This window comes from Dasypus novemcinctus, chromosome 6 (genome assembly GCF_030445035.2).
Source record: "Dasypus novemcinctus isolate mDasNov1 chromosome 6, mDasNov1.1.hap2, whole genome shotgun sequence".
Classification (NCBI taxonomy): domain Eukaryota; kingdom Metazoa; phylum Chordata; class Mammalia; order Cingulata; family Dasypodidae; genus Dasypus; species Dasypus novemcinctus.
Window position 1 is genome coordinate 45,210,024 of NC_080678.1, and position 72,089 is coordinate 45,282,112.

General features: G+C 38.7%; 1 protein-coding gene and 1 pseudogene across 1 annotated transcript; both read left to right on the plus strand.

Annotated features, from left to right (window-relative positions):
* Nucleotides 1-5,479, plus strand: part of LOC101434218 (cytochrome P450 2C9-like) — a 21,286-nt pseudogene extending 15,807 nt beyond the window's left edge.
* A 7,397-nt stretch (nt 5,480-12,876) lies between these two features.
* LOC101433204 (cytochrome P450 2C19-like) lies at nt 12,877-45,423 on the plus strand. Its single transcript, XM_004482222.3, has 9 exons — nt 12,877-13,078; nt 14,941-15,103; nt 17,097-17,246; nt 22,946-23,106; nt 23,565-23,741; nt 32,551-32,692; nt 33,094-33,281; nt 43,467-43,608; nt 45,095-45,423. The coding sequence occupies exons 1-9, from the start codon at nt 12,914-12,916 to the stop codon at nt 45,274-45,276; spliced, it is 1,470 nt and encodes a 489-aa protein (XP_004482279.1). The 5' UTR covers nt 12,877-12,913; the 3' UTR covers nt 45,277-45,423.
* The last annotated feature ends 26,666 nt before the right edge of the window (nt 45,424-72,089 follow it).

Consider the following 72,089-nt stretch of genomic DNA (forward strand, 5'->3'; position numbering starts at 1 on the left):
TGTAAAAAGGAGAAAATTGCTATAAAGGTATATTTAGATTCTAAAAATTATGTATGAGTTTAGGAAATGATTATTATCTTTGATCCACTGGTCAGAATTTTCTCCTTCAAATCTATCAGCACAGAGAATTCAGGGTAGAGTTGATTTTTTCCATCATTATAGCTCCAGTTTCTAACCAGAGTTTGGCATTGTGACATATATTCTTTCCTTAAAAGTTTTTATTACTTTCATAATGATTTTTGTTTCTATTTTAGATCTGCCATACTTTCCCCATTCTCATAGCTTGTTTCCCTGGGTGTCATAATGAATCCCTAAAAAACACTGATTGTATGAAAAGTTGTATTTTGAAGAAAATAAAAGAACACCAAGCATCCCTGGATATTAACAATCCTTGCGACTTTATTGATTATTTCCTGATCAAAATGGAACAGGTACAGTGATAATGATCACTCAGTTATTTGTTTGCTTATGTATTTTCTGATGCATTTTTTAATTGTCTTCATACTAGGGATGTTTACAAGATCAGACAAATAATGATAGACAAACATGTTATATCCCCATTGTGTGAATGGATCTGCACAAAGCATCGCGGAAGATTTTCCTGAATTGGTATATAAATACTAACTTTGACCCTGTTTTCTTAGGCACTAATAATCTATCAGAGGGGAAACAGAATGCCCAAATTCAGATGAAATGGAAGCAATTTAAAAAAACTTAGAAAATGCAAACTAGACAGTCATAAAATGAAGATGGAAAAGATCATTGCACAACATCTGTGGGAAAATGAGACTGAAGTGTTAACCACAGTTCAAGTGCTTTCCACACTCCCAACTTCAATTCCTGAGAATTCCTTTCAGCCAGTTCCTTGGCCATTGCATCTGCATTAACCCTAGTATATCTTTCTCTTTTATCCCACATGGGCAGTTAAGGCCCAAAGTCTTGGTCCTTATGTTTGCTGTGTCTCTTTCACTTGGATATTCCTACACCTTCTTGCTCTTGACCAATACCACACATCTCGAATAAAATAGCACTGGCTCTGCCCTGTAGGGTGAATTCATTCTCTGTATTTCATTCTAGGTTGTGCTGCCATACTATGTTTTGCATAATTTAAATTTCATAATGAGAGTGCAGGCAAAATTGGATCCCCAGAAATTCTTTAACAAAAGAAAATTGTAATCTCTTGAATTCAGGTTTATAACAACCTGCATGGTACAGCCCTAATTTATCTTTTTCTATCAATTATTGTTAGTCTGCAAGTAGGAGAAATCTTGGTTAATAAGGGCTTAAGAAATAGTGGGTTCATTTATCTCACATACAAAAGGTCACTTGGGTCAGTCCAAGGACAACACAGAGCCCTGGAGCATCCTGAAATGAGGTACCTTCCATTTTTCTTTACCATTCCTATATAGGCCTTCATATATATCTTCATATATATCTTCATATATATCCTCCTATCCCAAGATGATATCTGCCTCATCTCCATCTTCACTTCTGTGTTTTGACTAAGACATAAAGAGTAAGTGGTACCAACAGAGTTCAGCTTAGATCTCATTGGCATGAATTGTATTGCCTGGCCAACCAAACTGGGAAATGGAATTGGTAGGCAAGGTAGGCTTAAAGGAGTAGGAAATAAAGTTTGGAACAATGAACGTATTGTCTCTAATATATCATACAATACTTTTTCAAATCCTGTACTCTCCAATTTCTGTTTCCTTAATTTTAAAATAATCTTTGTTATTTTGAATTCATTATAATTAAATATGTGGGCAAATTAATTCATTTAATAGTTTCATCATATCATCCCCAGGAAAAACACAATCAGCACACTGAATTTACCATTGAAAAGTTGATAATGACTGTATTAGATATGTTTATTGCTGGCACGGAGACAACAAGCGCCACCCTGAAATATGGACTCCTGCTCCTGTTGAAGCACACAGAGGTCACAGGTATGACCACACAAGGCGGGTAAGGGGAATTTCAGAATAGAGGTTGGCAAGACACTGCTAGTGTACTCGATGTTCACTGTGTCCCAGAAAATCCATTACTACAGCCACCAGCTCTAACTTGTCCAAATTTGACTGATGAATAAAAATGACACCTTTGAATAAAAGGATGTTGAGTAGAAGGGATAAAGAACCTGTGGACAGTCCAAGTGCTGCAGCTCCAGTGCCCTCTCTGAGTTCCAGGGAGATGATTTGCTACAGGCATATTTGCATTGGCCTAGGTTTACATAAGGTTGTTGTTTGCACAAACAAACAGATATGTCCATATAGATCCAATGGTGAAATTTAATTTTAAAATGTGTATTACTTTAACACAAAATTATTTTTGATTTCTACTGTTCTTTCTGTAAGGACAGTAATTTCATAAGTTAATTATATACTACTTGTATTTTAAGACATCTCATTATTTCTATGCATTATACATCTTGTTCTAATATATATGTATTTACAAATTTATATAATGCCTATCATATAGGAAAGTTATCTGTAACTATATTATGGCAATTTGATCTCTACATCTAGGTGTACGTCCAGGTATAATATTAATGTTTATAATGATGTACGACACTTTCATAACATTCCTGTAAGCTTGAATTGCTATGGCAAATGTCCATTTTTCCCTGTTTGCCTCAGTGTTTACTTGTGTCTTATCAGCTAAAGTCCAGGAAGAGATTGACCGTGTGGCTGACAGACACCGGAGCCCCTGCATGCAGGACAAGAGCAGCATGCCCTACATGGATGCAGTGGTGCACGAGATCCAGAGATACATTGACCTCTTCCCCAGGAACGTGCCCCATGCGGTGACCCAGGACATTAAATTCAGAAACTACCTCATTCCCAAAGGAAGACTTGTTTCTCCTATCCTGCAACTCAGTGCAATTAAAGGGCTTGTACTTACCGCATGATTCCAATGCTCTCTACTCAGGAGAGATGTGGAAAATTCAACCATCATATCTATGACAGTTTGATGGATTTTGGATTGTTTCCAGTTTGGGACTATAAAGCTTCTTAACAAATTTTTATATCAGGCAGTCTGTGTCTTCTGGATTTGCTCTTCTTTGTCACTGTTTTTGCCACTGTTAGCATTTTACACCTGCAAATAAATTTTTATCAATTTGTCAAATTATGCAAACACTCAGCTAAGAATTTTGTTAGGGCGGCATAAAATCTATTGATCAAATTGAAAAGAATTGTGTTGTTTTTGACTTATTGAATCTTACAGTTCTTAAATATAGCATATGCTTGCAATTTCTTTGTGCTGCCTTTAATTTTCCTAATAATGTTATGTTCTCAGTACAGTGGTTTGAATACTTTCATTAGGCTTTTCCCTAGGTAGTCAATATTATTTCTTCTTTTAAATTAAGGTAGAAGTTTAAATCATTGATTTGAAACATTTTTTCTTTCTAATATAAGCATTTGAAGCTATAAATTTCCCTCTGAGCACTGCTTCGTCTGATTAACACAATTTGATATGTTATATGTATTTTTTTTTTCCTTTCCAGGACTTTTCTTTTTCTCTTTTTTTAATTGTCTTTTTAAAAAATATAAATAGATTACATAAAACATTACATTAAAAAACATAAGAAGTTCCCATATACCCCACTCCCCACTCCCTACCCTACTCCTCCCACATCAACATCACCTTTCATCAGTAAGGCACACTGATTGCATTTGGTGAATATGCCCTGGAGCACTATCACACCACATGGACCACAGTTTACATTGTAGTTCACACTCTTCCCCCAGTCCATCCAGTGGGTTATGGCAGGTATACAATGTCCTGCATCTGTCCCTGCAATATCATTCAGGGCAACTGCAAGTTCCAAAAATGCCCCTGATATTTTCATTTTCATTTACTTCAAAATATTTTCCAATTTCTTTTTAATTTTTTCCTTTTAAATTTTATTTTATTATTATTTTTGGAATTTAAAATTAATATTTAATTCCATTGCACAGATTTTTCTTTTTTTTTCCTTTTTGATAGTGGGGCCAGAGATTGAATCCAGGACCTTATATGTGGAAAGCTGGCACTCAACTATTGAGCCACATCAGCTCATCTGAGTTGGTTTTTTGTCCGTTTGCTTGTTGTTTTTTTGTTTGTTTTTAGGAGACACCCTGAATCAAACCCAGGACCTCCCATGTGGCAGGTGCCCAACCTCTTGAGCCACATCCGCTCCCCTGTACAGACTTTTGAAATGCTCCATTGCTCCCTAGCTCCAAAAAGACCACCACTAGAGAGAGGGTTCAAAGGTCTTTGAATCAATTGTAAAAGAAGCTCAGAAATCTGCTCCTCTGGAATGAAGCATTAAACAAAATTTAAACAAAATTTGTTTAGTTTCACAGTTATCTTGTGTTTATTGCTACCTATCTCTCAGGTAGCCAATTTAATTTTGCAAAGATGTATATGTCCCTAAAGTCTGTGGAAATTTTAAAAAAGAAAATCAAAATACAAAGTGAAATAATTACTTATTATGAAATAAAACCCCTCAGTTGTATTCTGTATTTAAGCATCCTTAATGGGAATGAAATATGTAGTCTTTAACTGCCATTTATTCTTTTACCCATGGAATATTTAGGAATGTTGTATTTAATTTCCAAATACTTGTGAGGTTTTCTGGGTATCTTTCTGTTACTGGTTTCTAATTTCTTTCCATGATAGTTAGAAAACATACTCTGTAGAATTTAAATCCTTTTCAATTTACCAGTTATCAATTGATCAAATCATTTGATAGTGTTCTTCAAGACTTACATATTCTTACAGATTTTCTGTCTACTTGTTCAATCATTTACAAAGAGGAGATTTGAAATCTCTAGCTATAATTATGAATTTGTCTAGTTCTCCTACCAGTTCTATTGGTTCTTGTTTTATTTTAGCTGCATACACTGTTAAGATTATTATATCTTTGTGATGAGTTAACTCCAGTGTTATTGTGAAATGAATGTTCTTATCCCTGGTAATCTGTCCTGTCTAATATTAGTATAGCCATCCCAGCATTCATTTCATATTATATCTTTTTCTATATTGTGTTTGTATACTGTATCTTTTCCAACTTTGCCCTTTTATTTGGGATTGGTTGTTTGTAGAAAGCATATAGTTTTGTTGGGTCCTGCTTTTTCATTCAACCTGACACTCTCTTCCATTGTCTACTTTTTGACTTGACCATTTATATTTCATATGATTTTTTAATGTTACTGTGTATAAGTCTGCCAACTTACTATTAGTTTTCTCCTTGTCACTTTAATTGTTTATTATTTTTATCTTCATACTTTTGGGTCATTTGTGTATCTGTAGGATTCTCTTTCATTTCAAATATTGACTTATTTGCTACACCTATTTTTTCTGCTGTTTGGCCTTTTTTTCGTTTTAAAAATAATTTTTGGAGCATATCATTCATACATGAACATACATAAACAATAAGTGTATAATAAAAGCTTTGAACTTATAAAATAAACATAATGTTGGAACTTTTTAATGGTTTACTATACATCATTAACTTATTGCAGTTGATGTTCAAATAATATTATACTACATCAACCATAGTGTGGTGGTATATTTCTGTTTCCTACCTCTCATATTTTATGATATTGTTGTTCTATATTTTAATTCTACATTTCTAAACCCCACAATATAGTCTATAAAAGTGACTGAAAAATGAAAAAGTTAGTTTATATTATTCTAAACAATTTTATATAAATATTTTCAAAGACAAGTAGGCATATATATAGCAAATAAGGGATAGGGGAAAATTATTTCAAGCTGTTTTGCTCTATGTCAAGTCACTCACCTTCCCCCCTCCTTGGCGTTGCCTTGTGCATGTGATATTTGAATAATTTCATTAACTTTTTAGTTTTCAGAAATGGTACTTATATAATAATATGTCTATATGGTTTAATTAAGTGTCCTATGTTATTGTTCCCTCCCACCCAAAATACATGCCTAGTTATGAAGTATATTTAGGATTTATTATTTTCCAAATATATCCCTCATACTAAGTTCACAAATGCTATGATAGTAACTGTGATTTGATGTTATGGTCCTATTACCCTTAGCTTTATCTCACCTGCAATACAGGGAAAACTGGACATTTCATATATTTTAAATTGTGATATATATATATATATATATATATATATATATGTTGTGTTAATGAAGGGTTAAAGGATCATTATAGAAAATTGGGAATTACAGAAATATGTTTCCCTTTCTTTCATCTCTTCTTTTAAAAGGATAGCAGCCCTTCGATCCTTAGCTTACTTCCCAGAGGAGGCCATGACTGGCCCTTTGGCATATGCACACACATGCATACATGCATACTCTGGTGTGGATGTGGGGCCATTTACTCAATTGGGTCCATGCCAGACACATTAATGTGCATCTTGATTTTCTGTAACTTAATATCTCTGTAAGAACAATTAGGCAACAGACTGATGAGCAAGTGATTTTGACAGGCAAGTTTCAGAAAAGAAAATATAAATGATTAGTGAACATATGAAAAGACCTTAAAAAGTGAAATTAAACCTACAACTAACTATATTTCATCTACTTAAGTGACAGAGAAAAAGCTTTTATCTTATATTGTTGAGGAGGTGGTGAAAAGGACCCTTTTGTACTTTGTTCCAATGTTAACTTCCACTGAAGCCTATTCTGACCATTTTACTGGAAATTTTAACAATTTTCCCTCTAAACCCTCCTCATTCTGGATCTCCTGTGTCCCTTTATCCTTCATGTTCATTTTTCCTTTGGCATTTATCACCTCCCAAAAGACCTGTGTATTCAACAACCATGTATAGAGCACTTTCTAAGTGCAGGATACTGTTCTTAGAACTCTGAACATGTTGAACTCACTCCATCCACAGCATAGCCCTATTGGGGTAGATATTACCCTCATTTTCAAGGAAACCACTGAGATAATATGAATTAAGTATGTTGCCCAGGGTCATATACCTGGTAGATGGGAGAACCAGGACATAAAATCAAGCAGTTAGCCATTTTGCCAATCTATATTTTTATTATGTTTATTGATTATATATCTGCTTTTCCCAGTTAGGAGGTAATCTGTCTGTTTTACTCACTGATATATGTCAAGTTGCTGGGACATTGTCTAAGGAAGATGGACTGAAAAAATTTTTAATGAATCAATGAGTGATAGTTATGATGTCAATTAATACTATCTCTACTACTAGTAACAAAGGTACCACACTAACACAAAGTGTTAGTAATGGGAACTCTGTATTTTCTGCATGATTTTTCTGTACACTTATAACTTTCTACTAAAAATTATCTAAAAAATCCAGTAGTATTGATAAAAATTTATACAAATATATTACCTTTAAAAATTTAAACAATTTAACTGGATCTATCAAAATTTAAACATCTATACCCTTTGACTTAGTAATTTAAATTCTTGTAATTTACTTCATGGATATATTCAGATATGTGTACAAAAGAAATACGTACAAGGATATACATTGCAAGAGAGTTTGCAATATCAGGTGGAAAACAATCTACACATCTGTCCTTCACTAGGAGGCTATTTAAATAAATCATGATGCATCCATATCATGAACTGGTACAAAAAGGTAAAAAATAATTTGTATTTGTTCCATAGGCAATTATATTGAGTTGACTATGTTCTAGGTATTGTTCCAAACACTCTATATACCTTAATTGATTCTAACCTGTGAAATCCCAGTGAGGTAAGTCCGGTAACAATTCATTACCATTTAACAGATGGAAACATGGAGGCACAGAGATGTTAACTGACATATTCAGTGTCACATGAATAATATGCCCCATATCTGAGACTGAATGCACGGGCTGGCTTAAGAGTCTGTCCTCTTTTTTTATTTTATTTTATTTTATTTATTCACTTTTAAAAAAATATTACATTCAAAAAATATGAGGTCCCCTTTCACCCCAACCACCCCCACCCCACCACCACCCCCACAGTAACACTTTCCCCCATCATCATGACACATCCATTGCAACTGGCGAGTACATCTCTGTGCATTGCTGCACCCCATGGCCAGTGGTCCACACCACAGCCCACACTCTCCCATGTTCCATCCAGTGGGCCATGGGAGGACATAAGTGTCTGTCCTCTTGACCTCCACACTACCTGGCCTCTAATGTAGTGGATCTATGTGACCAGAGATGGAACAATTACCAGGGTATCCTGGTACCTGAAAAGTCAGGGTGCAGAGCAGGTTGTATAATGTTCTATCATTTGTAATCAAAAGTTGTATAATGTTCTATCATTTGTAATTCCAGTCTGATAACTATTTTTCTAAAAAGTTTTGAAGGTGACTCCACTGTTTGCTGGCATCCAGTGTTGCTCCTGAACACTCTGAAAACATTCTGATCCCAAACTCTTTGCATTTGGTCTAGTGTCTCTCTCCAGAAGCTTTACAGATCTCTTTAATCCCAGTGATGAGAAGTTTTATGATCCTTGTGTCATGGCATACTTTTTTCCTATTCATTGTGTTGGGCACTAGATGGTCCTTTCTATCTAAATGTCAGCATATAGAAATAGTTTCTCTGGGGATATTCTGTTTCTCCAGGGAAGACACCTACTGTATTCTATTATCTGCCTATTGGGTTCCTGTGAGCAGAATGTGGAGGGGCTGAGGGTCTCAGAATTCAATGTGTGGAGTTTGGAAACCTGGACTCTAGTACAAAATTTTATACTGATTCATTGTTTTTACTTCACCTTGATGACTCAGCAGTTTATGGTTCCTTAATAATGATAGCGAGGGATTTGACTAGAGGATCTCTGAGGTACCTAAAATTCTGAAATATTTGTGATAGGATAATGAAGGAACATTGTTGGAAGTAGAGAAAAGCAGAGCAGAGACTTTCAATGCTAAGGGAAGAGAAGATTTCTCTAAAGAGAGCTAGTGAACTTGTTTTTGACCACATGTAGTTCTTAGACTACAAAGCTATATGGCTCAACACAACCAGTAAAATCAGCAGAAAAGTAGTAACTCCCTCACCTTGTTCTAGTTAAATAAGTCTACTTAGTCTTAGATTCACTCAAGTGTTAATAATTACAAAGGGAAAAATTTTCCTAAATTATATTTTAATCAAGTGGTGTTGCATTATTTACTGAGTAACTGTTTATTTCAAAAGTTACAATATAGAGTGAGTTACCCAATACTGAGTGTTCTCAGAAAACATTGGTCAGTTAGTTAAATTAATGTGTTGTCAGGATAGATGAGTTCAATAGTCCAGAGAGGGGGATGAAGCCTTACCTCTGCCACGCATGGACTTGGTGTTCTTGGGCAAGGCATTGAATACCTGAAGTTCTCTTTCTTCACCTATAAAAATGGGACTAATTTTATGAGTGTGAGAATTGTGACAACCTAGGGGTATAATGGATGCAAAAATTCCTTGTAGAAGAATTTTGCCCAGCTCCTTGTAAGAATACATGATAAAAACACTTAAAAATATCAAAGTAAAATTTTATTTTAAAAATAATCTCTCTAATTAATTGAATACAAATCTGATAACAGCTTTACAAAAATAGCTTTGAAAAAAATACATTCTCAGCAATGTCTTCATGTTAAGTGTTAAAATTCAGTAATGTTACACTTAATTTCTTTAGGAGGTACCTGGGATTGAACTGGGGGCCTTGAACATAGGAAGCAGGTGCTCAAACCACTGAGCTACATCCACTCGTCAAGTAATATTACATTTAAAAAATACTTATTTTTTATTTTTAAAAAGATACTTAGATTAAATAAAACGATACATAAAAAATATAAGGGATTCTCATATGCCCCAGTCCTGACACCTCCCACTTTTCCTAATTAACAACATCCTTCATTAGTGTGGTACATTCATTGCAATTGATGAACACATTTTGGAGCATTGCCACTAAGCATAGATTATAGTTCACGCTGTAGTTTACACACTCTCCCACTCAATTCTGTACATTATGGCAGGATATGTAATGTCCTGTATCTGTCATTGCAATGCCATTTAGGACAATTCCAAGTCTGGAAAATGCCCCCATATTACACCTATATCCCTCTCCCTACCTTCAGCGCTTCCAGTGGCCACTGTCTCTACATCAATGATATAATTTCTTCCTTTGCTAGAATCACAATAAATCTATAGTACAATACCAGTAAGTCCACTTTAGTCCATATTTTATTCCCCAGTACTGAGGGTTCTGGGATGGTGATGCCCACTCCACTTCTAATTGGGAGGATTATCCATCCCATATGGCTGATGGATGGAACCCTTTTGCTTGCAGTTGTAGACTCTCTTGGTTCCTTGGTGTGGTGGTCATCCATCCTCACCTCCTTGCTAGCTGTCCTGGGTGAGTCCAATGAACTAGAGAGTAGGTGTTGCAACTCTGCCGAGGCTCAGGGCCCAGCTGTCTTATGGATAGCCCAGAGATTGAAATTTCTTGGATATACACCTACCAACTCCAGCACCAACTATAGGTTCAAATAAAAGGGACAGAAGAGGCATGTGTAGAGAAGTCACGTCTGAGTCCAACTCTGTCACACTCAGGAGCATAAACTCCAAAGTAGGGCCCACTGGCAAGGTACCAAACTACAGAGCTATCTGCCATGAGTAATGTTACATTTAGGTCCCATGGTCTCCACATGTCATCTTCCATGTCTTCATGTGGTGGTTGTTTTGTGCTGTTGGTCTTTTGGGTGCAGTCCCTGTCTCCCACCTTCTACCTAGGGCCACACATGTGCTATTCTCTCTCACATCTCTTCTCCTTGTTCTTACAGAAGTCACTGGTTCGGTTGGAGAGAGGGCATGGGGAAGGGGAGGAATCCTTGTTTGTCAATCTTTCCCACTAATTTTCTCCATGAAACTGGGTCTTTCCTTAGTTGGGCTGAGCAAGTTTCACATCCAACACAGTGGGGAAGGGAGCATGTAGCCCAGTGGTTTTTCGTTTGGCTCTTTTTGAGTACTCGCCACCCAGCTGTATCAGAAAGGGGCTCCTATATAGTGTGAAAGGCATCAGTGGGTGGTACTTTCATTGTAACTAATGATTATTTGATTAAAATTGTCCTCGAGGGAGCTGTGATATAGGAGATAGTGCACTACTATGGTATACAAATGATCTAGGTTCAAATCCCTGCATTGCACTTGTGCTAGGGGCAAATCTCTTTATTTTTTCCCTCATTTGAAAAAAAAAAAACATACTCCATCATCCAGATTTGTTTTAGGAGTTTAATGGTGAACTGTGTGTAGAATTGCTTAGCACCTACTAAGTACACAATAAATGATTTTCCCCATTCATTGTGAATGCATTATTCTTGCTATTTTACATTTATGCAGCTGCAGCTGTTAATAAATCACCTTAAACTATGTAAAAAGATACCTGTTTTCAAGGGCAAGGTATTATAGTTTTGCTGAAGACATAATAGGAAGAGTTTTTTTTTAAACAAGGCCTTAATCACAGTTTGCCCTAAATATTATCCTTTCCTAATATGTCATATTGAGAGTTCAGAATGCTATCAATTTTAAGAAACAGTTGTTTGTTCTGGTAGTTCTTCATCCTGGCTATATTGCAATCATTTGGAAAACTAAAATAATATCAATGACTGGGCTTCTGCCTAAGGCTGCCAGAATTAACAAATCAACACACAAGACATCCAGTTAAATTTGAATTTCAGATAAATTCCAAATAATATTTTAGTCTAAATATGCACTCTCCCTGTGAACTATTTGGGATACAATTATATTTTTTTTTTTTTCAGTATTTATCTGAAGTTTAAATTTATCTGAGCAATTTGTGTTTTACCTGGCAACTCAATTGGATCAAAATCTATAAGAGTTGCTTTTATATTCTTTCATTTTCAAGCAGCCAGACTTGGAAACTACTGTTCTAGATTTTGCAAAGAAAGAGAAACCATAATCACTCAGAGGTAATTTTTTAATGGATGCTAAACTGAACTTATTGCCCATGTGAGTTAGTTCAGCAGGTAGTAAAAAAGATATTCATCTATACATGGTTCAGAAATGTTTTGTAAGTCAGGTTAATATGAAACATTTTTCTTTCCAAGAATGGGGAACTCAATTTCTCAACTAAATTCATTCAGGCCAAGATTTCCAATGCTAACTGAATTTTCAAACTTGGAAAAATGAGAAAGGTAATATAAAAACCAGTTGTATGTAATCTAAAGGTTCTTTAAAAATAAAAAAAAATTAAAAAAATAAAGCAAGATGCACATGAAAAAAAAGGCATTTGTAGAGTAGCTAGTGTGATTATGCTCCTTCACTCATCAATATCCCCTCTCCTTGTGGCCCAGATCAAATGTCGGGTCTCCCACAAGTCTTCCTTGATTTTGATTGTACTTGATCCTTCACTCTTAAGAATCCAGTAGTGCTTTCTCTGAACCTTATGTACTTCTGTGTATTCTCTAAATTTCTTCACATTCTCTCTGAACCACTAGAAATTTTCTACTCTTTCTTGTAATAACTCTGGTTTCTATCTGATCTTGCTTAGAGTACTATAAACTCCTTGAAGACCAGTGCTGATGGTTACTTGATAAATACAATTGAAGACATAATACATAGAGCTACTGGAAAGATACAAATGTGAGACAAGAGGTTTGTCTTTCAACCCTCATCCAGATATCAACTAGGCTTTGTCACATCTGGATGCCAGTCAAGAATATCCACTACATAAAACATCTAAGAATAAGATGTTTTCTTTTTGCTTTTTATTAACAGTCTTTTGTACTTTAGACTTTTTGCAAATTCTTATAGGTCATTAGTTTGACATTTAATAGCAGGCCATGGTCTATTTGGAAGTGCTACAAATAATGGATCATGTTAATGATTAATGCAGCACAAATCAAGATAGCTCCAAACATTATACATAAGGGGTTGCACTCCAAGCTTACAGCTGCCTTCTTAGGAAGAAAGTGTTCTAATGGATCCAACTTCGGTCCTACTGCTGTGTCTCTTGTGTTTTCTTCTCCTTTTACTTTTGAAACAGAGCTATGGGAAAGGGACACTCCCTCCTGGGCCCACTCCTCTTCCAATTATTGGAAACATCCTACAGTTGAATATTAACATCAGCAAAGCTGTATGCAATGTAAGTATGCTTCATGCTCTGCCAGTGACTTGCAAGGGGTAAGTAGAAATGGTTCTCACTATTAAATGAAGTATGTTCCTGGAAGCCAGCTATTAAAATTGGTCATTGTACTGAGCAATGTAATACTGAGTAGGGAAATTCTTCCTACCTTCTTCATTTTCAGGCTTGTCATTGCAAAAATAATGGAATGAAACAACGCAGTTGGCAGGTAGTAAAAATACAGGGCTCTGTAAGCCTGAATCAAAACAATAAGAACAATAAAGTTATGAATTGGCCATTTTGTTTTGTTTTCAGTGATTTTTTTTGTAGCAATGTAAATGGCAGTTCATGTGATTTGTGCATTTTTATTCAAAAAGTAGTATGTTCTCTTGTAGTAGTGTATCAAGGGGCTGGAGAGGGTGGGAATGATGTTTCCAGCAAGGAGATGTGTTTTATCACTGATATTGTTTAGAATTGCTGGTGCATGGGGATAATAATAAGAAATCAGACTGAATTTTACCCAACTCTTTTATATTAAATACACCCTTTTCTTGCCTATACCAGGCTGTTTTCCTACCCCTCTCCCCATTTCCTTGGCCTGCCTTAAGAGCAGTGTGCTTGGCTTAGATTTGTTACAATAATATTTTCAGAAGAAGAAAATTATGATTGAAATCAAGGCAAGAACTAGAGCTTCAGGGCCAGTAAGGGAGTTCAACATTTAGTGTCCACAGGATGGTGACTATCCTGCTGGACCCTGCCCAGGGCTGTGGGCTGCAGATGTTGCCAGACAGATGGACAGAAGAAGTGTTCTTCTGAGAGTTGCTTTTGCACTTCAGTAACTATTGCTGCCCTCACACTTTTTCTGTGCTGGTTCCACCAGGGGTTCTCAGACTGGAGCTGGGTGAATATTTAAAAGAGAGTTTTGGGGGTGGCGGACTTGGCCCAGTGGTTAGGGCCTCCGTCTACCACATGGGAGGTTCATGGTTCAAGCCCCGGGCCTCCTTGACCCGTGTGGAGCTGGCCCTTGTGCAGTGCTGATGCACGCAAGGAGTGCCCTGCCATGCAGGGGTGTCCCCCGCGTAGGGGAGCCCCATGAGCAGGGAGTGCTCCCCATAGAGAGAGCCACCCAGCGTGAAAAGAAAGTGCAGCCTGCCCAGGAATGGTGCCACACACACGGAGAGCTGACACAACAAGATAACGCAACAAAAAGAAACACAGATTCCCTTGCCGCTGTCAACAACAGAAGTGGGCAAAGAAGACGCAGCAAATAGACACAGAGAACAGACAACCGAGGTCGGGGGGGAAGGGGAGAGAAATAAATAAATAAATAAATCTTAAAAAAAAAAAAAAAGAGTTTTATAGAAATCACCACAGATCTCCTGAATCTGAATCTCCAGGGGCAGCGCTCAGCAACATGCAATTTGAGAGCCTCCTGATGACTCTGGAGTCTCAGCTGAGCACAGGTGCCCAGGCAGGCCCAGGGAGATGAAACGTTGTTCAGGCTTCAGAGTCAGGTCAAGAGCATTTGAACTGTACTCTTCCACTTATGGGATGTGGGGTCCTGGGAAAGGTCCATGAGCTTTCTGAGTCTCAGATTCATCGTGGGTAAAATGGGGATAAATAACCTTATCTTGAGAGGTTGCTGAAAGGATAATTAGAATAAGGTTTGTACCAAGTTCCTAGGCCTCTGTCTACACACTGGGCTCCCTGTGAATAGCAGATTTTGGGGTATATATAGAAAAGTCAGAAATACTTGATATTGTGGGTGCAGAATAAGAACATTAGTGATATAAAATGATATCAGTCTGAGTCACATATAGCCATATCAGGCAGAATAAAATAAACCTTGGCCTTAATGTCTGCCCTGTGTTTTGGTTTTCCAGCTAGCAAAAATCTATGGCTCCATATTCACTGTGTATTTGGGCATGAGGCCTGTTGTGGTGTTGCATGGATATGAAACAGTGAAGGAAGCTCTGATTGATCATGGAGAGGAGTTTTCTGGAAGAGGAGTTTCCCCAGTGATAGATAAAAGTCATCAAGGAATGGGTAGGTATGTGTGTATGAACGCGTGTGTGTGTGCGCACATGTGTGTGTGCATGGTAATAGTAGTAGTAGTAGCATACAAGGAACTAGATTAAATACATATTTAAATCTCAGAATGTGACACAGCAGGAAACAATTTGCTAATATACAACTGAATCTTTCTGAAAATATAGAAAAGTAGAACTCAGTTTTCAGTTTTGGATATTTAGGGAAAAGGGTTAATAGGTAGAAGGAGAGGATTAAAGAGAAGCAAAGAATGGTGGGGCATGGCCACAGGAAGGATAGAGGTTAGTCTGTCTTCCCTTAAGTACCCCTCCCCGCGCCTAGACTGGACCAACAAGAGCTGTGACAGTTACAGGCTATTCAGAATTACACTAAGGCCTGCAAGTTCCCTGATCTCTTCTTAAATCCTCTATTAGAAACAGGTGAATAAAAACTACCATGGGGTGGGCCAGAGAAAGAAGCCTTAAAACTTCTTAAAATGGGCATTTGTTCAGTCTGGATTAGGGTGGGTGTGGGACCAAGTTATCTTAATAGTCACATGAGCAGCTTTTCCAGCCTTTTGGAACAGGCATCCAACAATTGTGGTTAACAAGGCAGACCTTGAGTCTGACTATAAAGCTTCCTTGACCATCTGTTCTGCATAAGTAGCTGTGCAACTTTGGGCAAATTTCCTTCATGATTCTCTGTCTTGCCTCTTCATATGTAAAAATAGGAATAATAATTACACCCACTTCCTAGTGCTCTTGTGGGACTTAAGTGAGGCAGCCTCTGTTTTGCTGGCAGGACAGCACCTGGCATGTAATAGTATCAGAGATGGTTGTTCTTTTGGTCACCTGGGCCCCTGGTTAACACACTGAGACCTCAGTAGCCAAGGAGAGCATGGGAGTTACTCTTCCACAGAGTTCTCATAGTTCTTCTCTGCCTCTCCTGTTGTCCTGCCTTGAGGAAGCTCACCGGGCGCTCACACATTTCTGATTGTGGAAACCTCCAAAACAGAAGATTTAGAAGAATACAGAGTCCATGTCAAGTGTTGGGTGAACTTACCCCTTCTCAATAGAAAATGCTGCAGAGACCCATCCTCCAGAGCAGATTTCTGGCTGATCCCATTTCAGGAGAGAGTTTAAGAGGTTGTGGTGCTTTTCTCATTGCCATCATGATAGCATACCACTAGTAGATGTGTGAGCTTGGGCCAGGAATTTGACCTCTCTGAGCCTCAGCATCCACTCTTTTTGATGGAGACAATAGTGCCTGGCTGTTGGTTAGGTGGGGTTCAAAAAGGGTAATGAAGGAAAAAGTCCTACCCATAGCATTTATGTGTGTGTGTGTGTGTGAGTTGTGAATGGTGGGACCACTACAAATGGCAGCTTAAGCCACTCAGGCAGAGACTGGCACATTGCCATGCCAGCCAGGTTTTCCCTCTTAGAATTTCCCTCCTGAAATGCCATGTTGTACTTGACTTCTATGGTGGCCATAACAAACTACCTCAATCTTAGTGGCTTAAAACTTCACATATTCATTATCTTTCAGTTCTATAGGTCAGAAGTTTTACATGGGATTGAAATCTCAAAGGACTAAAATCAAGGTGTGGGCAGAGCTGTGTTAGTTTTTGGAGGCTCTAGGGGAGAATCTGTTCCCTTGCCTTCCCCAAGTTTCTACAGGCCACACAGTCCATTGCTTATGATCCCCTTCCTGTGTCTTCAAAACCAGCAACCTGCAGCTATCTGACCCTTACATAGGCACCTCTTTTTCTGACCACAACTGGAAAAATTTCCCTGCTTTTAAGGACTCTTGTGGTTAGATTATGCCCATCAATACAATCCAGGAGATTCTCTCTATCTCAAGGTCCTTATCATACTCAGATCTGCAAAGCCCTTCGCCACGTCAGGGTATGTGCTCACAGGTTCCAGGGATTAGGAAGTGGATATCTATGGGGGCCATCACTCTACTAACACACTTTTGAAGGAGGATTTTCTCCTGTGTCCCTTCCTGGTAGGAATCCTTTTCAGCAATGGAGAGATATGGAAGCAAATGCGACGCTTCTCCCTCATGACCCTGAGGAATTTTGGGATGGGGAAGAGGAGCATTGAGGACCGCATTCAGGAAGAAGCCCGCTGCCTTGTGGAGGCATTGAGGCAAACCAAGGGTGGGTGAGTCTTTACAATGTCACTGACCTTAACAGACTGATCTGTTCTGTAATTACAGCCTTGGAAAAATTGTGGCAGCTTTCTTTCTTTCTGAGTAATGGCTAAGTTAGCCCTTAGTTGGAGAACCAAGGAAGCATCTCTGCATGGGTACACACAGGATTGTAGTTACAGTGGGGATATAAAAGTCACATTTAATTGGGTCATTCTCCAAGGTTAATTTTTTTTTTACTCAAAATGTCCTGATGGTAAGATATTATTAATAGAAATATGGGGAAAACAAACTCCTCTGGGCCAGCTAACAAATATTTTATATATAGAAGTCCAGCAAAGTAAATATTTTAGGCTTGGAGACCAAGAGGCAAAATCAAGGATATCATACAGGTCTTATGTAATTGTTGTACCTGTAATTATTTAAAATATATCACTAATAAATGTAAAACCATTCCAAGCTCACAGATGGTTGGCTGTTATTGCCCTGAGTTGGCACATTTTTTCCCACAGCCCAATTCTGGGCTCTCTGTCCTGGACTATTTCTCTGTTGAAAGCTTGTCAACAGGACATGATGGGAATAACCTCACATACTCCTTTTGGAGGATGAAACAAGCACTGAAACAAGTAGATTTGGCCTTTCCCTTATGAGCCTATGTTTGCATGGCCAACCTCATAGTCGCAGCTGCAAGTTTCTTCCTAGGTCATGCCTGCAGGCTTGTAGGTGCCATCTTTGAAGGATGCTCTTCCATGGCTCAAATGGCCTAATTTCTTAGTTTAATAATCTTGTTAGGGCTATCTTTGCAAACTGTTGTTTTAAAATAATTAATTAGTAATGTAATTATTCACTACTGTTTTGTTTCATATGGTTTAAGTGAAGGTATATGGGAAATTATGAAAGATTCACAAATATTGGGGTAAAAAAGATTATTTTTTGTGAGATTCAACCATTACCAGATACTACTTACAATCCCTTCACTGTCTGACATTTGGCTCTGTCTCAGTTCTGCTTAATTTTTTTTTAACTACATTTAATTATAGATGTTATGAATTAGAATCTTAGTGTAATTATTTACCTCCTATTGCCAACTCTACTGACTCTTGTGCTTCCAATGGCACCTCAGCTTTGACTCATACAGTGATCCTGAGTGACAGCTAGGATTCCAAACTTCCACCATTAACAGATTTTAGTTCCCTCTTTTACATGAGGAAAGAGAAAGTGAAAATAAGATTTGAGTTTGACACTTGAAATGAGTCAGGCTGAGGAACAGAAAGAAAAAATATTAAAAGTAGAGATAGCCCAAGACAGCTCTGAGACACTATTAAGTACACTTGCTTAACAGCAAATTCCAGAAGGAGAAGAAAGAGAGAAAGGGGCAAAAGGAATTCCAAACTTAGCTAAAGATGTGAATGTGCACATCCAAGATGCTCAAAGAACACCAAATAGGATAAACATGAAGAAAAACACATCCCATCATATATTGATTGCACTATCAAATGCAAAGGGCAAGGAGAGAGTTCTGAAAGCTGCAAAGAAAAGCAACATGTTATATAAAAGAGAGTTCCAATAAGACTGAGGGTGGATTTCTCATCAGAAACCATAGAAGCAAGACTGGCACAGTAAACCTTGCCTCAAATAGTGGGACTCCTGAGGGCTCTAGAGACATGTAGAAATTACAATCAGGGTAGACAGCTCAGGAGTTCAGCACCCCGTCAGTGGGCCTGATTTTGGAATTTATGCTCCCCAGTGTAACAAAGTTAGACTCATTTATAGGTTCTCTATACATGGCTCTTCTGCCCTTCTATATGAACTCATAATTAGCACTATACTTGATAAATATCTGTTCCAGACACTTAAATCTTTGATCCATCCATGAGCCAGTTGAGCCCTGATTCTTGGCAGAGTTCCAACGCCTACTTTCCAGTTCAATGAACTCACCCAGGACAACTGACAAGGAGATGAGGATGGACAATGCTCATCCCAAGGAACAGAGAGTGTCTGCAACCGCAAGCAAGATAGTTCCATCCATCTGCCCCATGGGATCTAAGCCCTCTTTCAATTACAAGCAGAATCAGTATCACCATCCCCAAATTCTCAAGACTGGGGAATGTACAATGGACTAAAATAGGCCTATTATTATTCCCCTATAGACATTATTATTCTAGCAATGGAAGAACTCTTATCATTGATATAAAGGCAGTGGCTACCAGAGGTTCTGAGGGATAGGAGGCGGAAGAGCAGGTGTAATGTTGGGACATTGACATTGTCCCACATGACATCGCAGTGATGGATACAGGCCACTGTATATTTTGTCATAACCTACAAAATTGTTTGGCACAGAGTGTAAACTCTAATGTAAACTGTAGTCCATGGTTAGTAGCAGTGCTTCAATATGTGTTCATCAATTGTAACAAATGTACCACACTAAAGAAGGATGCCGTTAATGTGGGAAAGTGTGGGAGGGACAGGGAGTGGGACATATGGGAATTCCCTATATTTTTAATGTAATATTCATGTAACCTAAAGCTTCTTTTAAAAAAAATTAAAAAAAGAAGAAGGCAGTGGGTTAAAATACTTAAAGTGCTGAAGGAAAATAACTGCCAGCTAAGAGTTTTATATCCAGTAAGACTCTTTCAAAAATGAGGGAGAGACTAAGATATTCTCTTTCAAAAGCTAAGGGAATTCATCACCACTAGACCTGCCCTACAAGCAATGCTAAAGGGAGTTCTTCAGACTGAAACAATAGACAGTGGCTCAAAGCAGCATAAAGAAATAAAGACCTGCAGTAAAGGTAACCATTTGGGTAATGATAAATGGCAATATTATTGTATTGTATTTATTCAGTCATAAAAAGGAATGAAGTCCTGATACATGTGATAACATGGATGAACATTGAAGACATCACTCTGAGTGAAATACTCCAGACACAAAGGAGAAATACTGTATGATCTTAGTAATTTCAAACAATTAGAGTAAACAGACTCATAGAGTCAGAATCTAGAATATAGGTTACCAGGGAACAGGGTGGGAACAGGCATTGGAAAGTTAAGGATTAATTTTACAGGGTTCCTGTTTGGAATGATGGAAATGTTTTGGTAATGGTGGCAGTGACGGTAGCACAGCATTGTGAATGCAATTAATAGTGCTGGAATATATTTCTGATTATGATTGAAGGGGGAATAAATTGTATATATGGCAATGGAATAAAAATTTTTTTAAAATCCATGAAACTACTGTACACAGCAAACTCTAAGTTAAACCATGGATTTTAAATCAATAGTGCAATTATAAAAATGTGCCGTCATCAACTGTAAAGAATGTTCCACATCAATGCAAGGTGGGTATCCTGTATTTTATGCATGATTGTTCTGTAGATCCACAACTCTCTAATAAAGGGAAAAAAGATTTTAGGCTGGAAAACATAAAGAAAGGTCTCAAAACTTTTCAAGATATCTCCTTTAGGTAATGTAAAAATTCATTAAAAGCTTAGTCTTTTTATTTTTAAAAAGTAATCTAGAAAAGAAACTGGCACAGAGCTAGTTAACTGTTTAATGTCTAATAGTTTCCTTGCAATGAATATAGCTCAAGTCATCTAATTCTTTCTACGGGTATGAATTTGGGGAATTGTGGTTTTTTACATACTCAGGTTAATGATCAGTTGCTCACAACAATCTCATTTTATTTGTACACTCTGCTGCATTTTTCCTTTGCCTAAATTAGTTCATCTGTAAAATGAAGATAAACCCCAAATGGCCAAATGTGACCAACTTACAGTAACTCACCGTGTCTGTCATGGCTTTATGTGGAAATAACCCACGAGTCTGCAAGAAGGGAATTTTCTCCCATTAAACTCAAATTTGGGTTTGATGAAGACACTAAATACTATTTCCCAGAGATTTTTTTTTCTTCATTGAAATGAGGAAGCAAAGGAATCCATTTAACATTTTTTGCTTGAGCTGTGATTGCAGTGTGAAACAAAAATTCCCCATTGTATTTTTTAAGACTCCCTAAACCTACCCTCTGAACCTGTCTTTTTGCAATTTTTTTCCTGTATGTTTTTCTTTTTTACTTCCATATTTTTATTATATACATATTTTAATATGCTTTTTTTCCCCCAAAAATACTTAGATTACATAAATGTTACATAAAAAATATAGGGGATGCTCATATGCTCCGCTTCGTACCTCTCCCACATTTTCCCACATCAACAACATCCTTCACTAGCATGGTACATTTGTTACAATTGATGTACACATATTGGAGCATTGCCACTAAGCATAGACCATAACTCTCTCCCACACATTCTTGTAGTTATTGCCAGATATAAATGGTCTATATCTGTCATTGCAATGTCATTCAGGACAATTCCCAAGTCCCAAAAATGTCCCCATATTACCCCTGTTTTTCCCTTTCCCTTCCCTCAGAACCCCCAGTGGCCACTGCCTCCACAGCAATGATATAATTTCTTCCATTGCTAGAATCATAATTCATAGTAGAATACCATTAAGTCTACTTTAGTCCACCGTTCATTCCCCAATCCTGAGGATTCTGCGATGGTGATGTCCACTCCACCTCTAATTGAGAGTGTGCTGCGATCCCATGGAGCAGACAGATGGGACTATCCTGCTTGTAGTTGCAGAGTCTCTTTGTTCCTTGGGATGGTTGTTGTCCATTATCATCCTTTGTAAGTTGTCCTGGGTAAGTCCAGTGAACTGGGGAGTAGATGTACTTGCATGTTTTTAAATATTTGAATGCCCCTATCAAGCCTCTCTCTTTACTCTTCTCTCAGCTTTTCATTAAATTTCTTCAACTTCTAATTATTCAAATGGTTTCAGTGTTCTTCCATCCTTTGTTTTTTCCTGTATCAAGGCTTCAATATTGAGAGCTTTTCAAGACAGGTATGATTCTCAATGCTAACTATAATTTGCTCAGTGTAAGAGCTTTTTAAAACAGCTTCACCTAATTTTTTGTTTTGTTTTGTTTTGCCCGTAAATTAACAGGATTATAGACTAGTGTGAGTCAAGGCAGCAGTGCTATACTGAGCAATATTGGAGCCTGAAGTACAAGGAAAAAATGGATGCCCTATATACAGGCTTTATGTATTTTTTTAATGGTTAATAGTTTTAATAAAAATATTACTGATGCATTTGCTTCCATTAAAGGCAGGAAAGTAAAATTACAATCAATTCTGTTTTTGGAATAAATAAAATATTTAAACTTGAAATTATGAGATTTAATATATCAACTTTTCAATTGTTTGTATATTTCAACTACTGTGATGTTTTGGAATAAATAATCATTGAGAATACAAAAACTTGTTTATATTCTGTTTGTCATTTATTTTTGGCATTAATTCTGATTTTTAAAATACTGCATAAAATACGATTTTCTTGGTTGCTGAGATTTTTGCTGCCCCTCTTAAGTTTTTTGCCCAAGAGTAGTGCATCACTTGTCACCCTAGTCTCACTCCTGAAAGGCAGATAAGGTAAGTGGGTGTGTGGAAAACTGTTATTATATTTGCTAGGATGGAAAGTTTGTTCAGTTTTAGGGAAAAGTGAGTATATTTGATTTAGATATCCTTTTTGAAAAAATGCTAAAGAGATTTTCAGGTGGCTATTGCTTCAAAACTTCTAAAAGTTAAATTTATTGTTATCTGAAAAACCAAGAGATTTATGTTTGTATTAATTTTTAAAAATTATTTCTGTTTAGCATCTCCTTGTGATCCCACTTTTATCCTGAGTTGTGCTCCCTGCAATGTGATCTGCTCCATCATTTTTAAAAATCGTTTTGAGTATGATGATAAGTGTTTTCTTAATATAATGGAGAAATTTAATGAAAATTTCAAGATTGTGAGCTCACCATGGATCCAGGTGAGGCCAAATGAAGGTTATTTAGGCTCTTGTGCTGGACCAAGGTTCAAAATTATTTGTGGGTCAGACTATGATAAGTAGTTCTGAACACCAAAATGTTGCCCAGAGCTTAAAGTCATGCAGGATACATCTCAGAAAGTCTCTTGTGACCATTTATTTGAATCCCCGAAGTTTATGGATAAAGAAACTAATGCCTAGAAATGTTAAGCAAATTTTCAAGGAAAGTCATTCATGAAGCTTGAGTGGAATCTAGGGCTGTAACCCAAGGCCACTGGCTCCCTATTTAGTGGTGTTTTCACTGTCTTCCACGCCCATGTCAACATAGATCACTCTGGCAGTGTAGAGAATTGTTTTGTATGTTCAGTAGAAAGTTATCCCATGACCTAGCGTAAACTCTGTGATATATAGTTGTGCTTAAATGTTTTTTTCATTGAATAAATGAGTCTTTCTCCTTTTAGATCTGCAATATGTTTCCCATCTTCACTAATATCTTCCCAGGAAGTCATAATAGATATCTTAAAAATAAACATGAATTGCATGATTTTGTTTTGGAGAAAGTAAAGGAACACCAAGAATCCCTGGACATTAATAATCCTCAGGACTTCATTGATTGTTTCCTGATCCAAATGGAAAAGGTAATCTATGGACAAATGGTTGTCTATCTAGATTATGTAACTCATTGATAAGTTCTGTACTTTTTGGGGTCATTTAGGTGGCTTGGTAACACTACTTGATAAGCAGTTAGACCTTCACTAAGGGCCAGTACCCAGCATTACAGGGATTTTAAAATGTGAAAGTTTAAAAGTTAAGAATCATGGTCCTTACTGTTACAGCAAAGCCAGGAGTTCTGAGCCCTAGAAACTCAAAACCAGCACTCCAGAAAGGTGAATGAATAGTTTTTTATGTGTGGGCCCAGAGGAGAGTCAATCTCCAAATTCTGAGCCTCGTTTTTCAGTTTTCATAGGTTTATCTAGGATTTCAGGTGGGATCAGCATAACTTTGCTCATTGGCTAACGCGTTGCTAAGCGAAAATTTGCAAGCAGGGGGTTTAAGAGAGGCAGAATGCAGTGCAAGGTTGCGGGCTGATTTACAGAAGCAGGGGGTGAAGTCGTTCGTTTGATATCTTTCACCTACACCATGTTTTCACAGGCTAATTTACAGAAACAAGGGGCAGGAGTTAATTATTTGATATTCTCCTGCAAGGCCATGCCTCACAGGCTGATCCACAGAAGTGACTTGTGAGATATTTTGCAAGGTTATGCTTTTCATTCCTCAACAATTCCCCCTCTGATGCCCCTATACAATTTTCATAGGGTGTCACTTATGTGGGAAAACAACTTTAAGGTAGTAAAGCATTCTACAAGACACAAGTACACTATTAAGATTAGTGTCCTTTCAGCTACACTCCAGTCTCTGGGAGCTGTAGCTGCCAGTCCAGTCCCAAACAGCAAGCTGAGCAGTTCAAAGAAGAGTAGGAACCAAAGCAAATAGGAATCCATTTAGTCAGGTGATGGCGACTCTCGGTGGCTCGGGGCAATTCAGATTTTCAAGGGACAGTCAGGTATGGGGTGATGTGTCCAGTTGTTTTGTTTCTCATTGGAATGTGCCCTTTTAACTCTAGTATAATGAATCCAAGGGTCAATACCTGAAACTTTGAGAGCAGTGGGGGTTATAAGGATAACAGTATGTGGGCCTATCCTGGAGGCTGGAGGGGCTCTTTTTCAGTTTTTGTGACACATACTATTAAATAATTACAACCATGATAAACAACATTGTACTTTTGTCTAATATTATGCTGAAACATTGGTAGATTTCTGGGAATTTTATATACTTTTTAAGTAGTCACAAGAGCTTTTTACTCATACAACTTTAATTAACAGAGGGTTAAACAATCTTTTTAATTTTATAATACTTTCAAACACTTTCCATTCAACTTATTATGTATTAAAGGAAATGAACAAATCTTTTGCAACAGTTTGAAATAAAAAGATATTTTTCAGGATCTGATTTTGAGAAAGCAGGTTTGAACATTATGTTCCTTAAAAAGAGATGAGACTTCTCTTTTTTTTAGAAAACCAAGAAAATGATAAGGTTCAGGTACAAGAAACTATTTTGATAAAACAGACTTTCTCTATATACTGATTATTCAGGACAAAAACTTTTTATAAACTTTTACTAAAACAGACTAATGACTTGAGAAACTTTGACACACTAACAGAGAAAGAATAAAATTTTAATTTTGCATCAGTATTTGATACTAAAACTTTTAAAATTTTATAGATAGACCCATCAGATCTTACTGAACTTTAACCATAAAAAATTCCTTTTTCATGAACCTTCTGTACTTTTGGAATTCATTTAGGTTTTGTTCCACATTTTACTCTTTCTTAATAATCATTTTATTTTAGGACAAAATTATTTTGTTTCCATAATAATAAAAACACATTCTATCCACCCTACATATCTAAGTTACCAAAATGATTTTGGAAAGCAACCTCTTACAACATACAATTGTTGTAAGCAAACCTCTTACAACATACAATTATCATTCACACTAAGTAAACTTGTTAAAATAATGATTCATTTTGGTTATATGCAATTATAACCTTTTTAAAATTTTAAATACATAATGGCATGCAATACTAGAAACAATCTTTTAGAAACAAGTTGGCAGGGGAGGCTGGCTGCCAACAAGTTTTCCTGTTATAAAATTACTTTTTGTTATTATTATTAATACAGAATTTTTTTTTAGACAGAACAGTTTTGTGTAATTGGGCTAGGGTTTTTTTTAACTGCTGGAGGATAGAATCCTGGTCAGTTTTTCCTAGGAACCTGAGATTTTCCTTGAAGGTTTGAATAATTGGGGGTGGCTGTTTAAACAGAACTTCAAAAGGTGAAAGAAAAGCCTGAGGGTCCGGGAGTGTAGTCTGACTTTAAGGAGGGCTAATAGGAGTAGATTTACTCATGGAAGGCCAGTTTTTTATTTTATTTTATTTTTACAGACCTTGGCTAAGGGTGGTTTTGAGGGTTTGACTTATGAGTTTTACTTTCCCTGAGCTTTGGGGCCTATATGCTATGTGGACTTTTTTACTTAATTCCTAACATTTTGCTAGTTCTAGGACAATGGCTGACAGGAGAACTGGGCCATTGTCGCTGCTTGTGGATAAAGGTATTCCGTGCTGGGGAACTATTTCTCCGAGCAAAGCTTTAGTTATTTTTTGTTTTTCATGTGGGTGGGAAAGGTCTTGACCCAGCCCGAGGAGGTGCACATCATTACTAATAAGCACCTATACCTTTGACCTGGTTTCACTTCTGCAAAGTCCATTGTTAAGATTTTAAAAGAGGCAGTTTCTTTGTGTTGGATGCTGGCCGGGGCCTGGGGTTCCTGGAAGGGGTTGCTTTCAGTGCAGGTTTGGCATCAGCTGCCAACAGTGGTGCAGAGCGAGGCCATCTGGGCAATGTAGCAGTATTTTCTGAGCAGGGCCTGTAAAGCAGTATTTTTTTCCCAAGTGGGTGAGCTGGTGGCATTGTTGAACAAGCGTGTAGGTGGCCCCCTCTGGGATGAAGATCCAGTCATCCGGGAGTAGCCAGCCCCCCTCTGGGGTCTGGTGTCCCTCCCCTTCCTCACCTACTCCTGCTTCCCCCGGGTACAGTTCAGTCTTTCAATGCATTGTTTTAAAAGGGATGAGGCACCATTGGTGGGACTGTAGCTTGAGGCCCCCCTTGGTTGCCTGTCGAGCCGCCCCATCGGGCAGTGCATTTTCCCCAGCAACAGCATCTGTTTTCCTCTGATGCTCCCAACAGCGCATGACAGCGACCCTGCCTGGCCTCCAGACTGCTTCCAGCAGTTGAAGGATTTTCCTTTTTTTTTTTTCCTGCAGTCAGGAGTCCCTTCTCCTTATAAATTGCTCCATGTGTATGTACAGCAGTGAATGCATACTCAGAGTTAGTGCAAATATTCACCGTTTGTCAGAGGCCAGTTGTAGGGTTTGAATCAGTGTCCAGAGTTCACTTGCTGAGCAGACCACCCCCTAAGTAGGGGAGCCGCCTTCACTGCTTATTTAGCTGCGGCGACTGTGCACTTAGTAAACCTCTTCTCATTTCTGACAAAACTGCTGCCTTTTGTGTACAGGGTTTGATCTGGACAGGGAAGTGGCTCGTCCTGGATGCTGGGGCAACCGGTACACACCTTCTTGTCGCTTTTGCATAGTTGCACCCAGGAGTTCCTCTTTCGGTTGGCAGGAAAGTGGCAGGATTTAGGAAAAGAGGTGGGGGAGTTTTTTTGTTTGTTTTAAGTTCTTTGGAAGCTGAGTCCAAGTTAATTGAATCCTTAAAATCTGGACACGTAAACCAGGTGGCCCCAGGCGGCCCCGGGCGGTACTGGCAGAAGCGGGGAGTTTCAGGGTGAAGTGTTTCCCCTTTGTGGGGTGGCCTTTCTTGATTGGTTGGGTCTGGTTTTTCAAGGCTGCTACTAACAGGGAATCCTGCAGTTTCATTTGCTTTTTGTTTTCTCCTTGGCAGTTTTTTAAGTTTTTGTTTGATGTCCAGTGCCACCTGGACGACGAAAGCTGCGTTGACCATTCTCTGGCTTTCTGGGGCTTCTGGGTTGAAGGGGGTGTAAATCTTGAAGACTTTGTAAAGTTGCTTATAAAAACTTTCCGGAGGTTCTTCAGGTTTTTGAGTGACAGAGGCTGTTTTGGACATGTTTGTGGGCCGCCTCACTCCTTCCCGTACCCCCAGAGGAGGGCTTCTCGGTACCGCTGAAGGTCAGCCGCCCCTGATCTGTGTGAAAGTCCCAGGCCAGCTGGGCTTCCGGTGCCGCCTCTTGGGCCCCTTCCTCTGGCTCCAAGACACCTGCAGGGCCTGTTCTTATGCCCACTTTCTGGCCTCCTTGGATCTATATCTCTTCTCCGTAGTGAACAGGGTTAGGAGGAGTTGGTGGCAATCATCCCAAGTGGGCGGTGGGTTTGGAAAATGGACTCCATGAGGTCGATAAGAGCCTGAGGTTTCCTGAATATGAAGGGGTGTGGTGCTTCCAGTTTAAAGATCTACAGTTGTGAAAGGCTCATAAAACAGGATTGGCCTCCCGGGTTGGACAGTCCTGTCTGCACTGATCTGGGCTGGGCTCTGTGTTTCACGGAGGAGCATCTGAAGTGCAGGCTGTGCAGACCAAGTTTTCTCGCCAAAGGGGTCTCAGGATCTCCCCTTGGGGGGCTGATGGTTGCGGGGAAACTGAAGGTGGAGGAGTCTCTGGGAGATCTGCCTGTGGAGGCTCGAGGGCAGGGAGATGCCCTGGAATGACTGGAACATACGGCGGGGTAAAGTGTCTTCCTCCCGAGGTCCTTCTAGAATAATAGGCTTTCAAGGTCTGGCCGTCTGAGCTACTAGGACCCTGCTCTGTCCCTGCCTTTCTTTTTTTTTTCTTTTCAAACCTTCAAAAAACCTTTCATTATAAGAGATTCTACATCCATAAGATAAAGGGAATACTATGTGAACAATAAAAATCTCTTGAAAATTAAAAATATAAAATACCTGGAGTGTTTTTATTTATTTATTTATTTATTTTTCCAAATTCTACTCAATTTATTCATTTTTTAAAAAATATTACATTCAAAAAATATGAGGTCCCCATTCACCCCCACCACCCCCACCCCACCACTCCCCCCACAGTAACACTCTCCCCCATCATCATGACACATCCATTGCATCTGGTGAGTACATCTCTGGGCATCAGTGCACCCCATGGCCTGTGGTCCACACCATAGCCCACACTCTCCCACGTTCCATCCAGTGGGCCATGGGAGGACATACAATGTCTGGCACTTGTCCCTGCAGCACCACCCGGGACAACTCCAAGTCCTGAAAATGCCTCCACATCTCATCTCTTCCTCCCATTCCCCACACCCAGCAGCCACCATGGCCATTTTTTCCACACCAATGCCACATTTTCTCGATTATTAACCACAATAGTTCATGAATAGGATATCATTAAGTCCACTCTAATCCTTACTGTATTCCTCCTTCCTGTGGACCTTGGCTTGGTTGTGTCCATTCCACATCTATGTCAAGAGGGGGCTTAGATTCCACATGGATACTGGATGCAATCCTCCTGCTTTTAGTTGTAGGCACTCTAGGCTCCATGGTGTCGTGGTTGACATTCTTCAACTCCATGTTAGATGAGTGTGGTAAGTCCAATAAATCAGAGTGTAGGAGCTGAAGTCTGTTGAGGCTCAGGGCCTGGCTATCATATTGTCAGTCCAGAGATTCAAATCCCCTAGATATATCTTAAACCCCAGCACCAACTACAATTCCAGTAAAGTAGCATGAAAGGCTTGTGAAAAGAGATTCCATCTGAGTCCAGCTCCATCATGCAGAAACACCAGCTCCAAAGAAGGGCCAACTGACATGGCAGTGAACCCCATCTGCCTTGACCATAGAACCTGGGGGTCTCTTTAGTCCTCAAAAGGACCAATACCTGGGGTTGTATCTACTTTATCTGTCTCTGAGACTCTGCTCAGGTGTGCATAAGGGCAATCCTTCTGACAACCTCCAGACTCTTTTTTAGAGACTCATAGCCATATAAACTCATTTGTCCTTTCCATTTCCCTGTTACTTTAGGTCAAACAGTGTTTTTAGCTCCTGTTATTATATGGAGACAGGGATATTCTGCTGGTCCACATTGAACCTTTAATTCAAAGTCATTTTCTAGTTACGTCATCAGCTGGTACTTGGTAGTGATCCCTCGGTGCCAGGAAGGCTCATCCCCGGGTGTCATGTCCCATGCTGGAGGGAAGGCATTGCATTTACATGCTGAGTTTGGCTTCGAGACTTGACCCTGCCTTTCAACACAGAATTGAACCTAAGGGAGCAGGGTTTGGGCAATTTTTAACCAGGAATTGATGTAGGAAAACTGATCAGGGTGACCGGGGGCTTCAGTGACTGCCTGTGAAACTGCATGAACCTTGGTAGACAGGTGAGAGCCTGTCTACACCAAAAGTGGTCACTCCCAACTCACACAAGATCCAGATAGTTCCATATGGACACCATAACTTCTGGAAAAACCTTTCTTGAAGTTTTTTAACATACACTCTAAGACTGTGTGTTTGGACTGTGATGATCCCATCCCTGAACTGGTGTTGCTCGACAAAGGAGAGGGGCCCTCACGAGGCCACTCAGATGCCTGCCTGTCTGCTTCTCTCACGAGAACTTAGGCTGGTCGTAGCTAAGGCATCCATGTGAAGTCTGGATTAGCTTGTTATGCCATATGATGTAGCCGCAGAATGCAGTTTGGGGCCCATGCAGACTCTGTAGCGCAGGCCATGGAGCCACAAACTGAATCAGCAGAGGCAAACCTCTGCAGTCCCCATTCATTTGCTCAATCACTCAGAGGTTACACAGTCCCAGCCAAGGGACTGTCTTATCCTGGAATCTCAAATCATCAGATTTTGGGAGGTAATCAGTCTCCCCTTCCATCTGGAGACAGTCCGGACTGGGACTCAGAACGCTGGGCTTTACCTTTCTGATATCTCCTGATGTTGCTCAATCCACCTCTCCACTGAGTCAGGCTGGGGTGGAGGACACGGCCCACAGGGATCCTTTCCCCGAAGGAGGCCCCATCAAGGGGACAGGTGGTGCTGCCTTGTTCATGTGGAGATTTCTGCTGGCCATGCCCATCAGTCCCAAACCAGAGGCTCAAAGGGCCAGTGTGGTTGGGTTTCCCAGTCAGGGAACCAAATGTCACAGCAAAGCCAGGAGTTCTGAGCCCTAGAAACTCACAACCAGCACTCCAGAAAGGTAGATGAACAGTATTATGCGTGGGTCTAGAGGAGAGTCAATCTCCAAATTCTGTTTCATAGGTCTATATAGGATTTCAGGTGGGATCAGCATAGCTTTTACTCATTGGCTAATGCGTTGCTAGGCAAAAGTTTGCAAGCTGATGGTTAGAGAGGCAGAATGCAGCTGCAAGGTTGCGGGATGATTTACAGAAGCAAGGGGTGAAGGCACTCGTTTGATACCTTTCTTCTAGGCCATGTTTTCACAGGCTGATCTACAGAAACAAGGGGCAGGAGTTAATTATTTGACATTCTTCTGCAAGGCCATGCCCTCACAGGCTAATCCACAGAAGCGGGGGAAGGAGTGACTTGTTAGATATTTTGCAAGGTTATGCTTTTTATTCCTCAACAGAAGAAAGGCATTTATAATCACACACATTGCACTTTTCAGGAGAAATGAGTGTAACTATGAAATGCAATTCAGTGTGCTATATAGTGAGGCTGTTACTGATGAGTGCAGATAGCGTGTGGGAGAGTAAGAAGAGTGAGCATAACCTAGGAAGTCTTCCAGAATTTCCCTAGCTTTGATTAGGTGTTGAAAGAAAATGATGGCATAAATTGGAAGTGAGGAATAGGCAAGTGATTTCCAGTGGAGTGGACAGTGGAAGCCCAGAGGTGTGGGTTATCAAAGAGATGCCCTGGATGTAACAGAGAGGTTTAATTGTGTTAAATGAAACAAGAGTTTGGGCAGAGGATGATGTTTTTGAAGAAACTTGAATACTGGGCTGGAAATCATAGATTTTATTAGATAGAAATTTGAGCCAACATGAGGATGTTTGAGGGAAATTATTTCTGGTGTTCTGTAGAATGTTCTGGAGTGGTGGGAGAATGACGTTGAAGGCATAGCTAGAATATTTTTCATTTTCTAGATTTGGCATAATGAGACTCCAGACAATCATTACAACTATGGAAATGCAAAGAGTGTCATAAAAGTCTGAAATAACACTGTTTGCTTAGCTTGCTTGATTCTCAGATGTCTAGCTATCCAGCAACTTCATATGCTTGAAATGTGTTTCTCTCAAAACAATAGCCCAAGTCTAGTTCAGTATCTCAGATACTGATGCCTTCTATTTTCTCCTTCAACTTTCTTTGCATATATTCCCACCTCTATCTTCACAGCATGTTAAAAGAAGGAGGATGTATGAAACCAAAAGTTTTCTCTTTATGTTTCATTGTCAAAAACCTGGCTATGGAGTGTGTGCATGTGAGAAATTGAGGTTTAACTTTTAGAGTAACTGTGTTAGAGGACACAAAGGAGAAGGAGGTTGGAAATGAAGACACCTACCATGTCTGCCACACCACATAGCAGTTGGGCACAAACATTTATTTCTTTCCATCACAAATCTTTCTAAAATGAATATAATTTTTTTAAAGTAAATATTTACAAAGTCCAAAGAAAAGAAGAGTGGAGGAAACAAAAGATTCAAAGACAAATTTGTAATATAGAAGATAATGATAACCATTTCAGTGGAGTGACTGAAACCTTAGCTTATTTTAATATTCCAATTTTTAGGTTTGCTTAATTCTACAAATGCTGATTTGCTTTAAATTAATTGTAATTAAATATGCTGGCAAATTGATTTGTAAAATAATTACATCAAATTATTCCTAGGAAAAGCACAACCAATATTCTAAATTTTTCATTGAAAACTTGATAATCACTGTGAGAAATTTCTTTGTGGCTGGCACTGAGACAGTAAGCAGCACTCTGAGGTATGGAATTCTGCTCCTGCTGAAGCACCCAGAAGTCACAGGTATGACAATAGAAATGCGCAAGTCATTCTAGTCCTACTGTGGACAAGATTCATTATTTTGGTTTATACTTCCAGCTGTCATATGTTCAGTAGTCCACAGTGGTGACAAAGCCACATTACAACAAAGAGGGTGACTGAATGAGTGGGCATAGGAAAAGTGACAGTTCTCTCAGCTGTGGGCAGACACAGCTGTAATGATGTATCCTAGGAGTAGGTATTTGTTGTTTAGGTGTTCTTCTGGGCCTCTGGTTTGGGTATTTCTTATGAACTCCATACTTACCTACAAACCTAAATTTAGCTCTTGATTTGCCAGGCAATAAGGTACAGAGAGTTGTGTTATGAGTTTCAGGGAAAGTGATGGTTTCTTCCTTTCCCATCAGTGTTTACTTGTGTCTTATCAGCTAAAGTCCAGGAAGAGATTGACCGTGTGGTCGGCAGACACCGGAGTCCCTGCATGCAGGACAGGAACAGCATGCCCTACACGGACGCAGTGGTGCATGAGATCCAGAGATACATTGACCTCCTTCCCACCAGCCTGCCCCATGCTGTGACCCAGGACATTAAGTTCAGAGGATATCTCATCCCCAAGGCGAGTCTTGTTTGTTCTTTGCATCACGCTGATGCCCTTGAAGTATCCATTTGACCAATACAATTGCAGATAATCCCCGTCAGTTCTCCACCACAGAATGAGAGAAGGAATGAGCCATTGTTGGGATATTTTTAGAGGATTGTGGTTTGGGCAGAGGTCTAAGGTCAGGAGCCCACTTCTTAATTTCACTGGGCCCTGAAATATATTGGATATGACAGCTCTTGATAACTTCTTAAATTTCTTTACCTTTTATCTGTCCTTCGTCTGAGCAAGTTGTAAAACATATATACACTATTTACTTTACTTGAGTGACACATAGTTTGTGAGTATGAGCATTAGTTCTAATTTCCACAATTGGAAATATGATGTACTATGGTACAGCTGTGTCATGGAATACTATGCAGCCATTTGGATGATGATCTGGAGCTATCCTAACGGAAATATAAATATCTTCATGCTACACTGTTAATTTAAAAGAGAAGAATATAAAACAGTATGTAAAATATGATCACTTAAAAAATTTCCCCATCATTTTATTTTGAAAATATTATAACAGAGAATTTGAAAGAACTGTACTGTGAAAACCTACCTCTCTACTACTTAGATTCTACAACTAACATTGCATTATATTTGTTTTATCATATATCTATCCATTCCTATATACATCCATAAACATATTAACTTTCAATGCTTTTCAAAGCAGATTGCAGACATTAGTTCATTTTATCCCTAAGCACTTCAACATGTATATCATTTACTACAGTTCGCTATTTGTTTGAGGTTCCTTTTTTTGACTGTTATGGTAAAATGTATATGCCATGAACAAATCACAACTGTACCTATCAATGAATTTTGACAAAACATAGAATGTTCCCACATATCCTGTCTTGGTCAGTCCTTATTCCACCCAATGACTGTTCTGATTATTATTTTTTAAACAAAAGAGCAGTTCTATAATTTCATATACATGGAATTCTACTACACATAATAACATAGCTGCTTGTGTAAGACTTCTTATTCAGGAAAATGATTTTGAGATTCATGCATATTGTTGCATGTATCTAGTTTCTTAGTATTGTTGAGTGGTTTTCTATTGTATAAACATACCACAATTTATTTACCTATTTTCCTGCTGATTGACACCTAGTCTGTCTCCAGTATGGGACCATTTTGAACAAAATCTGTTCTTTTTCAAGTCTTTTTTTTTCTCTTGGGTAATTACCAAGCCTTGAATTTCTGGACCACAGAAAAGTGTTATGTTTAGTTTTGTAAGAATATTCCAGGAAATTTTCCTAAATGGTTGTACCATTTTATACTTCAAAAGTATATATGAGAGTTCTGGTTGTTCCTCATCCTTACCGGTATTTGATGTTGTCTTTCAGATATTAATTATTCTGGCCAGTGTGTAGTGGCATTTTACTGAGGTTTAATTTCTATTTCCCTAAGGTGTAATGACGTTAAACACTTTTTCACATGCTTATTGGACATTTGCATTATGTTTCTTTGAGAGTCTCTTCACCATTTTTAATTGGTTGTCTTTTTATAATTGAGTTTGAGAGATTTTTATGTATCTTAGATACCAACCATTTCTTAAATATGTTGTGTAAATATTTTCTCCCTATTTGTAGTTTACCTATTTTTAAATCTTATTCTTGTTTGTAATTTCTATCAAATTACTGAAATTTTGATTTTTTAAATATTGCTTTCCTGATTTCCTTTGGTTTTTGTCCATTAAATTTTTTTTACCATATCAGTTGTATTAATACATATTAATAAAGCATAAATCCATTCAAAAAGTACAATCAATGGTATTCAGTATAATCACATATTTATGCATTCATCGTTTCAGTCATCTTAGAGCACTTTCATTTTTCCAATAATAATAATATTAATAAACAAAATCTAAGAAACAAAACTCATCACCTTTTAATCTCTCTATGCTTCACCTACTGTACATAGCTGCTATAGTTTTTCCTTCTCTCTAGTATATTTGTGTGTATAATTTATAAAAACAGCCTTATATATGTAGTATCAACCAATTTTGTTTTACATGAGGTTTCACTTTCTTCTACAGACCCATGTTATAGTGTTTAGCTTTCCTTCTACTAATATACATCACCTTAGACTTCCTCTTTCAATCACTACCATAATCATATGACTAGCTCTGCTAGTTACAAACACCATGATGTGCTTTCTCCATTTCTATTCATTTCCGAAGATTTACAAATAACCTTCTTTTTTACCATTTCTGCACAGATTAACCCTCAGCTTTTCATTCTCTACTCTCATTTTATTTTCTGGTGACCTATATTCTAATTATTAACTACATGAGTTTACATTATATTTTTAGTCCATAATACACAATCATAGAGTATTTGTCTTTTTGTGTCTGGCTTGGTTCACTCAACACAACATCCTCCAAGTTCATCCATGTTGTCATATGCTTCGTGACTTCTTCATTTCTTCTTACTGTTGCATAATATTCCATCATGTGAATACACCACAGTTTGTTTATCCATTCATCAGCCAATGGACACCTGGGTTGTTTCCATTTTGGCAATCATGAATAATGACGCTATGAACATTGGTGTGCAGATACCTGTTTGTGTCACTGCTCTCAGTTCTTCTGTGTATATACCTAGTAACAGTATTGCTGGGTCACATGGCAAGTCTATATTCAACTTCCTTAGGAACTGCCAAACAATCCTCCACAGTGGCTGTACCATTCTACATTCCCACCAACAGTGAACAAGCACTCCTATCTCTCCACATCCTCTCCAACTTTTACAGTTTCCCATTTTTTAATAGTGGCCAATTTCATAGGTGTGAAATGGTATCCCATTGCCGTTTTGATTTTTCATTTCCCTAATCTCTAGTGATGTTGAACAATTTTTCATGTGTTTCTTAGCCATTTCTATTTCTTCTTTAGACAATTGTCTTTTCAAGGCTTTTGCCCACTTTTTAATTGGGTAGTTTGTCTTTTTTATTGTTGAATTGTATGATCCCTTTCTATATCATGGATATTAAACCCTTACTGGATCTGTGATTGCCAAATATTTTCTCCCACTGAGTTGGATGCCTTTACACCCTTTTGACAAAGAGCTTTGAGGTGCAAAAGTGTTTAATTTTGAGGGGGTCCCATTTATCTATTTTCTTTTTTGTTGCTTGTGCTTTGGGTGTAAGGTTTAAGAAACTACTGCCTACCACAAGATCTTGAAGATATTTTTGTGTACTTTCTTCTAGGATTTTTATAGTATTGCTTTTATATTTAGGTCCTTAATCCATTTTGAGTCAATTTTTGTATAAGGTGTGAGAGAGGGGTCCTCTTTCTTTCTTTTGGATATGGCTATGGAGTTCTCCCAGCACTTTTTGTTGAATTTGTTGAATAGACTGTTCTGGCCCAGCTGGGAGGGCTTGACCACCTTGTCCAAAATCGCTTGGTTATAGATGTGAGGGTCTATTTCTGAGTTCTCAGTTCGGTTCCATTGGTCAATCTGTCTGTCTTTAAGCCAGTACCATGCTATTTTTACCACTGTAGCTAAGTGTTATGCTTTAAAGTCTGGAAGTGACATTCCTCCAACTTTGTTATTTTTTAAAAATTTATTTTATTATTATTTTTGATTTTTAGGTACTGGGGGTAGGGGATTGAAACCAGGACTTCATATGTGGGTATCCAGCCTTCAACCACTGAGCCACATAGGCTTCCTTGTCTTGTTTTTTTTTTTTTTTTTTCATTTATTTTGCTTGTTGCTTGTTTTTGTTTTTTTCAGGAGGCACTGGGAACTGAACCTGGGACCTTCCATGTGGGAGGCAGGTGTTTAACATCTTGAGCCACATCCACTCCCACTTTGTTCTTTTTAAAGTCATTTTTGACTCTTTGGGGCCCCTTACCCTTCCAAATAAATTTGATAATTGGTTTTTCCATTTCTGCAAAAAAAGGCTGTTGGGTTTTTTAAAAATTGGATTGCAGTGAATCTGTAAATCAGTTTAACAATATTTAGTCTTCCAGTCCATGAACACAGAATGTCCTTTCATTTATTTAAGTCTTCTCTGGTTTCTTTTAGTAATGTTTTACAGTTTTCAGAATATAGGCCCTTCATGTCTTTGGTTAAGTTTATTCCTAAATATTTGATTATTTTAATTGCTATAATAAATGGATTTTTTTTCTGATTTCCTCCTCAGATTGCACATCAGTAGTGTATAGAAATGCTGTTGATTTTTATGTATTAATCTTGCATTTTCTGCCACTTTGCTGAACTTGTCCATTAGTTCTAGTAGCTTTCTTGTGGATTTTTCAGGAGATTATTAATATAGGATCATATCATCAGCAAATAGTGAAAGTTTTACTTCTTCCTTTCCTATGTGGGTGTCTTTTATTTCTTTATCTAGCTTAATTACCTAGTACAATATTGAATAACAGTGGTGACAGTGAGCATCCTTGTCTTATTCCTAATCTGAGTGGGAAAGCTTTCAGTCTGTTACCATTGAGTACAATGTTAGTTGTAGGTTTTTCATATACATACTTTAGCATATTGTTAAAGCTTCCTTTGATTCCTGTATTTTGGAGTGTTTTTTTAAAAAATTTATTAAGAAAAGATGCTTTATACTATCAAATGCCTTTTCTTCATCAATTAAGATGATCATAGGATTTTTCTTCTTCAATTTATCAATGTGGTTTATTATACTAGCTGATTTTTTTCTTTTTTTTTAAGATTTATGTATGTATGTATGTATGTATGTATGTATGTATGTGTGTGTGTATGTATTTATTTATCTCCCCTCCCCACCCTGGTTGTCTGTTCTCTGTGTCTATTTGCTGCATCTTTCTTCTTTGTCTGCTTCTGTTGTTGTCAGTGGCACGGGAATCTGTGTGTCTTTTTGTTGCATCATCTTGTGTTAGCTCTCCTTGTGGGCAGCACCATTCTTAGGCAGGCTGCAATTTCTTTCACGCTGGATGGCTCTCCTTATGGGGCGCACTCCTTTGCGTGTGGGGATCCCCTACACGGGGGACACCCCTACATGGCACAGCACTCCTTGCCCGCATCAGCACTGTGCATGGGCCAGCTCCACATGGGTCAAGGAGGCCTGGGGTTTGAACCTTGGACCTCCCATGTGGTAGACAGACGCCCTAACCACTGGGCCAAGTCTGCTTCCCTAGTTGATTTCTTGTGTTGAATCACCCTTGCATAAGCTGGGATAAAACCCATTGATCATGGTATATTATTCTTTTAATGTGCCTTTGGATTCTGTCTGCAAGTATTTTGTTGAGGATTTTTGCATCCATATTCATTAGACATATTGGTCTGCAATTTTCTTTTTTTGTAGTATCTTTATCTAGTTTTGGTATTAGAGTGATGTTGGCTTCATAGAATGAGTTCGGTAGCAATCTTTCTTGTTCAAATCTTTTGGAAAAGCTTGAGCAAGATTGGTATTAGATTATCTTTGAATGATTGGTAAAAATCACCTATGAAGTCATCTGGTCCTGGACTTTTCATCTTTGGGAGGATTTTGATGTCTGTTTTAAGCTCTTCACTTGTGATTAGTTTGTTAAGGTCTTCTGTATTTTCTAGTGTCTGTGTAGGGGCTCATGTGTTTCTAGGAATTTGTCCATCTTCTCTACATTGTTCAGTATTTTGACACTAAGTTGTTCATAGTATCTTCTTATGGTCTTTCTTTTTCATGCGGGGTCAGTGGTAATGTTCCCCTCTCATTTCTGATTTTATTTATTTGCGTCTTCCTCTTTTATTCTTTGTCAGTCTATATAAGGATTCTTTCTTCTCAAAGAACCAACTTTTGGTTTTGTTGATTCTATTTTTTTTGTTGTTCTCAATTTCATTTATTTCTGCTCTGACTTTACTATTTCTTTCCTTCAGCTTGGTTTGGGATTAGTTTGGTGTTTTCTAGTTCTGCCAGGTATATAGTTAGATTTTGTATTTTAGCTCTTTCTTAATGTAAGCTTTGATGGCTACTAATTTCCCTCTCAGCACTGCCTTTGTGGTGTCCCATAGCTTTTGATATGTTGTGTTCTCATTTCCATTCATCTCAAGATATTTGCTGAATTCTCTTGCAACTTATTCTTTGTCCCACTGATTATTTAAGAGTGTGTAGTTTAGTCTCCATATATTTATGAATTTTCTTGTCCATTATTGATTTTTGACTTTATTCCATCATGATCAGAGAAAATGTTTTCTATAATTTCAAACTTTTAAAACCTATTGAGACTTGTCTTGTGACCCAACATGTGTTTATCTTGGAGAAGTATCCATGAGCACTTGAAAAGAATGTATATCCTGCTGGTTTAGGGTGCAATGCTCTATAGATGTCTTTCAGGTCTAATTCATTTAAATCATATTGTTCAAGTTCTCTGTTTATTTATCCTCTGTCCAGATGTTCTATCCAATACTGAGAATAGTGCATTGAAGTCTCCAATTATTATTGTAGAAACATCTATTTCTCCCTTCAGCTTTACCAGTGTGTGCATCATGTATATTTGGGTACTCATGTTAGGTGCATAGTATTTAGTGTAGTTATTTCTTCTTGGTCAATTTCCTTTTTTAAAAATATGTAATGACCTTCTTCCCTTATAACAGCTTTGCTTTTAAAATCTATTTTGTCTGGTATTAGTATTGCTAGTCTAGCTCTTTTTTGGTTACTATTTGCATGGAATGTAATTTTCCAACCTTTCACTTTTAACCTGGTTGTGTCCTTACATCTGAGGGTCTCTTGAAGACACCATATAATTGGCTCATATTTTTTTATCCACTCATTCAGTCTATGTCTTTTGATTGGGTGTCCAAGAAATTAACATTCAATGTTATTAGTGCAAAGGCTTACTTAATTCATCCATTTTTTTCTTTGACTCTCTATTGTCATAGCATTCATTGTTGGCTTTTTATGCTTTAATTTACCCTTCCTAATAATCTTCATTTCCATACTCTCTGCCAAGTCTCTCACCCTTGTTTTTTCTTTTCAGACTATATCACTCCCTTTAATTTCTCTTATAATTCTGGTTTTTAGCAACATATTCTGTCAGTTATTTTTTGTCTGTGAAATCCCTCCCTCCCCCCTTTGAATGCAATCTCATTTTCTTTAATTAAAAATTTTAAAAAAGGATTTATTTTATTTATTTATTTATCCCCACTCACTCTTTGTTTCCATAGGAGGCACTGGGAACTGATCCTGGGACCTCCAATGTGGGAGGAAGGTGCTTAATTGCTTATGCCACCTCTGCTCCTTGCTTTGTTATGTCTTCATTATGTTTCCCTGGTGTCTCTTTCTATGCCATCTTGAGTCAGCTCACTAAACCTTCCCTTCACACCAGCTTGTTGTCTTCTTTAGGAGGCACAGGGAGCTGAACTAGGGACTTCCCATGTGGTAGGTGGAAGCCCAATCACTTGAATCACATCAAACTCATTTTGAAGGACAGTTTTGCCAGATACAGAATTCTTGGTTGGCAGTTTTTCTTTTTTCAGTACCTTAAATATATCATACCACTTTCTTCTCCCTCCATGGTTTCTGATAAGAGTTCAGCACTTAATCCTTGTATGTGATGCTTTGCTTCTCTCTTGCTGCTTTCAGAATCCTCTCTTTATCTCTGATATTTGTCATTCTGAATAGTATGTATCTCGGGGTACTCTATTTGGATTTATTATTTGGGGTGCATTGTCCTTCTTGGATATTGATATTTGTGTCTTTCATAAGGGTTGGGAAATTTTTGATCATTATTTCCTCTAATATTATTTTGTACCTTTTCCATTCTCTTCTCCTTCTGAGACACCGATAATGCATATGATTGTGTATTTCATATTGTCATTCAATTCCCTAAGACTCTGCTCCATTTTTCTTTTTCTCTTCTGTCTCTGTTCTCTTGTATTTTCCAGTTAAGATGTTCTGCCATCAAAATCACTAATTCTGTCTTTGAGCAATTAAAATCTGTTCTTATGTGCCTCTAATGCATTTTGAATCTCATCTATCATGTCTTCTATTTCCATAAAGTCTGTTATTTTTCTTTGCAGGCTTTCAAATTGTTCTTTATGCTCACCCAGTGTCTTCTTAATATCCTTTATCTCTTTAGTCACATATTTAAAGAATTTTTTGAATTGATTTAGGAGAGTGTGTGATTATCATTGATTAATTCTCTTAAATCCTGTGTCTGTTCAGGATATTTGGTTGGGCCATCTCTTCCTGTTTCCTAGTATGGCTTATATTTTTTTGATGATGTCTAGGCATCTGAATATGTTGTTGAATTACTCTGATGGCAAATTTCTCTCTTTTGCCTATTTTTTCCCCACATATCTTTTTTGATAAATTTTTCAACTTATTCTAAGTCTTTAAAATTGCCCTGCTTAGGTTATCAAAATCTGGCCAAGGACTCACTAATAGTGTGCAGATTTTCTCCCAGGAGTTAGTTAAGATAGAGAAAGACTCAAAAGCAGTTTTTTTTCATGTAGTTTCCAGGCCAGCAGCCAGCAGATGATGCTTGTTGGTGCACCTTTCCATGGAAGTGTTTCTGTCTCTAATTCATAGCAGGCACTTCTGACTGAACTCACTGAAGAAAATCTCCCTGACTGCCCTTCCTCCTTTTCCCTTGTAACAGCTGACAGGAAGGAAGATGTCTGCTCCCCTCTTAGTCAGCTGCAGTGAGCCATGGGTTTTACTCCAGCTTAATATCTTGGGGGCGGGGAAGGGAAGTCCTTCCTGGATACTGTGGTGGTCTGGTAAGTCATGTTTCTTGTTTTGGATTCTTCCTCTCTCTGTCCCTCACCCTCCTGAGAGTTGTACAACACTGCCCTGGTCTGCTGACCCCCAAAGCCAGTCTCTTATACAGGTTTTGGCTCTTTCTCTGCCTTGTCTAATGCCATCTTCCCATAATCCCTATCCTTATTTTTAAAAACAGCATCTTTTGGCAGACAATTTTAATTTGAGGAAAGTCTAATTAATCAATTTTTGCCTTTATAGTTATTGCTTATTCTGTCCTAAGATACTCTTTTCTATGGCTAAGTCACAAACATGTTCCCTAATGATGTCTTCTTGAATGTTATAGGTTTATGCTTTATGTTTAGGTCCATCTTGAATTAACTTTTGTGTATGGTGTAAAGTATGAGCTGATATACTTTTTAAAGATATGGATATCCAATTGTTTTGGCACCATTTGGTGAAAGACATTTTCCATATTGGATTTCTTATTCACCTTTGTTAAAATTCAAAGGATCATTTAAGTAAGGGTCAGATTAATTATAAACTATAATTAGTATGTGATTTTATAGAAATCACTTAATCTTGGGAAGGGGAAATTAGAGCTTTGGGAATTTCCACTATATTGTAGTCAGGGTACCTGGGATATAGTTTGGGCTCTGGTACTTAATTGTTCTGTGTGGTTGGGAACACCAATTCCTCTCCTTGGAAATAGGTTTCCTAACCTATTAATTAAGGATATTGGACTAGTTGTTTGAATTGATACCTCCTACTCTATGTGTTCTTTTTTTTTTCTCTTTTTTTATGAGCATTTATTTTCTTTATTGTATTTTTTTGAAGATACATAAATCACAAAAAATGTTACATGAAAAAATATAAGAGGTTCCCACATACCCAACACTCTACCCCACCCCCACTCCTCCCACATCTACAACCTCCTTCATCAGTTCTGTACATCCATTACATCCATTGCATTTGGTGAATACAACTTAGAGCACTGCTGCACCGCATGGATTATAGTTCACATTGTAGTTTACACTCTCCCTTAGTACATTCAGTGGTTAATGGCAGGATATATAATGCCCAGCATCTGTCCCTGCAATATCATTTAGGAAAACTCCAAGTCCCAAAAATGCCTCCACATCACCTCTCTTCTTCCCTCTCCCTGCCCTCAGCAACTACTGTGGCCACTTTCTCCACATCAGTGCTACAGTTTCTTCCATTACTAGTCACAATAGTTCTATGGTAGGATACCAGTAAGCCCACTCTAATCCATATTTTATTCCTCCATCCTGTGGACCCTTGGACAGTGATATCCACTCCACCTCTATATCGAGAGGGGGCTTAGATCCCACATGGATGATGGATGTGATTCTCCTGCTTGAACTTGTAGGCATTCTTGGTTCCCTGGTGTGTGGTTGACCAGCTTCACCTCCCTGTTAGCTGACCTGGGATGTGTTCTTTATAATGAAGTTTCCCTGTTCATGCCAGGGTACAACTATTTTAACATCACTGACATCTGTCCTGCATGACAACAAAGAATTCCCCAACCCAGATCAGTTTGATCCTGGCCACTTCCTGGATGAAAGTGGAAACTTCAAAAAGAGTGACTACTTCATGGCTTTCTCAGCAGGTAAGACTAATTTGTTTCCATCTGGGATAAATCATTTCTATGAGAAAAGAAAGTCTTGCTGTTTGCAGGTTGTCAGAACTGCTCTCTGTAGTGTCCCTAAGCACCACACCAAATTCCCAAACTCTTTTCTACTTCATGACACATCTCATTATATGACCAGATCAGTAGTACTTTGTGGCCTCACCCTATTTCTTCCAAAAGTGAGGCAGCTGGAGTTTGGAGTAACTCCACTCTGTCTCCAAGTAATCTTCCCAGAAGCTCAACACTGTTAAGACTTACTTTGCTTGCTCTGAGAGATAGCCCTCCCATCAACACTTTATTTAGACACTTCTATGTGGCTGCCCTAGGCTAAGCTTTAGGTATGATCAGAACCTTCCTTCAAGGCACTAGGGTCAGACAAGCTTTGGTAGTATAGCAGGATACTTGTGATTATTTCAAAGCCCTGAAATGTTCCACCAACCATAATCATCCAGCCTGGATATTGGAGCATCCACCTCCACAGTGAATTCTGTGCCCTGAATCTTTGACCTTGGAGTTTCCTTTATTCCATGGCATTTGATGCTTGATTTGGGCATGGTGTTGTGGATATCAGGATGACTAGGACAGGGTTCTACCCTCAGGAGCCATATTCCAGCAAGGGAGAAAGATAAATTAAGAGAATTATGTCTCAGGCTGATCTATGCTTCAGTGAAAACATTAATGTGATGCTGAAGAAACTCAGAGAAGGAGAAAGTCTAGTGCCAGAGGGATTCAGAGAATTTGAACACAGGACATGAAATTTGTACTGGGTTCTGAAGGTAGTGTAGGATTTTTTTCAGGTAGACGCAGAAATAGTGCATCTCAATGAAAGGGAACAGGATGAGAATAAGCTTAAAATCATATGTGTTTTGGAATTGGTGCACACTGGGTGTGGCTGTACCTGAGAGTAGAGGGCGGGAAGGATGGAAGGGAAGAGTATGGGCAGAAGACAAGGGAAAGAACGTGAAGGGTCTTAAAATTTGAATACAATCCTATAGGGCAAGCCACAAGAGCCATATAAAGTCTTTAAGTGGGGGAGTTGAGTATTCTGACATATGCTTTTAAAAAATACATGAGCAGAATCAACCTTTTGCTAAAATCTGTACTAAAAGTAGAAAGAGAAACATAATTTTGCACCCCCCCCCTTTGTCTCCTCCTCCTCCATCCCTTTGACAGATCAATATGTGGGTCATTCTGGAAAATACAAATATCAAAAAGCCAAACAGTTTCAATGTTGAATGTTTTCTGAAATTCTTCTTACTAAGCAAGCACTCAATAAATATCATTGAAGGTAAGGATAGGAAGTACATACTTTCATCCATCCATCCATCCATCCATCCACCCACATATCCACTCACCCTCTCACCCAATCATTCTTAAAATAGTTATGGGTTATTCACTCTGTGCCATTTCAGAAACATGATTCAAAGAGAACCTAAATGTTGTGGGTTTTATTTTGTCTTTCCAGGAAAAAGAGTTTGTGCTGGAGAAAGCTTGGCCCGCATGGAGCTGTTTTTATTCCTGACTACCATTTTACAGAATTTTACCCTGAAATCTCTGGTTGACCCAAGGGACCTTGACACCACCTCAATTACTCAGGGGTTTGCCTCAGTGCCTCCCTTCTACAAGCTCTGCTTCGTTCCTGCCTGAAAAGGGCAGACTGACTCTTCCTGTGTTGTTGCCTGCAACTCTCTCACCTCTGGGACATCATGCTTCCCACCACCTGGGACACCTCTGAAATCTTTTCTTGTCCTATTTCTTCTCATCATTAAATATACAGTGAAAATTTCACCTTCATTAATGAGTTTCTTGGTTTCCACTGCCCAAAGTTACTTCCTATCCTCCGGTCTCTGCTTGTATGTTCGAAACCATTTTTCTTACTACTTTGCTGACTTGGAGTCCCCTTAAGTTATTGGAAGTTTAGGCTTAAGAGTAAGAGTAAAGGTTTAAAGGAATAGCTCCAACTATTAAGGGAATATTGAGAGGTTAGAAAATATCAAGAAAGGTATTCTAAGATATTTTGCTCTGCATTAATAATTCACCCATTCCCTCCCTCCATTGTTGCCTTGAATACAGCATAAAACTTTTAATTACTTTTTATCTTCTGAAATGATAGTATAATAATGTGTGTTTTACTATTGGTTTAACCACATATCCTTTGTTATTTTTTCCTAGCCAAAATACAAATCTAGTTAATGTCAAAGAAAAAACTGTGCCAGACAGTGGTAAGCAGACAAACATGACTTTATTCAAAGCTATATGCAATAGATGTGAGAGAGACCAGAAGGCTATCACAACTGGGGAGAGGACTCAACTCTGCTGAAGTGGAGGGCAAGAGAGTTTTTAAGGACTGGGATGAGCTAATGAAAGAGTATTGAAAAGGGAGTTCAAGCAACGAGGTTTATCATTACATGATATTATTTCCTGAGTTTATTGTTGAGGCCAGGTAGAGGAGGGTCTCTTTGGACTCTGCAAAGGCCAAGGTGAAAGATGTCAAAGTAAGACCCACTGATGGTGTTCATTTTTTGAGATTGTCTGCCCTGCCTATAATGTCTAGGTATCTCTAGAACCCTCAGGAGCCCCACTATTTACTGTGGCAGTTAATGAGATCCTGCTGAGATATACATAAGCATAGCTCTGGAATGACTTCTTAGACATAAAAATTCATTTGTATTTAATATTTCCCCCTTTTGGTCAAGGTCTTTTTCCAACTGCATCACTAGTTGGTGTAATCCCTCAGTGCCAGGGAAGCTCATCCCTAGGAGTCATGTCCTATGCTGGGCTGGGGGAGTTGGGTAGGGTAGTGCATTTATATGCTGAGTTTGGCTTAGAGAGAGCCCACATTTGAACAGGAAGGAGGCTTTTAGAAAGTAACTCTTAGGCAATATTTAATACTAGGCCAAGTTTCAATGTCTCAAGAAAAGGTTCATAAGTATAACCATCAATACCCAGGGCCTAGCATAATGGTCTGTCTTCCTTTACTAAGCACTGCCATGTACTCAGGAGATTCTTGTTGCTCTGTTAAAGAATGTAGCAGGGCTTCCCAGGATGGGAATTCAATATTCTTTCAGTTATTGTATGGATCTACACCCATCAAGATTATGCCTCATGACCACTTGAACATATGTGTATGCCAGAGAGGCATGCCCTAGATGCACACCTCCCCACACATGCCACCATCACTGATACCCTGCACCAGTGATTCTCCTGTCACAATTGTGACCCTTCTGTGATACAAAAGCTCCCTCAAAACAAAGCTAAAAAAAAAACAAAAGTAATTAGAAAATAAAAATAATAAATAAAATACAAAATTAAAAAACAAAAAGAATTTAAAAAATAAAAAATAAAGTACAACAAATTTTTTCAATGTTTCTTTCATTGCCATAAAATCTGCTATCTTTTATGTACAGTGACAATTTCTTCCGTATGTTTCCCCAGTGTCTTATTTTCTTTTGCTTTCTCTTCAAAGAAGCTTTAGGTTACAGAAGAGCCACATAGAAAATCTAGGGGATTCCCATATACTGAATCCCTCCTCCTCTTTCTCTCTCCCCTATTAATAGCATTTTACATGTGTATGGTACATTTTTTACATTTAATATAAATATAAATATTGAATCATTGCTACTGTATAAGTCAGCCAAAGGGGTACTGATGCAAAACACCAGAAATTGGTTGGTTTTTATAAAGGGAATTTATTTGGGTAGGAGCTTATAGACACCAGGCCATAAAGCATAAGTTACTTCCCTCACCAAAGTCTATTTGGAGTAAGATGGCTGCCAAATGTCTGTGAGGTTCAGGCTTCCTGGGTTCCTACATTCCTGCGGCTTGCTTTTTTCTGGGTTCAAGGTTCCTTTCTTCCTGGGGCTGGCTTCTCCTTCCTCTGTGAGCTTACTTTCCAGGGCTCTAGCTTAAGTCATTAGCATCAAACTCCAACATCAATGCTGCAACATCAGAAACCCTCAACTCTGTCCTTTGCCATGCCTTTTATCTGTGAGTCCCCACCCAGCAAGGGGCAGAGACTCAATGCCCTAATGATATGACCCAATCAAAGCCCTAATAACTCAATCATGCCCAGGTACAGATGAGATTACAAACATAATCCAATATCTATTTTCGGAATTCATAACCATATCTAACTGCTACAGCTACTAACCATGGTCAATGGTTTACATTTTGCACCATACACTTTTATAGGTTTTGAGAAAATTTGAAATGGCCAGTATCCGTCACTGCAAGATCGTGCAGAACAATCCCAATGTCCTATGTTCCATCTGTTCTATTCTTCCCTCTCTCTCCCCTTGGAACCTATGGTAACCACTAAGTTTTAATTTTTGAAGATAGGGTTCATAGTTACTTGAAATAATATTGAGGGCTTGATATATTGGTCTGTTTTCTTTTATTAGGCACTATGTTCTTGAGAGATTCTTGCCTCTCTAATTGGGAACCTAACAGGAATTCCCAGGATGGGAGTTTAATATTTTCTTGTTTATTTTGTGGGTCTCTACTCACTGAGATAATACACTATGACAAGATAACCACTTTCAGATTCAGTAGAAGTATGCCTCAGGTGTGCTTTATCCCCCCACCCTTGATGCCCTGCACCAGTAACCCTCTCTTGCCTTATTTGACAGAAGAACATTCCCACCATTGTATTTTTAACCACAGACCTACAAAACCCCAGAGTTTACCTCCTCCTCCTTCCTCCAACCTTCTCCCTATTTTCATGGATAGTCCACCCCAACTCCCCACCTTACTCCCCGTCATGTTCCAGAACAATTGAAACCAATGATATTACAACACCACTATCACTCCATCCACTGCCCAATAACCCCCTCCACCTTATCATGGGTTTTGACCATATTGAGCATCAGCTCATCACCCTCTACTCCTTTCTGTCTCCTGATAACCTATCTTCAAGACTCCAGCTATGTGAGTCTGCTTAATTTGTTTAAGTACACATCAGTAAGGTCATGTAATATTTGTCCTTCAATGACTGGCTTACTTCACTCAACATAAGGTCTTCAAGATTCATCCATATTGTCCAGTATGTTAATACTGCATTTCTTCTTACAGCTGAGTATTATTCCATTGTTTGTATATACCACAATTTGCTTATACATTCTTCTGTTGTTGGATACTTGGGTTGCTTCCAACTTTTGGCATTAGTGAATAATGGCATTATGAATGTCGGTGTGCATGTATCTGCTCATGTTCCTGCTTTCAATTTTTCTGGGTTTATACATAGAAGTGGGATTATTGGATCATATGGTAGTTCTATAATTAGTTCCCTGAGGAACTGCCAAACTGACCTCCACAATGGCGGCACCATTCTACATGCATACCAGTAGTGACTGAAGTTTCCCTTTCCTCCACGTCCTCTCCAACACTGTTAGTTCTATGTTTTTAAATAGCCGCCAGTCTAATAGGGTAAAATGATATCACATTGTAGTTTTGATTTGCATTTCTCTATTTGCTGGTAATGCCGAGCATCATTTCATGTGCTTTGATTTTTTTTGTCTTTATTTATTTTTTAATATTACATTAAAAAAATATGAGGTCCCCATATACCCCCCACCTCCCTCACCTCACTCCTCCCCCCCATAACAACAATCTCCTCCAGCATCATGAGATATTCATTGCATTTGGTGAATACATCTCTGAGCACCGCTGCACTTAATGGTAAATGGTCCACATCATAGCCCACACTCTACTACGTTCCACCCAGTGGGCCATGGGAGGACATACAATGTCTGGTAACTGTCCCTACAGCATCACCCAGGACAGTTCCAAGTCCTGAAAATGCCTCCATATCTCATCTCTTCCTCCCATTCCCTACCCCCAGCAGCCACCATGGCCATTTTCTCCACACCAATGCCACATTTTCTTCGATTACTAATCACAATAGTTCATGAATACATTATCAGTAAGTCCACTCAAATCCACACTCTATTATTCCATCCTGTGGACCTTGGGATCTGTAACAAGAGGGGGCTTATATTCCACATGGGTGCTAGATGCAATCCCCTGCTTTTAGTCATAGGCACTCTTGGCTCCATGGTGTGGTGGTTGACCTTCTTCAAATCCATGTTAGCTGAGTGGGGTAAGTCCAATCAACGAGAGTGTAGGAGCTGAAGTCTGTTGAGGTTCAGGGCCTGGCTATCACATGGTCAGTCCAGAGATTCAGGTCCCCTGGGTATACATTAAACCCCAGCACCAACTACAGTTCCGGTAAAAGTAACAGGAGAGGCTTGTGAACAAAGATCACATCTGAGTCCAGCTCCATCACACAGAAACACAAACTCCAAAGTAGGGCCAAATGTGATGGCACTGAACTCCATCTGCCATGACCATAGAACCTGTGGGTCTCTGTAGCCCTCAGAAGAACCAATACCTGGGGTTGTATTTACTTTATCTGACTCTGGGACTCTGCTGAGGTGTGCATAAGGGCAACCCCTCTGATAAGCTCCCAGCTCTTTTTGAAGACTCATAACCATATAAACTCATTTGTCCTTTCAATTTCCCCCTTGTTTCAGGTCAAAAAGCATTTTTAACTCCTGGTATTATATGTAGATTGAGATATTCTGCTGGTCCGAGTTGACCGTTTTATTCAAGGTCATTTTCTAGTTGCAGCACCAGCTGGTACTTAGTAGTAATCCCTTGGTGCCAGGGAGGATCATCCCCGGGAGTCATGTCCCATGCTGGGGGGAAGGCAATGCATTTACATTCTGAGTTTTGCTTTGAGACTGGCCACATTTAAGGAAAATGGAGGCTCTCAGGAGGTCACTCTTAGGCACCCTGCAGCTCTAGGCCTTGTTTTTCTTTCAGGTGCACAAGCTCACAAGCATAGTCATTAGTATCAAGAGCTCATTATTGGACCTTCATTCTTTTTTGGTCTTTGCCGTTGCACTTGGGGAATTGTTGCTGTTCCTTTAGGGACTGTGATAGAGCTCCCCTGGCTAGGAGCTCAGCACTCCCTCAGTTGTTGTTTTTAATTGTATCCACTATGAAAATATCCAAACATTTTTATGTACCCTGGATATATGCCCTGTAGAACTTCCTGCCAACCATGTGTCCACTGTCAATAACATCCCACACCAGTATTCCTCCCCTGCCATGGTTGAACCTCTCTGTGATACAAAACTTCCTAAAGTGAAGCCCAGTATATTACCAGGTTCCATTAATAGTAAAATGGAATATAGCGATGAGATTAAAGGTTAGATAGAGAGTACATATTAATTTGGAAAAATTAAGGTAAAAATAAATTGGGGTATCAAAAAATTTAAAAATGCAAAAGCTTTGTTTTTGATGTTTTGCTTTCCATCACTGCAATATGTGTTGCCCTGTATGTAACTTGGTATGGCAACTACTTACATCTTTTTCTCAGTGTCTACGTCCTATCTTTCTTTTCCTTTTCTATTTTCTAATTATTAAGCTTATCTTCACAAGAGTTTTAGATCACAGTAGTTCATATATACAATATACCGCACTCCCACATATTGAACATAAAACCTTTTCCCTTCCACAGCAATAATCTTTTTACATATTCATACTATATTTACTGAAACTGATGTACAGATATTAAGACAATAGCTTTCAAACAAGGTAACATTTGGGTTTACATTGTGGTTTATATTTTAGATCATAATTTTCTGAATTTTTAGTTATCTTATGTTTTACATTATGATTTACATTTTAGCCTATAAGACCATATATATTTTTGGTGTAATTTTATATGTCTTATATTCCTCCTTGCATACTCTTGTGGAACACTTCTATTGCCCACACAGTTACATTGGTTCCATCTATTCAATACCTCATTCTCCCTCCCCTTAGGGCCCACAGTGACAGTCAATCTTCATTGCTTCAAGGGCCATGTTCAGAGATACTTGCAACAGTGTTGAGGGCTTGACATGCTCAACTGCCCTAATGCACTGGGAGCCACCATTTCTCTTGAGAGATACAATTCCCTCTATTTGAGGGCATCAGTCCTCCCCAGGATGTGGGTATACCTTCACTCTCATTATATGGGACTCTATCCAATGATATAACCCACTTTGGCAAAATGAGCATTCACATATTCCCTAGGAGCCTGTACTGCATCAGATTATCCCCTTTAAGCATCTTAAACGGGGAACCTTCCTTATTATATTTTTGAAAAAGTTCCCTCAGCATTATACTTTCAACCAAATACCTGAGAATCTCCTATGTTTGTATGTTGAACCACCCTCCCCCCAATTTCTTGGGCAATATTGTCCATCCTCCCATCCTTAGCCCTCCTCAAGCCCACAAAGCCCCACCCAAAGTTAATCCTATGCCCCATTTTATCCCTTCCTTGTACAAATACTTACCTCCAGCTTATCATAGATTTCACCCATGTAGGTGTCAGCTTACATGCTTCCTCTACCCCCCAATTTCCTGTAAGTTTAGCATCCAGTCTGTAGCTCTCTGAGGCACTTGGTTTACTTATTTCATAACATCGAGGTCATGTAGTATTTGGCCTTCAATGCCTGGGTTGCTTCACTCAACATAAGTTCTCAAGATTCATCCATGTTATCATGTCTGTTTGTAGTGTATTCATTCTTAAAGCCGAGTAGTATTCCATTGTATGTATATACTACATTTTATTTATCCATTCAACTATTGATAGGCATTTGGGTTGATTCCTACTTTTGGCAATAGTGAACAATGCTGCTATGAACATTGGTATGCATATATCAGTTTGTGTCATTGTTTTTAGTTCTACTGGGTATATACCCAGCAGTGGAATTGCTGGGTCATATAGCAAATCTATAGCTAGTTTTTTGAGAAACCACCAAACTGTTCTCCAGAATGGCTGGACCCTTCTGCATTCCCACCAGCAGTGGATGAGTGTTCCCATTCCTCCACATCCTCTCCAGCATTTGTAGTCTTCCGTTTTTTCCATAGCTGCCAAACTTATGAGAGTAAGATGATATCTCATTGTAGTTTTGATTCGAATTTTCCTGAGAGCTAGAGATTTGGAGCATTTTTTCATATGATTTTTAGCCATTTGTATTTCTTCTTTGGAGAAGTGTCTGTTTAAATCTTTTTCCCATTTTTAAAATGGATTGTTTATCTTTTTATTTCAAGATATAGGAGTTCTTTATATATGCAGGTTATAAGTCTCTTATCCGATATATGATTACCAAATATTTTCTCCCATTGTGTAGGCTCTCTTTTCACTTTCTTGACAAACTCTTTGAGGTGCAGAAGGCTTTAATTTTGAGGAAGTCCCATTTATCTATTTGTTCTTTTGCTGCTCATGCTTTTGGTGTGATGTTCATGAAGCCATTTCCTATTACAAGGTCTTGTAGATGTTTCCCTACACTGCTTTCCAAAGTCTTTATGGTCTTGGCTCTTATATTTAGGTCTTTGATCCATCTTGAGTTGATCTTTGTATAAGGTGTGAGATGGTAATCCTCTTTCATTCTTTTACATATGGATATCCAGTTCTCCAGGCACCATTTGTTGAATAGGCCATTCTCTCCCAATTGAGAGGGCTTGGTGGCTTTATCGAATATTATCTGGCTATATATATGAGGTTCTATATCAGAACTTTCAATTCGATTCCATTGGTCTGTGTCTTTCTCCTTATGCCAATACCATGCTGTTTTCACTACTGTAGCTTTGTGGTATGTTTTGAAGTCAGGTAGTGTGATTCCTCCAATTTCATTTTTCTTTTTCAATATGTCTTTGGCTATTTGGGGCCTCTTTCCTTTCCAAATAAATTTCATAGCTAGTTTTTCTAGTTCTTAAGGAATGGTGTGTTGATTTTTATTGGGATTGCATTGAATGTGTAGATCAGTTTTGGAAGGATAGACATGTTAATAATATTTAGTCTTCCTATCCACGAACAGGGAATATTCTCCCATTTATTTAGGTCTTCTTTGATTTCCTTAAACAGCGTTGTGTGTTCTCTATGTAGAAGTTTTTTACATCTTCAGTTAAATTTATTCCTTGGTTTTTTATTTTTTTATTAACTATTGTAAATGGTATTTGTTTACTGATTTCCTCCTGAGCTTACTCGTTATTGGTGTACAAAAATGCTAGAGATTTTTGCACATTGATCTTATAACCTGTGACTTTACTAAACTCATTTACGTGTTCTAGAAGCTTTGTTGTAGACCTCTCGGGGTTTTCTATGTATAGGATCATGTTGTGTGCATGTAATGAAATTTTGACTTATTCCTTTCCAATTTGAATGCCTTTTATATCTGGTTCTTGCCTGAGTGCTTCAGCAAGTACTTCTAAGACAATGTTAAATAGAAGAGGTGAGAGTGGGCATCCTTGTCTTCTTCCTGACCTTAGAGGGAAGGATTTTAGGATTTCACATTGTAAATGATGTTGGCTGTGGGTTTTTCATATATACTCTTTATCATGTTCAGAAAATTTCCTTGTATTCTGATCTTTTGCTGTGTTTTTTATCAAGAAAGGGTGATGTATTTTGTCGAATGCTTTTTCTGCATCTATAGATATAATCATTTGATTTTTTTCCTTCAATCTGTTTATGTGGTGTATTACATTGATTGATTTTCTTATGTTGAACCATCCTTGCATACCTGGAATGAATCCCACTTGGTCGTGGTGTATAATTTGTTTAATGTGTTGTTGAATATGATTAGCAAGTATTTTGTTAAGTATTTTTGTGTCTAGGATCATTAGAGAAATTGGTCTGTAATTTTCCTTTCTTGTGGTGTCTTTGTCTTTGGTACTAGGGTAATGTTGGCATCATAGAATGAGTTAGGTAATGTTCCTTCTCTTTCGATTTTTTCAAAGAATTTCAGCAGAATTGGTTTTAGTCCTTTCCAGAATGTTTTGTAGAATTCACCTGTGAAGCCGTCTGGCCCTGGGCTCTTCTTAGTTGGGAGGTTTTAATGACTGGTTCGATCTCTTTACTTGTGATTGCTTTATTGAGATCATCAATTTCTTCTTTCATCAATATAGGCTGCTTATGTGTTTCTAGGAATTTGTTCATTTCCTCTAAATTGTCATTTTTGTCAGAATATAGTTTTTGAAAGTATCCTCTTTTTTATTTTTTTTTATTTTTTATTTTTTTATTTTTATTTTTTTTATTGACTTTGTAATAATATTACATTAAAAATATATATGTGAGGTCCCATTCAACCCCACCCCCCCACCCCACCTCTCCCCCCCCCCCCCCCCCAGCAACACTCATTCCCATCACCATGACACATCCATTGCATTTGGTAAGTACATCTTTGGGCACCTCTGCACCTCATAGCCAATGGTCCACATCATGGCCCATACTCTCCTCCATTCCATCCAGTGGGCCCTGTGAGGATTTACAATGTCCGGTGATTGCCTCTGAAGCACCATCCAGGGCAGCTCCATGTCCCAAAGACGCCTCCACCTCTCATCTCTTCCTGCCTTTCCCCATACCCATCAGCCACCATGTCCACTTTTCCCAATTCAATGCCACCTCCTCTATGTGGACATTGGATTGGCCGTGTCCACTGCACCTCTACGTCAAGAGGAGGCTCAGATTCCACATGGATGCTGGATGCAATCCTCCCACTCTCAGCCGTAATCACCCTAGGCTCCATGGTGTGGTGGCTGTCCCTCTTCAACTTCATCTTAGCTGAGTGTGGTAAGTCCAATAAATCAGATTGTAGGTGCTGGAGTCTGTTGAGGCTCAGGACCTGGCTATCACATTGTCAGTCCAGAGATTCAAATCCCCTAAATATATCTTAAACCCCAACATTAACTGCACCTCCAGCACATTAGCATGAAAGTCTTATGAAGGAAGATCCCATCTGAGTCCAGATTCATCACACATAAACACCATTTCCAAAGAGGGGCCATCTGACCTGGTAGTTAACCCCATCGGCCATGACCATAACTCCCATGGGTCTCTTTAGCCCTCAAAGGAACCAATATCTGGAGGTTGCATCTGCTTTATCTGTCTCTCTGACTCTGCTCAGTTGTGCATGAGGGCAATCCTTCTGCCAACCTCCAGACTCTTTTTTAGAAACTCGTAGCCATATAAACTCATTTCTCCTTTCCATTTCCCCCTTTCTGTAGGTCAAACAGCATTTTAAAGTCATGTTATTTTATGTAGACAGGGATATTCTGCTGATCCACATTGAACCTTTAATTCAAGGTCATTTTCTAGTTGCATCATCAACTGGTATTTGGTAGTGATCCCTCGGTGCCAGGGAGGCTCATCCCCGGGTGTCATGTCCCACGCTGGGGGGAATACACTGCATCTACCTGCTGAGTTTGGCTTCAAGACTGGCCACATTTGAGTAACATGAAGGCTGACAGGAGGAAATTCCCAGGCACAATGTTGCTCTAGGCCTTGTTCTTATTTTAGGCTTATCAGCTCACAAGCATAGTCATTAGCATCAGGGGCTCACTGTTGAACCCTCACTCCCTCCCAGTCCCCGCCGCTGTACCTGGGAGACTGTTGCTGCTCCCCTAGGGACCATGACAGAGCACCACTGGCCAGGAACCCAGTACCCCCCCTGCTGTGGTTTTTAATTGTTGCCACTATGAGTATATCCAAACATTACCATGCACCCTGGACATATGTTCTGTACAGCTCCCTGTCAGCCATATATCACCTGTCATTGGTATCCCATACCAGTATCCCTCCATTGCCATTGTTGAAACACTCTGTGATCCAGAACTCCCCGAAATTTGAAGCCCAATATAATGTCATGGTCCCTTACTAGGGAATGGCATATAGCGATGGGTTTAAAGGTTAGATAAAGAACTTGGATAAAGTTAGATAAAGAACTTAGATAAAGAATGTTGACTTGAAAAAATTCTACATCCTATCTTTTTCTTTTTTTTTTTTTTTCCCCTAATTATTCAGCTTCTCTTCACAGGAGTCCTAGACCACAGCAATGCATATATATAATATACAGCACTCCCATACATCCACCACAAAACCTTTTTCCTTCCACAGCGATACTCTTACACCCTATTCACATCATATTTACTTAACGTGATGTACAGAGTCTGAGACATTAGCTTTCTAACAAGGTGACATCTGTGCTTACATTGTGGTGCATACTTTAGGATACACAGTTCTTTACATTCTTAGTTATCCTATGTTTTACATTATAGTTTACATTATCAGTCTGTCATCTCCTATATGTTATGGTGTAATATTACATGTTTTATATCCATCCTCGTGTACTCTCACGAAACTCCTCTCTTACCCCCCATTTACCTTGGTTCCACACATTTAACGTCCATTTTCCCTTCCACCTTGGTGCCCACAGTGACAGCCAACCTCCGTTTCCTAAGGAGCCACTTCCAGATATAGATGGAATAGTGTTCAGGACCTAACTTGCTCAACTGCCCCAATGCCCTGGGAGCCACCCTTTCTCTCGAGGGATACAGTTCCCTCTATTTGATGGCATTAGTCCTCCCCAGGATGTGGGTCCACCCCCACTCTCACTACTTGGGTTTCTACCCCATGGTGTCACCCACTCTGGCAGAATGAGCATTTAGACATTCCCCAGGAGCCCGTCCTGCATCAGACCCTCCCCTCCGAGTATTCTAAACAGGTAACCCTCTTTATTATATTTTGATATGATTTTCCCGGCATTTTACTCTCCACCAACACCTGACCCTCTCCTGTGTTCGTATGCTACCCCTCCCTCCCCCCACTTTTGGGCAATGTTACCCATCCGTCCCTCCCCAGCCACCCTCAAACCTGCAAAGCCCCAACCAAAGGCAACCCCTTGCCCCCCTTTTATCTCTTCTTTGTGTTCATACTTACCACCATCTCGTCTTAAATTCCACCCCTGCAGACATCAGCTCATATCCTTCCTCCACCCTCCGATTTCCTGTAAGCCTATCGTTCAGTCTCTTGCTATCTAGGGCAGCTTGTTTATTTCATATCATTGAGGTCATGTAGTATTTGTCCTTCAATGTCTGGGTTGCTTCACTCAACATAAGGTTCTCAAGATTCATCCATGTTATCACATGTGTTTGTAGTGTGTTTGTTCTTACAGCCGAGTAGTATTCCATTGTGTGTATATACCACATTTTATTGATCCACTCATCTGTTGATGGGCATTTGGGTTGATTCCAACTTTTGGCAATAGTGAACAATGCTGCTATGAACATTGGTGTACATATATCGGTTTGTGTCCTTGTTTTCAGTTCTGCTGGGTATATACCCAGCAGTGGTATTGCTGGGTCATATGGCAAATCTATGGCTAGTTTTTTGAGAAACCGCCATACTGTCCTCCAGAATGGTTGGATCCTTCTGCATTCCCACCAGCAGTGGATGAGTGTTCCCCTTCCTTCACATCCTCTCCAGCACTTGTATTCTTCTGCTTTTTCATAGCTGCCAATCTTATGGGTGTAAGATGGTATCTCATTGTAGTTTTGATTTGCATTTCCCTGATAGCTAGAGATTTGGAACATTTTTTCATGTGCTTTTTTACCATTTGTATTTCTTCTTCGGAGAAGTGTCTGTTTAAGTCTTTTTCCCATTTTTTAAATGGGTTGTTTATCTTTTTATTTTCAAGATATAGAAGTTCTTTATATATGCAAGTTATAAGTTTCTTATCAGATATATGATTGCCAAATATTTTCTCCCACTGTGTGGGCTCCCTTTTTACTTTCTTGACAAACTCCTTTGAGGTGCAGAAGGCTTTAATTTTGAGGAAGTCCCATTTATCTATTAGTTCTTTTGCTGCTCGTGCTTTTGGTGAGATATTCATAAATCCATTTCCTATTACAAGGTCCTGTAGATGTTTCCCTACACTGCTTTCTAAGGTTTTTATGGTCTTGGCTCTTATATTTAGGTCTTTGATCCATCTTGAGTTGATCTTTGTATAAGGTGTGAGATGGTAATCCTCTTTCATTCTTCTACATATGGCTATCCAGTTCTCCAGACACCATTTGTTGAATAGGCCACTCTCTCCCAGTTGAGAGGGTTTGGTGGCTTTATCGAATATTATGTGGCTGTATATGTGAGGTTCTATATCAGAGCTTTCAATTAGATTCCATTGGTCTATGCGTCTCTCCTTATGCCAATACCATGCTGTTTTCACCACCGTAGCTTTGTAGTATGTTTTGAAGTCAGGTAGTGTGATTCCTCCAATTTCGTTTTTCTTTTTCAGTATGTCTTTGGCTATTCGGGGTCTCTTTCCTTTCCAAATAAATTTCATAGTTAGTTTTTCTAGTTCCTTAAAGAAGGCTGCGTTGATTTTTATTGGGATTGCATTGAATGTGTAGATCAGTTTTGGTAGGATAGACATCTTAATAATGTTCAGTCTTCCTATCCATGAACAAGGAATAGTCTTCCATTTATTCAGTTCTTCTTTGATTTCCTTGAACAATATTGTATAATTCTTGGTGTATAAGTTCTTTACCTCTTTAGTTAAATTTATTCCTAAGTATTTGATTTTTTTATTTACTATTGTGAATGGTATTTGTTTCTTGATTTCCTCCTGATCTTGCTCCTTATTGGTGTACAGAAATGCTACTGATTTTTGCGCATTGATCTTATAACCTGCGACTTTACTAAACTCATTTATGAGTTCTAGAATCTTTGTTGTAGATCTCTCAGGGTTTTCTATGTATAGGATCATATCATCTGCGAATAATGAAATTTTGACTTCTTCCTTTCCAATTTGAATGCCTTTTATTTCTGGTTCTTGCCTCAGTGCTCGAGCAAGTACTTCTAAGACAATGTTAAATAGGAGCGGAGACAGTGGGCATCCTTGTCTTGTTCCTGAGTTTAGAGGGAAGGAGTCTAGGATTTCTCCATTGTAAACAATATTGGCTTTACGTTTTTCATATATACTCTTTATCATGTTCAAAAAATTTCCTTGTATTCCAATCTTTTGGAGTGTTTTTATCAAGAAAGGGTGCTGTATTTTGTCAAATGCTTTTTCTGCATCAATAGATATAATCATGTGATTTTTTTCCTTCAATCTGTTTATATGGTGTATTACGTTGATTGATTTTCTTATGTTGAACCATCCTTGCATACCTGGGATGAATCCCACTTGGTCGTGGTGTATAATACGTTTAATATGTTGTTGAATACGATTAGCAAGTATTTTTTTGTTAAGTATTTTTGCATCTAGGTTCATTAGAGAAATTGGTCTGTAATTTTCCTTTCTTGTGATGTCTTTGTTTGGCTTTGGTACTAGGGTAATGTTGGCATCATAGAAGGAGTTGGGTAATGTTCTTTCTGTTTTGATTTTTTGGAATAGTTTCAGCAGGATTGGTGTCAGTTCTTTCCGGAATGTTTTGTAGAATTCACCTGTGAAGCCATCTGGCCCTGGGCTCTTCTTAGTTGGGAGATTTTTCATAACTGATTCTATCTCTCTGCTTGTGATTGGTTTGTTAAGATCATCAATTTCTTCTTTTGTCAATATGGGCTGCTTATGTGTTTCTAGGAATTTGTCCATTTCCTCTAGATTGTCATTTTTGTTGGAATATAGTTTTTCAAAATATCCTCTTATGATAGTCTTTATTTCTGTGGGGTCAGTCTTGATATCACCATTCTCATTTCTTATTTTGTGTATTTGCATCTTCTCTCTTTTTTTCTTTGTTAGTGTAGCTAAAGGTTTGTCAATTTTGTTAATCTTCTCAAAAAACCAGCTCTTGGTCTTGTTTATCTGTTCAAGTGCTTTCTTATTTTCTATTTCATTTAGTTCTGCTCTTATCTTTGTTATTTCCTTCCTTCTTCTTCCTGTTGGGTTACTTTGTTGTTGTTTTTCTAATTCCTTCAAATGTGCAGTTAGTTCTTCAATTTTTGCTCTTTCTTCTTTTTTGATATATGAATTTATGGCTATAAATTTTCCTCTCAGTACTGCTTTTGCTGCATCCCATAAATTTTGGTATGTTGTGTTATCATTATCATTTGTTTCAAGGTAGTCATTGATTTCTTTTGAGATTTCCTCTTTGACCCACTGTTTTTCTAAGAGTGTGCTGTTTAATTTCCAAATCGTGGTGTGAAATCTGGGCTTCTGTCCCTTGCAAATCTCCAGCTTGACTCCACTGTGGTCAGAGATAATGTTTTGTATGATTTCAATCTTTCTGAATTCGTTCAGCCTTTCTTTGTGGCCTAGCATATGATCTATCTTGGAGAATGATCCATGTGCGCTTGAGAAAAATGTATATCCTGCTGTGTTTGGGTGTAGCGATCTATATATGTCTATTAGATCCAGCTCCTCTAATATACTATTCAGATGTTTTGTTTCTTTGGTGATTCTCTTTTGAGATGTTCTGTCCAGAGTTGATAGTGGTGTATTAAAATCCCCCACTATAATTGTAGATGTATCTATTCTTTCACTTAGTTTTTCCAGCGTTTGCCTGACGTATTTAGAGGCACCCTTGTTAGGGGCATAGATATTTATGATTGTTCGATCTTCTTGACAGATTTTCCCTTTCACTAAAATGTAGTATCCTTCTTTGTCTCTCACAATTGTTTCACATTTAAAGTCTATTTTGTCTGATATTAATATAGCTACTCCTGCCTTTTTTTGGTTATTGTTAGCTTGTATGATTGTTTTCCAGCCATTCACTTTCAATCTCCATGCGTCTCTGGGTCTAAGATGTGTCTCTTGTAGACAGCATATGGATGGGTCATATTTCCTTATCCAATGTCCCAGTCTGAATCTTTTGATAGGTGAGTTTAATCCATTGACATTCAGTGTTATTACTATCAAAGAATTATTTGTGTTAACCATATTTTGATTGGATTTGTGTTTGTCATATTTTGTTTGTATATATTTTTTTGTCTTTTTTGTTGTTGTTGTTGGTCTTATACTCTTCTCCAATTCTGCCGTTCCTGTTTTTTCCTTTCTTCCTGCAGAACTCCCTTTAGAATTTCTTGAAGGGGAGGTTTCTTGTTGGTATACTCTTTCAGTTTTTGTTTGTCTGCGAATATTTTGAACTCTCCATCATGTTTGAATGCTAGTTTAGCTGGATAGGGTATTCTTGGTTGGAAATTTTTTTCCTTTAGTACCTTGACTATATCATACCACTGCCTTCTTGCCTCCATGGTTTCAGAAGAGAAATCAGCACTTAATCTAATTGAGCTTCCCTTGTATGTGATGGCTTTCTTTTCTCTTGCTGCTTTTAGGATTTTCTCTTTGTCTTGAGCATTGGATAATTTGACAAGTATATGTCTTGGGGTGGGCCTGTTGGGGTTTATGACTATTGGAGTGTGCTGTGCTTCTTGGATATGCACATCTGTCTCTTTCAGTAGATTTGGGAATTTTTCAGGCATTATTTCCTGCAACACTCCTTCTGACCCCTTTCCCTTCTCTTCACCTTCTGGAATGCCTATAATACGTATGTTTGAGCGTTTTGCATTGTCATTCAGGTCCCTAAATCCTAACTGGATTTTTTCTATCTTCTTATTGACCCCTTCTACTATCTGTTTGATTTCTGATGTACTGTCTTCCACATCACTAATTCTCTGCTCTGTCTCTTCTAGTCTGCTGATATTTGCTGCAAGTGTATTTTTGATTTCTTGAACTGTGGTGTTCATTCCCATCATATCTGTTATGTTTTTGTGTATGTCTGCAATTTCCCCTCCAAGTGATGTCTTCATGTTGTTAACCTCTTTCATTACTTCGTCAAATTTGTCGGTGATAAATGTTCTGAGATCTTTCATTGCTTGTGCCAAGTTTTGCTCCCCTTCATGATTATTGGTTTGTTGATTGGATTCAGCCATGTTTTCCTCATTACTGGTTTGGTTTGTAGATTTTTGTTGCTTTCTGGTCATCTCTTTATTTTGACGGATTTAATCAGTTCCTTAGCTTCTTTGTCTGCTCTTGGAGGTTAATTAGCTGTTATTTTTGCATAGGTGTTATATCTTCTCTTTGTCACTTTTTTCTTCTTATTCTAGTTACTTCTTGTTGGTTAAGTTCACTTTAAAGGAAAGTATTAGTGTTGGGGAAAGGCAATTGTGTAAGCAAGGGAAAAGTGTAAAGTAGTATTGGTGATATATGTTAACAAAGCAAGAATATGAGATCTGGGAGGATGGAGGTTAGATTCATGTAAATTGTGTAGAGTTATAGCAGTAGGTAGAGTACCTATTATGAGGTAGATGATTGAATATGGGAGGAATATGATATGAGCTAAAAAGCTATTGATTTCATGAGAGAGGGAAAGAGAAAAGAAAGGTAATAGTTTCAAGAGTGGATAACAGACAGAAAACAAAACATAGGTATTAGAAATTAAGACTTAGACACTTTGTGGATCGAAGAAAGGGAGGTGGGAGGTGGAATATAGGAGAGCCAGTAGATGGTGGTGGATATCAAGATGTAGGGGAAAGAGGATAGTGTAGGTAGCCTAAATCAGTTCACACAGAAATGAGGCAGTGAAGGATGAGAAAACCCAGTGAATGTGAGGTGTTTCCTGCCGTACCTATTGTATAATTGAGTTAAAATAAACTAAGTAGAATATGAGGGACAAGAGGGAGAGAGACAACAGAATAAAAAGGGAAAAGAAAAAAAAAAGAAAAAAAAAGGGGGGGGGAAGGGACGAGAGGAAGAAAGGAAAAGAGTGTGGCCAGGGGTGGGGAACAGGTAGGGGAAAGAAAAAGAAAAAATTAAAAAAAACATATATACACGAACCAGAATTAAAACACCCACTACACAGCATCTACCACAAAAAAAAAAAAAAACCCTTAAATAACTGAGTAAAAAAAGACTTTGGGGGATACGCTGTGAGAGAAGACTAGGGGATAATGCAGTGTTAGCAATCAGGAAATTGAAAAAAGTAAAGAATAAGTCAAAATGAAAATAAAAACAAAACAAAATGAAACAATAAAGAAAAAATGCCAACGTTGAAGGCTAGGGCATTTAAGGACCTCAGATGGACCTCAGTGCATGATGGATTCAGGGATGGAAAGTCTGAGATATTGAGGACTCAAGAGGTGTGAGTCTCTGTAGTGTGGGCCACCAGAACTTAGGGAATTCAGACCTGGCAGCCTCCAATCTCGTCAACAGGAAGCCTGGGAGCCCCGCAGTGTAACACAGCCCTCAGGGATCCCCACAGCTGGGTGCCAACCCTATGGGGGAAGTCAGATCCGCAAACTCTATATTGTGACTGAACCCTGCAATTCACTTTGCTGGGCTCATAAGTATGTTATCTTTCATTTGAGCTTTTGGACAGCTCCCGTCCTGTGATTCCAAATCACTGCCACCAGAGGGCGCCTCTACACTGCAGCCACTTTACTAGTACAGATCCGAAGCCTGGCCAGTGACGCAGAAAACGGATTCCAATACCAGAATTCTCAAGCTTCGCAGAATATTCCCTAATCTGCTTCCAGACGTGTCCCCCCCCCCCCCCTTGCTGCAGCCTAGATCAATTTTCCAATTACTTCTCTTTATTGCCTACAGCCTATTTGGGTTGGAGAACGGTTGCCGGGCTTTTGGGGCGGGGCTTCAGGCGGAAGCGCTATTGTTTATATTCGCACTCAAAAGTTTCTCCCGCTTCACAACAAAACACCATCTATCTTCCGAAATCGATCCACAAAGGCGATCTGTCACATCAACCTGTCAACAGCTCACCCAGAGCTCCCGAACTCCTTAGCCCCTCAGAGTCATCTAAAAGCGGTGCCGCCCGGCTGGACCGCGGTTCCCCCCACCCCCAACAGGGAGGAGCCCGTGCGCGGGTCTCACCTGTGGGCAATACAACCCAAATTATATCTACTAGACCAATCCTCTCCGTTACCTTTCCACCCAATCGATGTCCCGACGCTTCTGCCCTGCAAAAATCCCGAAAAAGCCTCACCTTGGAGAACCTGCCGCCGCGCCCAGCCATCTCTTCCCGGGACAGACCACAAAGGCAAGTTTACTCAGCGACCATCTTGTCTCCTCTCCTTGAAAGTATCCTCTTATGATAGTCTTTGTTTCTGTGGGGTCAGTGGTGATATCTCCTTACTCATTTCTTATTTTGTGTATTTGCATCTTCTCTCTTTTTTCCTTTGTTAGTCTCGCTAAGGGTTTGTCAATTTTATTGATCTTCTCAAAGAACCAGCTCTTGGTCTTTTTTATCTTTTCAAGTGCTTTCTTATTTTCTATTTCATTTAGTTCTGGTCTTATCTTTGTTATTTCTTTCTTCTTCCTGTGGGGTTACTTTGATGTTTTTGTTTTTTTTTACTAATTCCTCCAAATGTGCAGTTAGTTCTTCAAATTTGGCTCTTTCTTCTTTTTTGATGTATGAATTTATGGCTATAAATTTCCCCCTCAGTACAGCTTTTCCTGCATCCCATAAGTTTTGGTGTGTTATGTTATCATTTTCACTAGTTTCAAGGTACTTATTAATTTCTTTTGAGATATCCTCTTTAACCCACTGTTTTTCTAAGAGTGTGTTAAATAATTTCCATACGTTTATGTGAAATCTGGGCCTCTGGCCCTTGCAGATTTCCAGCCTCACTCCACTGTGGTCAGAGATATTATTTTGTATGATTTCAATCTTTCTGAATTCATTGAGCCTTTCTTTGTGACCTAGCATATGGTCTGTCTTGGAGCATGATCCATCTGCAGTTGAGAAAAATGTATATCCTGCTGTATTCAGGTGTAATGATCTGTATATGTCTATTAGATCCAGCTCCTCTAATATACTGTTCAAAGTTTTTGTTTCTTTATTGATTCTTTTGAGATGTTCTGTCCAAATTTATAGTTGGGTATTAAAGTCTACTATTCTTTCACTTCGTTTTTCCAGTGTTTGCCTCATGTATTTGGAGGCGCCCTTTTTAGGAGCATAAATAATTATGATTGTTTGTTCTTCTTGAATGATTGTCCCTTTCACTAATATGAAGTATCCATCTTTGTCCCTCACAATTGTTTCACATTTAAAGTCTATTTTGTCTGATATTAATATAGCTACTCCTGCCTTTTTTTGGTTATTGTTTGCTTGTAATATTGTTTTCCAGCCATTCACTTTCCTTATTTTTTTTAAAGATTTATTTATTTACTTACTTCTCCCCCCTCCCCCACACCCCAGTTGTCTGTTCTCTGTGTCTATTTGCTGTGTCTTCTTTGTCCACTTCTGTTGTTGTCAGTGGCATGGGAATCTGTGTCTCTTTTTCTTGTGTCATCTTGTTCTGGCAGCTCTCTGTGTGTGCGGTGCCATTTCTCAGCAGGCTGCACCCTCTTTTGCACTGGGTGGCTCTCCTTACAGGTGTACTTCTTGTGAATGGGCCCCACCCCCCGTGGGGGACACCCTTGTGTGACAGGGCACTCCTTGCGCACATCAGCACTGTGCATGGGTCAGCTCCACATGGGTCAAGGAGGCCCGGGGTTTGAACCACTGACCTTCCATGTGGTAGATGGATGCTCTCACCACTGGGCCAAGTCCACCACCCCATTCACTTTCAACCTCCATGAATCCCTGGGTCTAAGATGTGTTTCTGGTAGACAGGATATAGATGGGTCACATTCCTTATCGAATATCCAGTCTGAATCTTTTGACAGATGAGTTTAATCCATTGACATTCAGTGTTATTAATTTCAAGGAATTATTTATGTTAGCCATATTTTGTTTGGACTTGTGTTTGTCATATTTTGTTTGTTTTTTTCCTTCTCTTTTTGTCTTTTTTGTTGCTCTTACACTCTCTTCCAACTCTGCCTCTCCTGTTTTTTGCTTTCTTCCTGCAGAACTCCATTTAGTATTTCTTGAAGGGCAGGGTTCTTGTTTGCATATTCTTTCAGTTTCTGTTTAACTGTGAATATTTTGAACTCTCCATCATTTTTGAATGCTAGTTTAGCTGGGTAGAATACTCTTGGTTGGAAATTTTTTTCTTTTAGTACCTTGACTATATCATACCACTGCCTTCTTGCCTCCATGGTTTCAGATGAGAAATCAGCACTTAATCTTATGGAGCCTCCTTTGTATGTGATGGTTTTCTTTTCTCTTGCTGCTTTTAGAATTTTCTCTTTGTATTGAGCATTGGATAATTTGTCAAGTATATGTCTTGAGGTGGGCCTGTTGGGATTTATGGTGTTTGGGACGTGCTGTACTTTCTGGACATGTACATCCATCTCTTTCAGTAGATTTGGGAAGTTTTCAACCATTATTTCCTCCAACACCCCTTCGGTCCCATTTCCCTTTTCTTCTCCTTCTGGGATGCCTATAATACGTATGTTTGTGCATTTTACTTTGTCATTCAGGTCCCTAAGTCCTAGCTGGATTTTTTCTATCTTTTTATTGATCAGTTCTACTATCTGTTTGATTTCAGATGTACTGTCTTCCACGTTGCTAATTCTCTCCTCTGCCTCTTCTAATCTGCTGCTATTTGCTAAGAATATATATTTTTGATTTCTTGAACTGTGGTGTTCATCCCCATCATATCTGTTATCTTTTTGTGTATGTCTGCAATTTCCTCTCCAAGTGTTTTCTTCATATTGTTAATCTCTTCCTTTACTTCATTAAGTTGGTCTCTAATATATGTTTTGAGATCTTTAATTACTTGTCTGATGTTCTGCTCCCCTTCCTGGTTTTTAGTTTGTTCATTGGATTCAGCCATGTTTTTCTGATTATTGGTTTATTTTATAGTTTTTTGTTGCTGTCTGGTCATCATTTCATCTTGATGGGTTTAATCAGTTCCTTAACTTCTTTGTCTAGTCTTGGGGAATAATTCGTTGTTGTTCTTGTGTAAGTGTTATGTCTTCTCTTTGTCACTTTGTTCTTCTTACTCTATTTTCTTGTTCTGGCTAAATTCACTTTGAAGGAAAATAATAGGGCCAGGGAAAGCAAAATGAGTAAGAGAAGAAAATGTATAAAGTACTATTGATAATTAATGTTAACAGAGAAGCAATGTGAGATCTGGAGGAATGGATATTAGACTCATGTAAGTTGTGTAGGGTTATAGCAGTGAGTAGAGTACCTATAGAGAGACAGTCAACTGAATATGGGGAGGAATATAGTATGAATTAAAAAGCCAGTGTTTTCATGAGAGAGGGAAAGAGAAAAGAAAGACAGTAATATCAAGAGTGGATAAAAGAGAGAAAACAGAACAAAGGTATTAAAAATTGAAAGTCAGACAATTTGGGGGCCATAAAAAGGGAGGTGGAATGTAAGAGAAACAGTAGATGATGGAGGATGGCAAGATGTGGGGGAAAAGGGATAGTGTAGGTGACCAAAATCATTTCACACAGAAAAGAGTAAATGAAGGATGAGGAAACACAGCAAGTGTGAATTGCTCCCTGCAGCACCTATTATATAAAGAGAATAAAATAAAATAAGAAGAAAAAGAGAGAAAATAAAAAAAGAGAAGAGAAAAAGGGGGTGGGCAAAGAAAAGGGGAGGAAACAAGCAAGAAGAAGAAAAGGAGAAAAAAACTAAATAAATGAAGAAGGACCTTGGGGGATAAAATGGGGGAAAAGACCAGGAGACAATGCAATATTAGCAACCAAGACAAGAAAAAAAAAGAAAAGAAAACAGAAAAAAAACCCCACAAATGCCAAGGGCTAGGGTAATCAGCGACCTCAGATGGACCTCAGGGCATGGTGGATTCAGGGAAGGGAAGTCTGTGACACTGCAGACTCAAGGTGTGTGAGTCTCTGGAGTGTGGGCACCAGGGTTTAGGGGAGTCAGACCTGGGTACCACGCATCCAGTTAACAGGGTGCCTGGGAGCACCACAGCACAACACAGCCTTCAGGGATCCCCGTGGCTGGGTGCCAGCCCTAGGGGGAGGTGTCCTGCCTGTACCCTCTGACCTCTGTGTCAGAAACCCAAAATTCCACCTCTCACAAGAGTCTCTTCTGTCACTGTCTCACCAAATCGACATCCAAATACCTCCTCCCTGCAAGCCCCCAAAACAGCCCGCTGTGGGCACCGCTGCACTACAAAGATTTCAGGGACTGCTGCAGATGGGCCACCATCCCTTCGGGGAGGGGTTCTGCCTGGAACTTCTGACCTTCATGTTAGAAAACGAAAGTTCAACCTCTTGCAAGAATCTCTTCTGTCACTGTCTCATCAAATTGACATCCAGAGATACTTCCTGCCCTGCAAACCCCCAAAACAGCCCACTCAGTGTTTGGGAACACCGCACACAACAAAGATCCCAGGGATCACTGTGGCCCAGCCACCAGCCCTAGGGTGAGGGGCTCCAGCCAGAACCTCTGACCTCCGTGTCAGAAACCCAAAATTCCATGTCTCACAAGAATTTCCTCCATCACTGTCTCACCAAATCAACTTCCAGACACCTCCTGTCCTGCAAGTCCCTCAAAACAGCCCACTCAGTGTTTGGGAACTCCTGACACAATGATTCCTATTTTATTTTAAATGTTCATATCCTACCTTGTTTCAGGAAGGCTTAAAGGCTGCAGCTTAAAGATCAGAACAGTAATAATCAGGATGGGTGAAAAATCTAGCAAATTCCTGTCATCTTTTATTTATGTAGACAGATTGTACAGGATTTTGCTTCCTGATGCTTTTCATAGGAACTGTAAATATGGCTACCCCTCTGGTCTTGTATCATTATTTTGGGAAGCTCTCTGTGAGGTTGAAGTTTTTAGGGAGGAACTTGTTTAAGATACATTTGTCTTTAAAAGCAGGTTTGCCACAGCAAGGTCAGAGGCTGCCAATAAATCAATTTCTAGCAACTTCTATGTTCCCTGCTCCAGACACACAAACAACCAAATGTTTATCAATAGATGAATGGATAAACAAAATGTAGTATATACATACAATGGAATATTATTCAGCTATAAGAAGGGATGAAGTATTGACACGCGCGACAACATGGGTTAGGCTTGAGAACCTTAGGTTGAGTGTAGTAAGCGAGACACTAAAGAACAAATATTGTACAATTTCACACACACACACAGACACTCACTTTCTAGAGCCAGAGTGTACTAAGGGAAATGGAAGGTGTAAGGAGGTGTCTTACTTGCTGGGTACTTTTCTTTCCTGAAAGTGAATTCAAGAATCCAATGACTTACCAGGCATCATAGGGTTCCCAGGTTACAGCCTCCCCTGATAGCTTGAGGGTGGCATTGGGTTGTTTGTGACCCACAGAGGGCCACCATCGTGCTTCTGTCAGCAAGAGAGGGATGTGAAAGGAAGATGGAAGAGAGAGAACCAAAAAAGCCACGCGAGTGTCCCTAAACTATCCAACAAAACTTCCAGCTGGGATAATTGCTCCCATATATCCTCCTGGGTTGCTTTGGATCTTTTCATTAGGTAACAGAGAGAGGAGACCAGGTCCTTAACTGATTTTTTTTTCAGTGTGGTATATATTGTTTAAAATTCATGGAAGGACATTCTTATACCTGTACTATTAATCCCAGTCCATCTTCTATAACAGGGTTCACTGTGTTATACAGTCCCAGGTTTGATCTTTTAATTTTTATCTAGTAACATACAGAACCCAAAACTTTTCCCTTCAAGCACATTCACATACATAATTCAGTGCTGTTAATTACACTCACAGTAATGTGCTACCAATCACCACAATCCATTTCCAAACCCTTACATTCAAACTAAATAGAAATTCTGTACAAATTAACCATCAGCTCTCCATTCTCTGCCCCTATTCCGTCTCCTGGTAAACTGTCTTCTAGATTCTACCTGTATGTGTCTGCTTATTATAGTTAATTCATATTAGTGAAATTGTACAATATTTGTTCTTTAGTGTCTCGCTTACTACACTTAACCTAAGATCCTTGAGGCTCATCCATGCTGTTGCATGTGTCAATACTTCATCCCTTCTTACAGCTGAATAATATTCCATTGTATGTATATACTACACTTTGTTTGTCCATTCATCTATTGATGGACACTTGGATTGCTTCCATCTTTTGACAATTGTGAATAATGCTGTTGTGAACATTGGTGTGCATGTATCTGTTCATGTAACTGCTTTCAGTTCTTCTGGGTATTTAACTAGTAGCAGGAATACCAGATCATATGGCAATTCTATAATTAGCTTCCTGAGGATATTCTAAACTGTCTTCTAGAGCAGTTGCACCATTTTGCATTCCCACCAGCAGTGAATGAGTGTTCTATTTTTACACATCCTCTCTAACACTTGAAGTTTTCTGTTTTTTAAAAAAAATAGTAGCTATTCTAGTGGGTGTGAAATGATATCTCATTGTAGTTTTGATTTGTAATTCCCTAACAGCTATGACACTGAGCATATTTTCCTGTGCTTTTGTGTATCCTTTATGGAGAAATGTCACTTTCATGATAAAGTCCTTTGGTGCACAATTTATTTTTAACTTTGAGGAAGTCCCATTTATCTATTTTTTCTTTCATTATTTGTTCTTTGGATGTAAAGTCTAAGAAACCATTGCCTAGTACCAGATTCTGAAGATGCTTCTCTACATTTTCTTCTACGAATTTTATAGTCATGGCTCTTATATTTAGGTCTTTGATCTATATTGAGTTAATTTTATATATGGTATGAGATAGGTGTCCTTTTGAATTCTTTTTGCATAAGGATATCCAATTCTCACAACACCATTTGTTGAAGAGACTATTCTTTCCCAATTGAGTAGACTTGGCAGCCTTGTCAAATAATCAATAAAAGAGATGCCCAATAAGATCAAATTCTGATTTCTCATCAGAAACCATGGAGGCAATAAGGTAGTGGTATGATATATCTAAGATACTGCAAGAGAAAAACTGTCATTCAAGAATCTTATATCCAGCAAGATTTTCTTTAAAAAATGAGGGCAAGTTCATAATATTCACAGATAAACAGAAATTGAGAGAGTTTGTAAGCAAGAAACGGGCTTTTCAGGAAATACTAAAGGGAATTCTACAGCCCCAAAAACAAAAGACAGGAGAAAAAGCCATGGAAGAGAGTCTAGAAATGAAGATTATATCAGTAAGAATAAGTAAAAGTGTAAAAAAAGTGGTGGAAATAAGATATGACAGATAAAACCCAAAAGTCAAAATGGGTGATGTAGGAACTGCCTTTACAGTAATGACATTGAATGTTAATGGATTAAACTCCCCAATCAAAAGACACAGACTGGTGAGATAGATAAGAAAATATGAGCCATCTATATGCTGCCTACAAGAGACTCAACCTAGACCCAAATATACAAATAGATTTAAAGTGAAAGGTTGGAAAAAGATATTCCATGCATGCATTAACAAAACAAGAACAACAACAACAAAAAAGCTGGAGTAGCCTTTAAAATAAAAGCCATTATTAGAGACAAGGAAGGACATAATATATTAATAAAAGGGGCAATTCAGGAAGAAATAACAATCATAAATGTATATGCATGTAATGAGAAGGTCCCAAATTATGTGAGGCAAGCATTGCCAAAATTGAAAAGAAAAATAGATGTCTCTAAAATATTAGTTGAAGTTTTCAATACATCACTCTCAGCAATGGATAGAACATCTGGGCAGAGGATCAATAAATGAACAGAGCTTAAATAATATGTTAAATGAATTACACCTAATAGACATATACAGACCATTGTACCCTAAAACAGCAGGATACATGTTCTTCTCAAGTATTCAT

Bases quoted from the DNA above. Each gene is read 5' to 3' on its own strand.
- LOC101433204 (XM_004482222.3), top strand. From the start codon at position 12,914: ATGGATCCAACTTCGGTCCTACTGCTGTGTCTCTTGTGTTTTCTTCTC. The intron at 33,282-43,466 runs GCGAGTCTTGTT...TGTTCATGCCAG, and splicing joins GAGGATATCTCATCCCCAAG to GGTACAACTATTTTAACATC. The intron at 43,609-45,094 runs GTAAGACTAATT...TTGTCTTTCCAG, and splicing joins CTTCATGGCTTTCTCAGCAG to GAAAAAGAGTTTGTGCTGGA.